Below are 64,454 nucleotides of genomic sequence, written 5' to 3'. Positions count from 1 at the left end.
TTACGAAGTATGCCTGAAACTAATTGCAATATAAAATTTTATGTAAAATTCGTTTCAAGACGAAAAAAACTAAACCGTGATAGTATAGCCATAAAATCTGTTTATACTAGTTTACAATCCAGAGTTTATTACTGCACTTTTCCCCCTGTTTTTCAGTATTGAAATAGAACAACAAGTTCACATATTGCATAAATAGTCTCTCCCGATATTTTTAGAATTTGTATGCTCCCAAATAACGCTATAAAAGGCGAAGTGTAATTGGTCAATATTTAAATTGTTATTTATAGATGAAATGTCACCTGGACATGGGAGTCCACGCAATGCTGTTAGATCTACTGGTAGACCCAGTAGAGCTAATTTTAATCAGATTGCCTCTCTCTGGACTTCAACATGATCTGAATGTGCCGCCATTATTTATTTCATAGACAAGATGTAGCTCGGTAGTGGATTGCTTGCCTCTGAATGCGATGCATTTATTTATTATTCACATAGTTCAAGATATTCAGAGAAATATAACCAGTATGACCCATATGTGTCATAATGATTTCACGTGCACAAACGAATGACGTCATTTTGTGAAGCGACGTCGTAACTTAATGCGGCTTCCCCAGTGTAAACGCTTATCAAAATGACGTCATTTCATTTTAGTTATGTTTGAAACAATTTGACATGGTCCTAGCTTGTTATTCACATAAATAATATTTTGGATAATGTGGATAATAAAGAAATTATTACTCGCTTGTGAATCGTACTGATTTTACAAAACTTGTGTCAGGATTCATGTAGGCATGATGTAGTTCAGAAGTAGATCATTCGCCTGAGGTATGATGAGTCGCCCTCTGTGGACTAGGGTTATTTTCCCATCCCAACCAATACATCAAAAACCATGACATTAATGGTGTAGCCAGGAGTTTAGATTGGCGGCCAACCCACTATTGGGGGGGGGGGGGGGGGGGGGGGGGGGGGGGCAAACCCACACTGTATGTATGATTTTATAAAATTGAATTCAGTAAAAAAAAAAAAAAAAAAAAGGTTTGATTGGCCCCTGTGCCACCCCCTTGCTATGCCATTACATGGTATTAAGTATCCTATCTATGAAGGGGCATGACGTAGCCCAGTGGTACAGCGCTCAATGTGCGGTAGGTGAGGGATCGATCCTTGTCAGTGGACCCATTGGGCTATTTCTCATTCCAGCCAGTGCACCACGACTGGTATATCAAAGGCCGTGGTATGTACTACCCTGTCTGTGGGATGGTGCATATAAAAGATCCCTTGCTGCTAATCAAAAAGAGTAGCTCATGAAGTGGTGACAGCCAGGTTTCCTTTCAATATCTGCGTGGTCCTTAACCATATAACTGTAAATATGTTAGATACCCGACAGTTGTACCAGTAGTTTAACACTACTATAGCGTGATGGTGTGTCGTTTGATTTAATTACCTTGTGGATACGACTATGATGTCACAAAAAAGGCTCAGTACATGATGTCATTCCAGCACAAACAAAGAATAAAATGTTTAAAACATTTCTTTTATGGGAAGATTTTTAAAAAAAACACCTTTTGTTCTAATCCCACTGCCCACTTCCTTTCTCCTCTTTGAATTCAATCTCATTTCTTACCGATATAGCAACACCTCCTTTTATCTTCTCTTTGATGTACACCTTCACATCCCAATATTTGTCTCTCCGATCGTGACTTGTGCTTGTCGCTTGTGGCTATCCGTGCCACACACCTGCCATTTCCCATCAGCTTTAGCTGTGGGCTTAGACTGACCACTTTGGAAGATGATTTAGTCCATTGGTAGAAGATGAGCATGAAGTCTGGTGGGTCATGGGATAGATGGTTCTTGTTTCCTTCTCTCTGTCCTAATCAGTGCCAAATGACTGGTGGTTCGAAGACCATGCTAAGTGGAGTCTTATCTGTAGGAAAGTGTGTATAAAAGATCGCTTGATTCTGTGATGGCAGTGGATTTCTTACAATCTTACTGGGTAGAACAAGTGTGACAACCACTGCATGGTTTTAATACATGTATTTGTGAAAGTGAGCTAGAGACAGAGAAAGGTAGAGAGAAAGAAAAAGGTAGAAAGAAAGGGAGGGACCCACTGCCACTTCAGCATTTTTTTGTGGGGGTGGGTGAGTGGTTGGGATGGGATTATTATAATGAAGTGTTTTGACATGATCATAATGGTCTATGCTACTTTGTAAGCAAACTTTTTAACATGTAATCAAATACAGGGTTTAAGCTGGATCCTCAAAAAGTAGTGAAACTCGTGTAAACCAGACCCTCTGAAAACTGGTACTCCTTTGAAACCAGACATTGTTCATGGTCCCTTTTTAAATATTGGTACAGCACATAACCTCTCTAATCCAGATACTCTTTAAAGCCAGACCTTTTACTTTGTTCCTTGGGAGGAGGATTTCGCTCAGTCGGTTGAGTGCTCGTTTGAGGTGCTTGCGTCGCAGGATCGAACCACTTCGGTGGATTCAACTGACTGGGTTTTTTCTTGTTCCAACCAGTGCACCACAACTGGTCACAGGCCGTAGTATGTGCTTTCCTGTCTGTGGAAAAGTGCATATAAAAGATCCCTTTATGCATTAGAAAAAATGTAGAGTCAGAATTACCATATGTCTGACATTGAATAGTCGATGATTAATTAATCAATGTGCTCTAGTGGTGTCATTAAACAAGAACCCCCCCCCCCCCCCCAAAAAAAAAAAAACAATCGTTCCTTGGGTGTCTGGTTTAGAGGGGTTTCATTTTATTAACAATTTGGTAAATTTGATTTTTTAAAATCTGAAGCAAAATTCAAATTTCAATTAGCCAAACAGCCAAGATGGCATTAGATCTACAAATAGCGCATGATTTTCAAAGTAGCTTTTTTTCAGTTTAAAAATAATGAAATGTTCTTAAATTCAGCTGTTATTTGCAATTTGGCATAAACCCTGTATATTAATCAGTATGATTTCTGATGCATGTTCTCTTTTTTTTTAAATATTATGTTCCAAGTTGTATTCTGTGTAAATAGATAAATTCAATTAGTCTGTTTCAGTCATTTCTGCACATAGAGGTATACGAGTCTTCGGTTGTATGATTGTCCACATCATTGTGTAAACAGGGCTAGCTCTGGCACTCGCAAAATTTGACAATTGCTCATTTTAAAAACAATTGATGAATGTTATTTTAATTTGGCGAAATAATTTTAAGTATTAATTAATATTTTGTTACAAAGTAACTGGGTTTCTGTAAGTTTTATAGGTAATTTGGCGAAATAATTTCAAGTATTAATTGATATTTTGTTACAAAGTAACTGGGTTTCTGTAAGTTTTATAGGTAATTTGGCGAAATAATTTCAAGCATTAATTAATATTTTGTTACAAAGTAACTGGGTTTCTGTAAGTTTTATAGGTAATTTGGCGAAATAATTTCAAGTATTAATTAATATTTTGTTACAAAGTAACTGGGTTTCTGTAAGTTTTATAGGTAATTTGGCGCAATTTTCTGCTGACCCAGAGCAAACCCTGCGTAACCAGTCTCTGTTGTTATCCCTGATTTGCTGCTGTGATCTCATTTATTATAGTAATAAAACTATATTTTTGGCAAGATTGTTCAGATCTTGTGTGATTTCTTCTTCAAATTTCAGGGTAGGCTTCAGCTTAGTTGGTAAAGTGCTCGTCCCAGCCAGTGCTCTATAACTGGTATATCAAAGGTCACGGTATGTGCTGTCCTGTGTGGAAAAGTGCATGGAAAAGATCCCTTGCTATTAATGGAAAATGTAAAATGTTTCCTAGGAAGATCAGTTGTCAGAATTAGGAGATAACCATAATTATGGAGATTTTAGATTTGCGGGCGTTATTGTCTGTTTGATTCCACAAATGTCATTTTTGACCGAGGTCATCCACTTTGACTTTTTAAGTGTTTATTTTTACCTTTTCCCATAATACATACCAAGCACAAATTCAGCTGAGCCTGGACTCAAATTTAATATGCAACAACAATGTGCAGAAATAATAATTTTTATTAAAAATTTAAACTTAAGAACTGTCTACAAGCGTTCTAATACTTGGTCTTCTCTACTTTGGTTTTTTTTGTTATCATCTCTGTGGACTAAACCTATTTCTTCATCTCATGATATCCAATCTTCCCTCCAAAGACTTTATTTTTCTTCATGTCAAAGTCCATGCTCTCCTCTTCATCAAAGTCTATATTCACTTCTGCTTCAAGGTCTGTGTTTGCCTCTGCTTCGGAATCTGTGTTCCCCTTCCCACTTGGATCTCCATGCATTGGATTTCCCGTTCTCCCCAAGTTCTTTTTGGCCCTTGCACTGGAGTCCTTAGTGACCTTGACTCCGGGGTCCTCATTATTCTTCTTCTCCTGTTTTAAGTCTGCATTCCCCTTATTGCTTCCTTTAGCATGGCCATTTACACGTCCCTTTGACCCAGTACTCTTGTTCACATTGGGATCCTTATTCTTCTTTGTCCCGTGGTCTACAGTACTCCTGTTCACGTTGAAGTCCTTACTCTTCTTTGTCCCTAAACTCTCTGCCACACTAATATCCACACTGAGATCCACACTCTTCTTATACCCGAGGTCTATACTTCCAGTTGATTTATTGCCTAAACTCCCCACCACACTGGGATCTGCACTCTTTTCTCCAAGGTCTAAACTTCCACTTGATCTATCGCCCAAACTCTCCACCACACTGGGATTCACACTCGTTTCTCCAAGGTCTACACTCCCACTTGACGAAGTGCCTGAACTGTGCATTACACTGATTTCCTTATTTATTTCTACACTCTTAGTCGATCCACTTGATCTATCACTTAAACTCTCCATCACACTGGGATCCAGACTTTTCTTACCCCCCAGATCTAAACTTCCAGTTGACGAAGTGCCTAAACTCTCCACCACACTGGGATTCGCACTCTTTTGTCTGAGGTCTAAACTCCCAGTTGATCTATCGCCCAAACTCTCCACCACACTGGGATTCACACTCTTGTCTCCAAGATCTACACTCCCACTTGACGAAGTGCCTAAACTGTCCATTACACCGATTTCCGTATTTATTTCTACACTCCTAGTCAATCCAGTGTCTATAATCTCTTTCGTACTGGGTTCCACGCACTTCCTCATCTCAATATCTACACTCTCAGTGTCAGCAGAGTCCAGACTCTCTACCCTAGTTGACACAATTTCATCACTAACACTCTTCTTTGATCTAATGTCTACATTCTTATCTGACTTATTTGTCTTGCTCTTACGGTCCAATCCGCTATCTACACTTTTCTTACCACTCTTCTTCAAGTCAGTGTCTACACTCTCTGTGCTAACCATTACCTCAGTTGACACAATACCATCACTTCCAAACACACTGGGATCAACACTCTTCTTCAATCCAATGTCTACACTCTCTGAGCTCTTCTTCACCCCAGTTGACACACTATCATCACTTCCAGACACACTGGAATCAACACTCTTCTTCAATCCCATGTCTACACTTTCAGTGCTAACTGTTACCTCAGTTGACACAATGCCATCACTTCCAAACACACTGGGATCAGCACTCTTCTTCAATCCAATGTTTACACTCTCTGAGCTCTTCTTCACCCCAGTTGACACACTATCATCACTTCCAAACACACTGGGATCAACACTCTTCTTCAATCCCATGTCTACACTTTCAGTGCTAACTGTTACCTCAGTTGACACAATACAATCACTTCCAAACACACTGAGATCAGCACTCTTCTTCATTCGAATGTCTACACTCTCTGAGCTCTTCTTCACCCCAGTTGACACACTATCATCACTTCCAAACACACTGGGATCAACACTCTTCTTCAATCCCATGTCTACACTTTCAGTGCTAGCTGTTACCTCAGTTGACACAATACCATCACTTCCAAACACACTAGGATCAGCACTCTTCTTCAATCCAATGTCTACACTTTCTGTGCTCTCCATCACCCCAGTTGACACACTATCATCACTTCCAAACACACTGGGACCAGCACTCTTCTTCAATCGAATGTCTGCACTCTCTTTGCTAATTGCTACTTCAAGTGACGCACCATCATCACTTCCAAACACACTGGGATCAACACTCTTCTGCATTCCTATGTCAACACTTTCAAATGACTTTTCAGTGCTACTCTCAATCGCCATGTCAACCCCTACAGTTTTAAGAGACTTGCCTTTGGCCTTCTTAATACCTGAGTCAGTCTTCTTCAACTTTGACTTCTTACTGACCATATCTCCACGTTCTTTACCTTTTCTGACATCTTTATTTTCACGTTCTGCATCCCAGTCTCTACTTACTTTCTCCCTATAGACATCTCCTCCTACATCCTTAGGTTCACTATGTTTCCTCGACTGATAATCATCAAGGTCTATTTTTTTGTAGATATCCATGGATTTTGTCTTTTGCGTTCTTTTCTTGTTTGATTTCTTTTCCACAACTGATTCCACACAAACCTCCTCATAGTCCTTCTCCAGAGCAGCCAGATCTTCCCGAGCCTCGGTGAACTCCTGCTCGTCCATACCCTCACCCACATACCAGTGCACAAAAGAACGCTTGGCATACATCAGGTCAAATTTGTGGTTTAGGCGACTCCAAGCTTCGACTATGGCAGTAGTATTGCACAACATGCAGAGCGCACGCGGAACCTGGCCCAAATCACCTCTGGGTACTACTTTGGGTTTCTGGTAGTTTATTCCAATTTTGAACCCTGTAGGACACCAGTCAACGAATTGGACGTTTCTGTTCTGTTTTATGCGACGAATGACCTTATTAATGTCCTTTGGGTTGACGTCTCCTCGATACAACATACAACAGGCCATGTACTTACTCAGCTTGGGATCACACTTTACCATCTGGAATGTCGAATCAAAGGCGTGATTTGTAATAGCAGGCACTGACACGTATTTTTCGTTAGTTACATTTTTAGAAACTATTGGGGCATAGGATACTAGAGGGAAATGGATTCTAGGATACGGCACCAAGTTGGTCTGGAACTCTGTCAAGTCTACATTGAGAGCACCATCAAAGCGAAGAGACGCGGTAATAGCACTGACGATCTGGGCAATGAGTCTATTTAAGTTGATGAAACTTGGATTATCGATATAGAGTTTAGTACGGCACAGGTCATAGATGGCCTCGTTGTCAAAGAGGAAAGTGCAATCGGAATATTCCAGGGTGACGTGAGTTGTCAAGATAGAATTGTATGGTTCGACGACCGCTGACGAAATTCTAGGAGAAGGGTAAACGGCGAATTCTATCTTGGATCTCTTCCCGTAATCAGACGACAGGCGCTCCATGAGAAGGGAGGTGAATCCTGACCCTGTACCACCACCGAAACTGTGGAAGATGAGGAATCCCTGGAGACCATTGCACTGGTCGGCCAGCTTCCGGATTCTGTCGAGGACGAGTTCAACGATCTCCTTGCCGACTGAGTAATGACCGCGGGCGTAGTTGTTGGCGGCGTCTTCCTTCCCGGTGATCAGCTGCTCGGGGTGGAACAGGTTTTTGTAGGAGCCAGTTCGGACCTCGTCTGAAGAAGATATAATACTATAATATAATACAGTTCAGTCAGAAGATGAGAGATGGTGATGGTGGTGGAAGAAAAAAGAATAGTGTTGGGATTCGGTTCGAATTTCATCATCAGTGATAAGTTATAATCGGTTGACTGACTCATGTGAAAAAAACCTTTAGAGTAGGTAGGCTATATATATATATATATATATATATATATATATATATATATATATATATATATATATATATATATATATATATATATATATAAAAATTTATTTTTTATTACGGTATTCCTAAAATCTGTCAAACTGGTCTTGGCAAAGAGCAATAAAATAACATTTCAAACAAATGCTGCGTCCTTTTAAAGACAAAAGACAAAAGAAAACTAAGGTCGGTCGGGTAACCGGAACCACGCGTATTTTTTTTATTTGGCTTTAGAATTATATGAACATAAGATTGATTTGAATATTAAGGACCATGTACCTTTTGTCATGTTTACCGGTACCTAAATCCTACAAATGGCTGTTTTCCTTTACTAACATATTTACATCAATTATATTATCTACACTTAAGCAACAATGCAATTAGCATTTTCCTACAGACTCGATTATGATTTTTGTAATCGATCTTCACATCGGTTAAACCAAACCGATTAATTTTCAATTATAATCAATTATGGGAACATCACATAAAAAAAGAAGAGAAAAAAGCAGCTAGTGTAGCATAGCAAACAATAGAACAACCTAGAACATGATAGCACAAAATAGACATTTCAGAATAAGCAGTTATAAAATATGCCTACGCACATATTTAAAACTTTTATGATTGTGTTCAATGAGAAACACGAGGAGTGGGGGTGGGGTGGAGGTGATTTAGGTAATAGGAGTATTGGTGACTAGATGTGAAAAACAATTGACTACTGCAAACAAAAACCTACGGTTTAGACAGAAGTGTCATCCAATGATTAAAAGAACAAAGTAAACACAATTGATTACTGCAAAAAAAAACCCAAAAAACCCCTACGATTTTGACAGAGATGCCATCCAAAGTACATTTAATTAGTTTACATTGGTGTAGTAAGCATAAATGGTGCGTACCGATAACCGTTGGTTCGAGGTCAACAAACACCGTCCTCGGGACGAACTTTCCATATCTAGTCTCGATGAAGAAAGTACTGAAGGAGTTGTCGTCAGCTGCCATGGGGTGTTTTGACGACATCAGACCATCCCGCTTGATGCCGTGCTCCAAGCAGTACAGCTCCCAGCATGCATTGCCAATCTGGCATCCGGCTTGGCCAATATGGATACCGATACATTCCCTCTGCAAAAAGGGTGGTTTGTTTTGTTTTGTTTTTTTGGTGGGTTTTTTTGTGTTTTTGTTTGTTTGTTTGTTTGTTTGTTAGGATTGTTGTTTGTGTTTTTTTTTTGGGGGGGGGGGGGGGGGGCGTTGCATATTTCAATATTTTAATCTGTATGATCGATCCTCGTTGGTGGGTCATTTGGAGTTTTCTCGTTCTAGTCGGTGCTCCACAACTGGTATATCAAAGGCAGTGGTGTTTGCTATCCTGTCAGTGTTATGGTGCATATAAAAGATCCTTTACTACTAATGGAAAAAATGTAGCAGATTTCATCTCAAAGACTATATATATATATATATATATATATATATATATATATATATATATATATATATATATATCCATTAGCCGATGATTATTAAATCAATGTGCTCTAGTGGTGTCGTTAAACAAAATAAGGAGAGGAAAGCCGCTACAATGTTCCGTTAGTAGCGAAGAATCTTTTGTATTCACCATCCCACAGACATGATAACACATACCACGGCATTTGATATACCAGTCGTGTTGCACTGGCTAGACCAAGAAATAGCTCAATGGGCCTACCGACGGGGATCGATCCTAGACCGACAGCGCATCAAGCGACCGCTTTACCACTGGGCTACGTCCCGCCCTCACGAAATGCACAAGAGGCCATTGCAAGCTGTGGACATAAAGCATGTCCATTTGACAGAACACTTCTGGAATGGTTACACAATAATTTGTATGACACATTTCAAGTAAATGCAATTCTGTATACATTCATTTGGTGCACAGGTATAATATAATATAATATCTTACATTTTCAGTGCAATCAAAGTATATTTCTGATCACATACTTTAAGAATTTGATACTTTGCAAATAAGATGTAAATTAATCGAGATCACGCAACCAGGTTTATTGACATTTAAGCAAACGTACTAAGATGACACTCCATAATTGACGTATGCATTCAGTCATCAAATAAAAACATTTCAATAGCAATTTTACACTGAAAGCTGTCCAGCGTTCAGAAAACAAACAAAAAAACGTTATGCACTAGTTTATTTTGATGTAAGGACATCCAAAATGACATCATTCGAGTTTGTCGTTATTCCCATTCAAAATGACAGCGCGACACATATTCTTACGTCATTTGAATATCGCGTAATGGCTGACTGGAATTAAAGTTGTGTACACTGTGTACAAAAACAGTTTGTATTAAGCTTGAGATTATATGATAAAGAGATTATTACCCTCGTGTTTTTTGTAATCGTGTAATCGACAATATCATATATTAGGAATAAAAATATTGTATATTATGCTCGCCGTGTGTGTGTGTGTGTATTAAATATATACCTCGTGTATGAATGTATGTATGTGTGTATGCGTGTGTGTGTGTACACACACAAACACACACACACACACACACACACACACACACACATACATACATACATACATACATATATATATACACACACACACACACACACACACACACACACACACACACACACTGAAACACAATGAAAACGCAAAAACAACTTTTCATTGCCAATAACGACAAACTATTAATGAATTGATGGATAATGTAATATGACATTAATGACTGGTATTCATTAGATACATTCACATGGAAACATGGCCAGTTATCATCAGTAATCGAGTTGCATTCGTAATCGAAAAGTTCAAACCCCCATATCACGGTCAGTATCTGGTGTGTCCACCATTGGCCCGCGAGCATGCGTGAAGACGACGGGGTAAGGACTGGCACAAACATCTCAAATAAGCCACAGGAATGTTCCTCCACTCCTCCTGCAACGCCTGTGCAAGCTCAGCGACGTTACCCGGTGGTGGCTGGCGGTGACGTACACGACGTCCTAACTCATCCCACATGTGTTCAATTGGGTTCAAATCCGGTGAAACGGCGGGCCAGTTCATAACGGTGATACCGACTTGTTGCAGGAATGCCTGGGTAATTATTGCAGTAGGTGGACGGGCATTGTCTTGTTGAAACAGAACGGGACCTCCTGGTCTTCGGTGACGGAGCAAACGTGGCTGGAGAACTGGTCTTAGAATAACGTCAACATGACGCTGGGCTGTAAGAGCATCGTGGGCAATGATGAGATCACTCCTGAAATCACAGTTGATTGCCCCCCATACCATCAGACAACCGCCGCCAAACCGATTACGTTCTCTCACACATCCGTCAGCGCACCGTTCATGGAGTTCTGTACACACGTGCTCTTCCATCGGCAAAGGAGACAGAGAAACTGGACGCATCTGAGAAAACAATGCTCCGGTAAAAGGTTGGTGGATGATTACCATTCTGGAGAGCAAACTGTAGTCTCGCAGCACGATGTCGCGCTGTCATGATGTTGCCGTTGTCCGGGCGTCTGCATCTGAGTCCAGCCGTTCTGAGTCGACGGATGACCGTCATCGGATGGATAGACCTTCCATGACGTCCTATCGTGTTGCTTGCTGTCATCGTCGCAGTTCTGAACCGGTCATGGAGGTGGTGTCGTCGAATCTGCCGATCTTGGCGTGGGGTCGTAACGGGACGTTGACCAGGTCGAGGTTGATTACGGACACTCCCGGTCTGTTGATGACGTTCAACAAGTCGTCCAATAGTTGATGGATGGACTCTGAAGGTCCTAGCAACTTGGCTTTGCGAATTGCCCCCTTGAACCATGCCCAACGCTCGCTCCCTTTGTTCTTCTCCGAGTCGTGGCATTCTTAATGTGACGAGGAATATGACACCGGTACGTGACTTTTATGTGTCCACATACTGGCATTTCACGTGCATTGCATGCAGCATGATTGAGCATGTAGTGAACGCATTTCACACCATTTTGTGTGTTTCTGCTATTGTATGTGTAACGAGAACAAAACCAGGATTAAAACCCAGACAAAAGTACCAGTCAATGGCTGCCTCTCATAAATTGTTATTTTAAGTCCAATAAATATATTTTTCATTAATCACAACAAAATATTGAAAAATATCTATTTTGCGTTTTCATTGTGTGTCAGTATATATACACACACGCATATATATATATATATATATATATATATATATATATATATTATATTACCCCAGCGGTCACTCATAACAGGGAAAATATTTTCCATATTTTCTCAGTGAGAAATATTCTGCATTGGTTTAACGAACAATACTATTGGACAATTTGACGCTTACAAACCAATGACTTTGTCGGTACTAAATATGACGTCATTACGATTTGACAAACCCAAAATGACGTCATGTAGTTTAAAGCGTTTGCCTTTACGGGTCTCTGTTTTTGGTGTTAAATTAATAACAAAATGTCATTTTAATGCAATTCATTATAGATTTTGAAGCAGAATAAAGAGAACTTGTGTGTTTTTAAAATTATCTTTGAACGTGATTAAATTACAACGTTATAGTAATTCTCAGAACAGTGCGTATTTAGTGGTTTACATCATTTCTATACAGGTTGGCCTTCGTGCATGTGCGTTTTCAGAAAAAAAAATAGCTGAGGTAATAAATAGAATAACAAACTCGTGAAATAATTTTCATTTATCACTCGCTAAAGCTCGTGACAACTGAAAATTATTTCACTCGGGACATAAATTTGATAATAATTGGTAACTCCTTTATTATCATATATATATATATATATATATATATATATATATATATATATATATATATATATACTATGATTTTACTGCAGTAGACGGGGATTGATAATTACTTAATTACATAATGGTTGCTTTTATCTAACGAAGAGCATTAAGAAGTGGACAAAACCTTTTAATCAAATACATTTCTTTTGTCATTCTTTTCATTTCATCATTGGTACATATGTGACAAAATGGGAAAATGGTGAATTTAATATCTTTTTGTGCCGCACATGTATTTAAATGTGAACTCAAGGATATGCATCTCGTTTCTGGTTGTTTTATTTGCTGTTTGTGTACGCGTACTCTGGCTCTCAGCTGAATGGTATGACCAATGTATTGTTCTTTGCAACCATGGCATGTAATATTCATAAATAACGTTGTTAACCGAACAATCCATATCCATATCTATATATATCCATATCCCTATATCATGTACATACATGTGTATATATATATATATCTATATATGTGTGTCTGTGCGTGTGCGTGTGTGTGTGTGTGTGTATATATATATATATACATATATATATATATATATATATATATATATATATATATATAATATTTAATTCCCACTTTAGCATATCTACTAGTAATCAAAACTATAACGCCGTCAGCTTATGGACACTCATATTTGTTACAACAATATAAGAGTTCAAAGATATTCATCAATGTACATAGTTTTCGTAAACAAAATTTCTAAAAATCAAATTGAAATGACTCGGTAGTTAACAGAATATTGTCCACATATACTGTCCACATTACTGCAAGATCTTCATATGTAATAAATTTTAATGTTTGGAGAGAGATAGAGAGAGAGAGAGAGAGAGAGAGAGAGAGAGAGAGAGAGAGAGAGAGAGAGAGAGAGAGAGAGAGAGAGAGAGAGAGAGAGAGAGACAGAGACAGAGAGAGAGACAGAGACAGAGAGAGAGTACTTTGCTGGTTATTTTACGTCAAGAAGAAACCGATGAATTACCATGTAATTCTGCAATGAATAAACTTTAAAAACTAAAACAAACATGGTTGTCTTTAGCTTGTGCAAGGTATCATTGATTACTAGTAACAACGCTTGTGAAATTGCATGCCTTGGCTTTTCTAGGATTTTGTTTTTATCCCTGTATTAAAAATGAGATTTAAACTACACAATTTGATGGGTTTTCTTCGTGATACTGATGTTATTCTAAATTTTAGTTTTATTTGTATTTTTAGCATAGTTCTTTATACCGTATTTTAATTTTCCTCTGGAATTTTATATTGATGTTGTTCATCACTTGATGTTTTGTTTTGCATTTACCATAGTTTGACACCTAATGACCGATGCATTTTTTGTGCTGGGGTGTCGTTAAACATTCAAACATTCATTCATTCATTCATTCATTCATTCTGTTTGATGGTAATTTGTTAAGAAACCGTTATGATGTTGTATATGGGTTTAGATCTGAATAGCCTTTTATGAGTTTTAGCATTATTTATTTATTTATTTATAATTATAATTATAATAATAATAATAATAATAATAATAATAATAATAATAATAATTATTATTATCATTATTATTATATGCCAATTCAGCCGTTCCCTGTTGATGCAAACGGACTATATAACTAAACAATCGGTTACCTAGGTTTTGAATTTACAGACCGGAACACATTCAGGGTATTTAGTACACACACACATACACATATTCACGCACGCACGCGCAGACATGCACCGAAAACACCCCCCCCCCCCCAAACATACATAAAAAAACAAACAAATATACCCCCCCCCCCCCCCACCCCCCTCAAAAAAAAAAAGCCCACCCCAAAAGGAAGGAATCGGACATATGGTTAAGGACCACGCAGATATTGACAGAGGAAACCCGCTGTCACCACTTCATGGGCTACTCTTTTCGATTAGCAGCAAGGGATATTTTATATGTACCATCCCACAGACAGGATAGTACATACTACGACCTTTGTTGCACCAGTTGTGGAGCACTGGCTGGAACGAGAAAATTAACTAAAAGTGGTTCCGATAAGTAGCTATTGGTCCTTGATTATAAAGGGATTGGGGAAAAAAAGGAAAGAAATATGGTTGGAAAAAAAAAGGGAAAGAAATATAGTTGGCCCGTAACCCAGTGGTAAATCGCTACCATGATGCGCGGTCAGTATAGGATCGATCACCGTCGTTGATCCCATCAAGCTATTTCTCGTTCCAATCTGTGCACCACGACTGTGGTGCATGCTATCCTGTCTATGGGATGGCGCATTTAAAAGATCCCTTGCTACTACTAAAATTTTTTTATCGGGTTTCTACTCTAAAACTATACGTCAAAAATTACCTAATGTTTGACATCCAATAGCCGATGATTAATATATAAATGTGCTGTAGTGGTGTCGTTAAGCAAAGCAAACTTTAACTTTAAGCCTTCTCTGGTTATGTCAGTGGGATAAAAAAAAAGTTTGTTTAACGACACCACTAGAGCACAATGATTTATTAATCATCGGCTATTTGGATGTCAAATATTTGGTAAATTTTACATATAGTCTTAGAGAGGAAACCCGCTACATTTTTTCATTAGTAGCAACAGATCTTTTATTTGCACCATACTACAGACAGGATAGCACACACATACCACGGCCTTTGATATACCAGTCGTGGTGCACTGTCTTGAACGAGAAATAGTCCAATGGGCCCACAGACGAGGATCGATCCCAAACTGACCGTACATCAAGCGAGCGCTTTACCACTGGGCTGTCCCCGGTCAGTGTGATCATGTTACCCCGGTGCTCTGCTAATGCGAATTTATGAGCCTAAAGCTGTATCCTAACCGGACGCCAGCGACGCGAGCGATCCAAGCGATTATTTTTAAAATCATTTATTTCAATTGCATATCCTAAAGCTCTATCCTAATCGGCCGCGCGCGACGCGAGCGATTATGTTAGAAATCATTGATTTCCACTGCCGCATCCTCACTGCACGCGCGCAACGCTAGGCCGGTTAGGATACAGCTTAACTTGACACGTGCGACACGACAGATTTATTTGTCGCGCCGTATGCGTGAGGTTAGGATACGGCGTTTGCAGTCAATGATTTCTAAAATAATCGCTCGCGTCGCGTTCGTTAGGATACAGCTTAACTAGTGATGGGTATTGCCAACACTTTCGTTTTGCGATATATGGTTTAAACAATATTTATTACCAATTATAATGCTGGTTGGAGATTGGCCAACAGGAAAAATGCCTATATCAAGACCTCTCCCTACAATTTGAAAATGTCATTCAGGTTTAAATACAAGATGACAGATCAATAGTAAATTTCATGATTCCAAATCTTAAAGGCATATTCCCACGGGTAAGTTTACAAATCTGTTCGCAACCCCAAGTCTACCAAGGATTATAAGTAAAAGTAACCTTGATTACTACTGAGATGTAGGACATGAAAGGACATGTAAACAGAAAATGAAGTGTATTTTTAAACGGATAACCACAACTGCATGACGGATTGTCACTGATATATCTTTTGAACCTTTGATCATTTAGATCACAACATTCTAGGCGAAGTTTACAGTGAACTATTTGATTTGAACGCGTTCTAAATTCAAGAAGTTGCTTATCTGGTAAATTTAATATCGGACGCATTTCCTTTTTAAAAGCATACAACGTTTCAATATTTGTAGTGTCAGTTCCGAGATTATTACAGATACGAATTCCAGATGGTAGAGATGAACTTTTATAGAATTCTGTTTTGCTATATACAGTTTGGAATTCACCAGCGTTACGAAGAGCGTAATTTGAATTGTTAGATACTTTTGGTGGTACCATCGATAATGGATAGTTGAGAGTTAGACCGTTTACCATTTTGTAAAGAATACACATTTTATGGAATTCACGGCGTTGGGACAGAGACATAAATACAGTCTCGTATATTTTGTCATGACTATAGTAGTGTCGGAAATAGAATAAAAATGATTTTCGTCAATTATTTCTTTCATATTAAACTGACAAGTAAATATTTTGTAAATACCTATTTAATGATACTCTACCTAATTTAGCATTTACATGTTTGAGCTCTCATTGATGTACAAGGTGGTGTTTACTCTTGAAATTAAAATAAAGATGTCAATAAACAGGAGATGTGTGACCTTTATTGGAACAGACTATAACACATTTTGACGATATGTGTCAATTTCATTTACCCTTAAACAAACTTTTAATTTAAAATTGCAAGATGACTGATTATTTTGAATTGCAGCATAAATTATTAATTATGACCAGCATATTTAGTGAATATAAATTCAATATAAGTACATTAGAAATTTACACAATCTTGCAACCACTTAAAGGTGCTATATCATAGTTATATGTGAGCATCTGTGTGTGATAAAGATTCTCCAATAAAAAATATTTTTAACTAGTAGATAAAATTATTTCCTATAATCATTTATGGGCCTATAATTGAAGGTGTAGTTTTTAAATGTTAAAGCAAAAATTAATAAAAACATGATTTGCAATAGCTGTCATTATGCAACTTTGAGATAGCACCTTTAATACCAGTATAATAGATCACAAACTCAAAATGTTTTTTGACAGTTTTGCTCAAAAGTTACTTATAAATGTATACACACATTTGTTTTGGAGAGTAATAGGGGTAAACTGCCATCAGAAACAGTCCCTCACCTATTGTAACAGCAATGAAATTGACACATTTCAAGAGTACATCTTGTACATCAATCAGAGCCAAAACAAGTAAATGCTAAATTAGGTAGACGATCATTAAATAGATATTTATATAAAATTTACTTGTCTGTTTAATATGTAAGAAATAATCGATGAAAATCATTTTTATTCTATTTCCGACAGTACTTTAGTACCCCTAACTGCATCCAAATGAAGGTGTTCCAATAAATTTGCTTGAACTTTAGGGCAGTTGTCTCATATGTAATCACAATAATCAAATATAAGTAAAATAAATGTTTTGTATAGCATTTCAAGTGTTTTCCTACTCAAACGGTATTTTAGACTTCGAAGACAATTTATCATGAGATTGACTTTTTTTTTAGATAGTTTCAATGTGACAATGCCATAGTCCATTACTCTGAAACGTAAGACCCAAGTGCTTACGATTTTGAACATTTTTAATCTTATCATCTTTTAAGGGCCGGAGTTGTTAGGGAGGTCCGGGGGTATGCCCCCCCCCCCCCCCCCCACACACACACACATTTTTAAAATCTAGAATGCAGGAGATGCATTTTCCTGAATTCTGGGAAGTAAATTTGAAATGTTTCTTTGCCTCAATTGACATCGTCGGACTATTTTTTTATTTTTTTTACACATCCACGGACGGACATACGCACCCTCGCCCCCCCCCCTCCCCCCACCCCCTGCGTACGGGCCTGTGTATAATTACTATTACTTAACCGGTAGAGCTAATTTTAATTAGATTGTCTACTACTGTACATACTTATAAGAAAAGAAATGGGGGGGGGGGGGAAGCCGGGGGAAAAGGAGAAAGAAAGAAGTGTTTTATTTAACGACGCACTCAACACATTTTATTTACGGTTATATGGCGTCAGACATATGGTTAAGGACCACACAGATTTTTTTAAAGGAAACCCGCTGTCGCCACATAGGCTACTCTTTTACGACAGGCAGCAAGGGATCTTTTATTTGCGCTTCCCACAGGCAGGATAGCACAAACCATGGCCTTTGTTGAACCAGTTACGGATCACTGGTCGGTGTAAGTGGTTTACACCTACCCATTGAGCCTTGCGGAGCACTCACTCAGGGTTTGGAGTCGGAATCTGGATTAAAAATCCCATGCCTCGACTGGGATCCGAATCCAGTAGGCCCTACCTACCAGCCTGTAGACCGATGGCCTGCCACGACGCCACCGAGGCTGGTAATCCTGCCAGTGATTTAAAACTAACAACACTGCGTAGTCCCCAATGTCCAGGTAACATTTCGTCTGTAAATAATAATTTAAATATTGACCAATCACACTTCGCCTTTTATAACGTTATTTGGGAGCATACAAATTCTAAAAATATCGGGCGAGTCTATTTTAGTGGCCGCAGTACAGCGAACCATACCAATACGTACGGAGTGGGTTATCAGTCTTCAATTTTACATTAAAAATTATTTATTTATTTATAAAAAAACTAAATTAAATCAGTCTTCAGTTTTACATTACAAATTATTTATTTTATAAAATAAAACATGTTTTAAGGCATTCGTAATTCACACGAAACATGTATACCCTCAGGATAATTCGGAATGTTTTCCAATTATTTTTAAATCACTGGCAGGATTCTGCAAGTAAGGTTTTGATTGGTGGACATGAGCTTCAACTGGCTTGTGTTAGATCCACATGTAATAGTGGAGCTAATTTTAATTAGATTGGCACTTATTGTAAAGTGATTTACAGCAAACTGCGACGCGACGTCAAAATATGTATATATTATACTATTGACTATGACGTCATTCGTTGTTTTCGGGGGTTACTGTTCATCCTGACGACCATTATAATGCATTAAGTTTGTCTTTGACCTATCAAATTATAATTTAAAAACCTTAAAACGAATAAACACTGTTGAAAAAGAAAGAAGAAAAAAACTCCCATATATTTACTCTAATCACTTACCATTATCAGTGTCTGTAATTTTAGGAAACTCGATGATGAAAACACTCCAACGTTTGTGCTGTCAAAATAGGCTGTTTATATACAAGTGACGTCATTTATTGTTCATCGGGTTACAGTTGGCCTTGACGACCACTATGTACAATTATCAAAAGTATAATTATAGCGGCATTTTTAAGAAGAAGAAGAAGTCTGGAGCACATTGATTAATTAATCATCGGCCATTGGATGTCAAACATTTTGGTAATTTTGACACGTAGTCACCAGAGGAAACCCGTTACATTTTTCCTAATGCAGCAAGGGATCTTTTATGTGCACTTTCCAGCAGACAGGACAGCGCATGCCACGGTCTTCGATATACCAGTCGCGGTGCACTGGCTGGAACAAGAAAAGGTCAATGGGTCCAACAACGGGGATCACTTTAAAATCCAAGATGGTAGAAATGTGATATTGAAGAATGTTCAACACAAGACAATCACCGGGCTTAACAATAAGGTTATAGTTATTATTGTACGTTATTAATCAAGTGACACCAGTGGCGTAGAGAGAGAGATAGAGAGAGAGAGAGAGAGAGAGAGAGAGGGGGGGGGGGGGGGGCACACGGGGACAATGAAACCTTTTTCTGTGACTTAAATTTTATAAAATCACAGATACATACATAAATACATACATACATACATACATACATGTACATACATACATACATGCATACATACATACATGCATACATACATGCATACATACATGCATACATACATCAATGCATGCATGTATGCATACATACATAGTTTGGGTTGCCTCCCCCCCCCCCAACAAAAAAAAAAAAATAATAATAATAATAATAATAAAAAAAAAAAAAAAAAAAAAAAAAAATATAATAAAATCCGGGCTAGAACAGTGAGTAACACGAATATAAAGCATTTTAATATTCAACACTGCGGATATTTCAAGAATATGAAACGTTTTGTTGTTTTTTTTTTTTTTTTTTTGGGGGGGGGGGGCGAAGGGGGACGGGGGAGGGTCAATGACACCACTTGGGTATATCGATTCATTAATTTGGATGTCAGACATTAGTTAATTATAACACGTAGTCTTTAGAGGAAAGCCAATACATTTTATTGCAATTGAGACATATCTGTTACATATGCAGTTTGCTATAGAAACAACATTACATACCACGGCAATCTAATTAAAATTAGCTCCACTATTACATGTGGATCTAACAGCAACCCGTTGGAGTTCATGTCCAGTTGACCTTTCATTCGACCAATCAAAACCTTACTTGGGAATCATGCCAGTGATTTGAAAAGAATTTGAAAACATTCGGGATTATGCCGAGGGTATACGAAATGATTCGGATGAATTACGAAGTATGCCGAAAACTAATTGCAATATAAAATTCTATATAAAATTCATTCATTCCCAGTCTGGAGCTCGTCACGGTAAGACGTGTTTGTGCACACTGCACGTGCTTTCGCGGCTCGACTTGGGGATCCTTCACTTTTGTTGTTTTTGACAGCGAAGTGAAGTTTTCTACTAGGATGTATGCGGCCATTGGGACTGATTGAACGCTGGAACGCTTCTCGTTTCAACAGCCTGCACCACCAGGTTGGATTCTTGTTTAGCGAGATTCCTTGCCTCCACGTCATTTCTTCGTCTGACTATGTTGACTTGTTTTTTTCGTGACTCGTATGACGGCCATTCTGCAGAACGCCACGCTTGTTCGCGTTTAGTTTCTACATGTCCGAGCCTGTCCTAGCAGCACTGGAAGATTGAACGCCCCGCTCTAAGAAGAAATAGGAAGCGGGGTCGGCCCCTACTACTCTTTTCTAGACTTTACTTTGTTTTATTGTGATACCATCTCGTAACCTCCGGAGTCGGGCCCGTCCGCACCACTATACCAACCCATGACGACTGGACTATACTCTAGTCGGATTCTCTCTCTCGTTCAGACGGATCCGGCTTCTCAAGATCTGTATTTCAGCACAGCACCTACAAGCTGTGCACTCTAACGGCCTTAACGAGGCCACTCACGTGGACTTATAGATCGGACTTTAAAAATTTAGACCTACATTCAAAAGTTTATGTCGAAATTACTTTCTTTTTTTAATATTATTAAATAGTCCGATCCTCTCTTCTTTCTCTTATTTATTTTTGGACTGTCCTTCTAAAATGCTCCAAATTATATAAATATTCGACCGAGCAGTCAATTCTTTTTATTTTTGGCTTGTAACCTTTTTTTTCTTTTTTTTAAATTCTATTAACTTTTTTACTAATTGCTATTTTCTAAATTCTGCCCATTTTCAACTCTAATGAACCACCTGTTCGGACCGGTATTACAGCCAGATGCGGTTATCTAGCAAAAAAACTGAGACGGAAATGTTCTCAGTTTTGGAGTGAAAATAAATGCTTATATAATGTATGTTCGCAATGGTGTATGTTGTTAGTGCCAACGAGAACCCGTTCTATTGGCAATCTTCATTTGAAGTTGGGCAATTTAACATGGGTTTCAATGGCAGATGACATCTGTGTAGTGAGACCTAGGTAAAATAACTGGTTACTGTACTAAAGTAGCAATATACAGTTAGCTCCCTTGTGGATCCTACTCCAAGAGATAAATGGCAGAACGACAGTGGCGTGACGTCACTAAGGATAGGTTTAAAGCCGCACACCCTAGTTCCAGCGAAAATAAATTATAATTTGGTTAATCTACAAACCTGTAACACACTTAGATCACGTTTTTATCAAATGGAGTGAAAAAGCAGGTTTTATATCGATAAATACCATGGGAATCCCCATGTCCCAATTGCTTGAAATAATTTTGAAAGTTAGTATTCTGATGTCACCGGTAGAAGCACAACAATGCCTACGTCACGACAAATTTCACAGACTTGGGGTGCGTTCGTTTCACCTCTCCTGGACATGTTCCAACTGTTCTGTCCTGGTTGTATCCCCTCTCCAGATATCGTAAGACTTAGCAAAATTATTGGTTTTAAGGGTTTGTAACGTTTTGTATTGAGACACTTACTTGTCTGAACTTTATTGTTACTGAAAATGTTCACGAACTGTGAAGAAAAATCTCACAAATGAACAACAACAAATCGGATGTTGATTTCGCGAACCGTGCACGAGAAAACAAACCGAACCAAAATGATAACGGTCACGTGATATACCAACGTCTGTGACATTAAAAATAGATTGGACATCGCTTGCTTAACGGTTTTTTCTCGACAACACGTTTTGTGAAAAAATGCAAAAAATGCATTTCGTGGTTTTACAAACATCAAGATTACCAAAAAGCACTTCAGGTGAATGGAAATGTGTATTCTAAATAATAAAATGTAAGTAAAGTGCAATTTTATTTGTGAAAAATGGGGTTTAATAGCGAAAAACAACACCGTAATGGTTAACAAATAAACGTAACCTAGGGTGTGTCCCTTTAACGCTGAAAAACATGTTTTCTCATAATATATAATTTTTGTTTGTGTCAACGTAGAGGAAAAAAAGAAAACAGTTTTGGCAAAAAATTGTATGATTTAAGGAAATTGGTTTACTTCCACGTTCGTTCTAAAATGGACGGCATCACAGGACTCATTAAATTTTTGTCTTCGTATTCAATAAAATATCACATATCTTAGTATAATGTGTTTGACAGGCAGGTCATTTTATGACATTAGTATCAGTACATACAGATATGTGAGAATGATCCCCCCCCCCCCCCCCAATTTTCCACCCCGACCCCAGTCCCATCCACAGTGGAATTTTTTTAAAAATGGAAAATGATGTTATTTGTACAGTTTGTGTTTTAAAGAACATCGTTGATCACTCCCATGAAGCTGTTTTTAAAACAAAAGTGCTCAAACGATTTATAATGGAATTGTAATGAATTTGTATCTATGTATGGGGGTACCGGCCTTGGTGGCGTCGTGGCAGGCCATCGGTCTACAGGCTGGTAGGTACTGGGTTCGGATCCCAGTCGAGGCATGGGATTTTTAATCGAGATACCGACTCCAAACCCTGAGTGAGTGCTCCGCAAGGCTCAATGGGTAGGTGTAAACCACTTGCACCGACCAGTGATCCATAACTGGTTCAACAAAGGCCATGGTTTATGCTATCCTGCCTGTGGGAAGCGCAAATAAAAGATCCTTTGCTGCCTGTCGTAAAAAGAGTAGCCTATGTGGCGACAGCGGGTTTCCTCTAAAAACAGTGTCAGAATGACCATATGTTTGACGTCCAATAGCCGATGATAAGATAAAAAATCAATGTGCTCTAGCGGTGTCGTTAAATAAAACAAACTTTACTTTTTACTATGTATGGGGTATTTCAAGCTCTGACTGTAAAACAGTTTCATCGGTTACAGTACATTTTTATTATCTTATATTAATTTACTCATCCAGCATTACTATCTGTGCAAAACTGATAAAGGTGTAATGACTTTTAGATCCTGTATACAATTGTAATGTAAACATGGGCGGATCCAGGAAATATTTTTAGGGGGGGGGGGGGACCAAAAAAGAAGGGCACATTGACTCGTCAAAAGGGCACCTTACTACAAGTTTTGATATTTACAATTAATATGAATTCCTACAGTTCTACGTCATAATATACTAGCAATAATGAAGTAAATTGGCGTCACTCGCGTTAGAACCTCAATGGGGCCCCATTGAGACTCAATAACACAGACACATATCTGCAAGCTTGCGCATGTACACGAAAATCTTGATTTCATTTATCTACAATATAATTATTGTTTACTTAAAAAAAAAAAATTCTACAAACAAAAAGGGCACTTGGACATTTTGAGGGCACTTGAACAATTTTTGGGGGGGGGACGCGTCCCCCTGGTCCCCCCCCCCCCTTGGATCCGCCCATGGTAAATAGTAATTAAATGTGTTAAAAGTCACGTTTTTCTTTAGTTACAATGTATTTAAAATTGCGTTTTAGTAGTGAAGATGTGTACGTAAAAATAAATATGGTTTAATGCTTGATGCGCGGTCGGTCAGAGGTCGATCTCTGTCGGGCTATTTCTCGTCCCAGCCAGTGCACCACGACTGGTATATCAACGGTCGTAGTACGTGCTATCCTATCTGTGGGATGGTGCATATAAAATATCCATTACTACTAATGAAAAAATATAGCGGGTTTCCTCTCTATGACTGTCAAAATTATCATATGTTTGACATCCAATAGCCGATGATTAATAAATCAATGTGCTCAAGTGGTGTCGTTTAACAAAACAATCTTTTTTTTCCCTCAATGCACTCGTGTAAGGTTTTTGTTTGTTACATTGGCATTATAGAAACTCCCAAATTAAAAATAAATTATTAGTATAAAAACACAGAGAGAAAAAACATCTCAGTGCGAATTTAGTTCCATGCTTAACCAATGATTTTAAAAGGAATATAATTAACCAATTACTAATATCCTTAGAAATATAATTTATGGATAAAAGGCTTACTCATTCATAAGCGTACGAGACAGGGGGCGGGGCAAATGACCCCCAAGTGCTGGAGCAAAACCTCACATTCGGGCAAAACTTATAGAGATATTAGGAAAAATATGCTAACCTGAGACCTTTTTACCATGTATTTCCATAATTCTATCCTCAAAATTAGTTGTAATCCGTGTAAAATGCGTAGTGATTCGTTTACAACCCTATGTAATTGTTTGGTAGTAATGCTAATGTGTATAAATGTTGTTATCCAGATTCGAGCATTTTCGCTTAATTCGGGCAAAAGCCAGCCTGCCCCCGCCCCCCCCCCCCCCCCCCCGTCCGCCCCATACAAAAACAGGAGTCCGTACGCCTATGCACCGATTCACTCACTCACTCACCTTTAGCGTCCCCTTCCACCACACGTACCACCCGCTCACCTTTCGAGTTTTAGATATATGTATAACAAACCATTCTCCAACTCTGAGTTTGAAATAATTGTTCAAGCCAGCTGTATAGCAGCCAACATCACGGCTAAATTAGAAATATGTGTACAAGCCAACCAATCACGTTCCACGTCTGTACACGCCAACATCACACCTTCTAAATTAAAAATGCATGTACAAAAAGCCAGCTTTTCACGTTCCAAGTTTGTACATGCCAACGTCACATCTTCTAAATTAGAAATATTATTACAACAAGAATTCTGAGAGTAGCCTACTGCTAAAGCAATACATGTCCACTGTAGGGCCCAACAATTTTTCGTATCTCATAAATTCAAGGGCCATAACTCTATGAATAATGAGTAAATCGCCATAAAAGTCAAACTCAAATTCTCAAGGTATTCTGGGAAACAAAAAATCTGGAAAACTATTTGTGGGATAGACGGACGGACAAACAGACAGACAAAACATACGGACGGGGATGACACCTATAGTCCCCTCAGGTTAGACTGGTAGGGGTTAAACAAGCAAACCCCCTAACCTTCTAAGTTCGTACACGCCAACCTCGTACACGCCAATCTCACACCTACGAAATTAGAAATATATACTCTTCAAAAGAAGAAACGCAAAACCACATTGTCGTAACATTTGGAGAATTGATTTAATTATTGAATGGTGAGTCCGATAATTACCAAATGTTGCAGGATTGTTCACAATTCACTCTAGTCCATTGTGAGTAAGTGATAGGACACACCACCAAGGTCAAGGTCATCTGGAGTCAATACCGGGTGTGGCCTCCGCGTGTGTTGACAACTGCCTGGCACCGCCTGCCCATTGAAGCAACCAGAGTACGGATGACGTCCCGGGGGATGGTGGCCCACTCGGCCCGCAAGGCTGCTGCCAGCTCGGGCAGGGTCTGGGGCTGTGGTTGTCGCTGTCGGAGGCGTAGGTCCAACTCGTCCCATAGATGCTCAATTGGGTTCAAATCCGGTGATATCGATGGCCAAGGAAGGACATTAATGTTGTTGTTCTGTAGGAAAGCCGTTGTGAGACGTGCTGTGTGAGGCCTGGCGTTGTCATGTTGGAACACTGCGTTGGCGTTGGCCATAACTGGAACGATGTGTGGCCGGAGGATCTGGTCAATGTAGCCCTGTGCATTCAGGTTGCCCTGCACGTGGACCAGGTCAGTTCTGCCAGTGTGTGAGATGGCTGCCCACACCATGACACTACCCCCGCCGAATCTGTCCACTTCCTGCACGCAGTTTGCCGCATAACGTTCACCACGACGCCTATACACGCGACATCTTCCATCATGACGTCGGAGCAGAAATCGGGACTCGTCACTGAACCACACCTGTCTCCATCGCAGTTGAGGCCATTGTCGATGAATCTGGCACCACTGCAGTCGGAGTCGACGGTGTTGTGGTGTTAAGATGACACCTCGAACTGGACGTCTGGCACGAATTCCTACCTCACGTAGGCGGTTCCGTACGGTCTGGTCGGATATCCTGCGCAAACCTGGTATTGCTGCGGCTGTGGAGGTGGCAGTAGTCAGTCGTTCCCGAAGGTGGCGTACCCGGATGTAGCGGTCCTGCCCGGGGGTAGTGACCCGTGGTCGACCGGATCTAGGGAGGTCACGTGTTGATCCATGTTGCTGGTAACGGTCCCACAGTCTGGAGATGGTGCTTGGAGACACATGGAATGCCCTGGCAACGGCCGTTCTGGATTCGCCTGCGTCTAGTCGGCCGATGGCATTGTTTCTCTGCGGTTCACTGAGACTTGGCATGTCCTGGATTGTCAACTGTCGGCCAGATACAGAGGCCAGGCAAGCGAACACCCTGCACTTTTATACTGTCGGTGTTCATGTTGCACATGCAGACAACGCACGTGCAGTGGTGACATGGTTTGCACGTGGCTGCGTTTTTGCGAATATTCACATTTTGGAACTTTATTGTACAGTAGCTGCGTTTTATCGAATGTAACCGTGGGAATGTGTTTGGGACATGCAATGACCTTATATTCACAAAGCATGAACCGGTAGGAAACATAAAATCGGAGTTATAACCCATTTGTACCCTTTTGCGTTTCTTTTTTTGAAGAGTATATGTACAACAGGCCAGCTTTTCTCGTTCCACGTACACCCTAATCTCACACCTACGAAATTAGAAATATATGTTCAAACCAACCACTCACATTCAAAGTTCGTACACGCCAAACTCATGTTCTAAGTTCGTACACGCCAACCTCTCACGTTCTAAGTTCGTACACGTCAACCTCTCGTTCTAAGTTCGTACACGCCAACCTCTCACGTTCTAAGTTCGTACACGCCAACCTCTCACGTTCTAAGTTCGTACACGCCGACCTCTCACGTTCTAAGTTCGTACACGCCGACCTCTCACGTTCTAAGTTCGTAAACGCCGACCTCTCACGTTCTAAGTTCGTACACGCCAACCTCTCACGTTCTAAGTTCGTACACGCCAACCTCTTACGTTCTAAGTTCGTACACGCCAACCTCTCACCTACTAATTTAAAAATATACTGATGGAAAGAAATAAGGGAACACATCGAATTGTAGACCAAATTTAATTCAATACTAGCGTAGTAATGGCTGTATTTCATACCAAGTTGTAATGTGGGATTGAATGTCTGTAGTGTTGAATGTGCTGCCTATATGTTCCCAGTCAACGTCTGACAATATGAATTGATTTTTGATGCAGTCATTATTTCTTGTTTCTATCTGTGTGATCCTTTATTTCTTTCCATCAGTATATATACACAATAAGCCAGCTTTTCTCATTCCACGTTCGTACACCCTAATCTCACACCTACCAAATTAGAAATATATGTACAAGACAACCTCTCACGTTCCAAATTCGTTTACGCCAACCTCACACCTAATAAATTAGAAATAAATATATGTACAACGAACCAAACTCACGTTCACAACAAGCCAAGTAAATTAAATACTTTATTGTTATAAATAATATCCGGTAAAATATACGTATAATAGAATAAAAAAAATTTAAAAAAATAAAATATATAAATATCACAAAAGTCAAAAAATGGGGTCCATTCTAATACTCGTCTTGTGGTTGAGCTAAACCTACAGCAGCTACTATCAGCGGTCCTCTCGTCCGAAGTCTCATGCCGGGATCGTATCCTTCTTCTTCTTCTTGTTGTTGCTGTCATCAGCAGCTGGAACGACAGAGTCAACACTCACCTCCTGGTAGTCCTTCTCCAGGGCGGCCAGGTCCTCGCGTGCCTCGAAGAACTCGTCCTCCTCCATGCCCTCGCCCACGTACCAGTGGACGAAGGAGCGCTTGGACCACATGAGGTCGAACTTGTGGTTCAGTCGAGCCCAGGCTTCCACGATGGCCGTCGTGTTGCTCAGCATGCAGAGGGCGCGCGGGACCTTCCTCAGGTCGCCCTTCGGCACGACGCGCGGCGGCTGGTAATTGATGCCGATCTTGAAGCCCGTCGGACACCAGTCGACGAAGTGGAACGACTTGCTCATCTTGATGAAAGAAATGATCTTGTTAACTTCCTTGGGCGCGACGTCGCCGCGGTACAGCATGCAACAGGCCATGTATTTGCCACGGCCCGGGTCACATTTTACCATCTGGTAAGTCTTTTCAAACGCCTGGGTTGTAATGGAGGCTACAGACAGTTGCTTTTTGTCCGATATGTCTTTAGAAAGCACCGGGGCGTAGGTCGCCAGAGGGAAGTGGATTCTGGGATACGGTACCAAGTTGGTCTGGAACTCTGTCAAGTCTACATTGAGAGCGCCATCAAAGCGAAGAGACGCTGTAATGGCGCTAACTATCTGACCAATAAGTCGGTTCAGGTTGCCGTAACTCGGACTCTTCACGCCCAGTTTCGTTCGGCACAGGTCGTAGATGGCCTCGTTGTCGACAAGGAAGGCACAGTCGGAATTCTCAATCGTGGCGTGGGTCGTCAGAATGGAGTTGTACGGCTCGACGACCGCCGAGGACATCTTCGGAGATGGATAGATGGCGAATTCCAGCTTTGACTTCTTTCCGTAGTCGTTCGCCAGATGCTCCATGAGCAGAGAGGAAAATCCCGAGCCCGTACCGCCGCCAAAACTGTGGAAGATGAGGAAGCCCTGGAGGCTACTGCACAGGTCGGCCAGTTTGCGGATTCTGTCGAGAACGAGGTCGGCGATTTCCTTACCGATGGTGTAGCGACCACGGGCATAGTTGTTGGCAGCATCTTCTTTGCCGGAGATCAACTGCTCAGGGTGGTAAAGGTGGCGGTAGCAGCCAGTTCGGACCTGATCTGGAACAAAACAGTGCTTTAATACAGTACACTGCACTCGTTTATGTATATTAAAAAAATATACTAGTACATGTTTTATTTCAATTACATATCATAGGCATGAAAGACAGAGGAAACCGCCCACGACTAGAAAATTGAGTGTTTCTGGACAAGGGATGGTCCTTTTTCTCTTCTTCTTCTTCTTTGTGTGTGTGTGTGTGTGTGTGTGTGTGTGTGTGTGTGTGTGTGTGTGTGTGTGGTGTGTGTGTCAGTGGAACAAATTAATACTTTAATTGTAATTTCACAACTAAATTATTTTAAAAATATATAACTACCATAGATATTGAAACTATCATTTGACTAACGGATTTTGTTGTCGTTTAGTTTTATACACACACACACACACACACACACACTCTCTCTCTCTCTCTCTCTCTCTCTCTCTCTCTCGCTCTCTCTCTCTCTCTCTCTCTCTCTCTCTCTCTCTCTCTCTCTCTCTCTCTCTCTCTCTCTCTCTCTCTCTCTCTCTCTCTCTCTCTCTCTCTCTCTCTCTCTCTCTCTCTCTCTCTCCCTATCCAGAGAACGTCGGGGATCAAGTATGGTGTAAGGGCTACCTTCCCCAACCTGAAAATGTAATCAAATTCCCCTTACGTTTCCACACACACACGCACACACACTTAAACCTATCAAAATTTATCTTTAAAAATGCGATTTTATCTCCACGACTTTACAAAATAATATATACGACTATACATATTATGCATGTATATCCATCCAACGCGACTTCAAATGGTTATTTCTGATGGGCATTTTATACAGTTATCATTACTAGTTAGTAATGGTACAGAGGCATTCTCATACCAAATGGATGGATCCAATCAGATTTGAATTTGCATGACGTCAATTACTTCAATATAAATTAATGTTTAAGTATTCAAACCCGTAGCCTTTGTCACCATTACTTGTTAGACCAAACATTAATTATCTAAGTTAACAAACGTTTATGTTTAGCCTTATAAACCACGACCCAATCTATTCATATGGAAGGTAGTATGGCATTAAAAGGAAACGAAAACAATCGATTTCTATCTCGGAATGGTCAGGTCAGGTCATAGGGTTTTACGTGCACCTCGGAATGCTGCGCTTGTTGTTTTTAATATGCATGATACTTACGATTGTGACTATAACAAATTATTTCATTGGCTCGTACTGTTGTTCATTGTAAGGAAGCATTTGATTGGATCCAGCCAATTGGTACATGACTGTGGTGCTACATACCGACAACAGTTGGTTCCAGATCGACAAAGACACATCGGGGAACGTACCTTCCCGACCCGGTCTCACTGAAGAAAGTACTGAAGGAGTCGTCGTCGGGTGCAATGGGTCTCTTTGACGACACCTGACCATTTCGCTTGATTCCGTGTTCCAAACAGTATAGCTCCCAGCAAGAGTTACCGATTTGCACTCCGGCTTGACCAATGTGAATACTTATACATTCTTTCTACAAGATAAAAACAAATGTTTTCTTACGTTACTAAATTCGAACCCATAGGCGTCGTAAGACGAGGAAGTGGATGACTGAGGGTGGCAGTGTCGTAGCACGTTTGAAGCCAAGGTGGCCAAAATGTGCGTTACCGCCACCAATCGAGAGGCGCGCGTATGCACGCACGCACGCACACACACACACACACACACACACACACACACACATCATCCCAGTTGCTGACATCTTCCAACGGCGCCCCTACTTTCATGTGATACATTTCCATAATAAGACCTACTACAAGTTTTCAAATAAAAATGGAACATTTTTGTTATTTCTAAAATACTTTTAAACGTTCGCACTCAAGTTACATAGGCTAATGGCAGCTTCCTACGGATAATTAAGTGGCGGCCGCCAGATAATTAAGTAGCGGCCGCCAGATAATTATTTTAGAAAATATGTTCATCTCTGGCACCAACGGGCTTCCGTAGCTTCCCGTAAACTAGTAAATTTTTCTTTGAAATATAAACATTCTGTCTTCAACTATAAGCCTAGATAAAAAACAATTACAACAAAATTATTTATTATGACTGACCGGACTGGATGTATTCAGATCAGGTTAACACCCCTGTCAAAACTGTTCCATGTTCTACATTGAACAGACAACGCCATGTTTTTATTTTTCTTAAAATAATTTTAGACATATTTAATTTAAGTTTTAAAAGATAAAAAAAAAGATAAAAAAAGTACCATTCGTCAAATATATCATATCAAAAAATTACCATTGGATATGTTGTTATTTTTTGTGTTATTTTTGTGTGTGTGTTTTTTTGTTTGTTTTTTTGTACAAAGCCAAAACAAGGGTGCGAAGAGTGGCTGTCATCGACCTTAGTCCTACCAATGGCGACTTTGTTTACACGGAATGCAATCATATTACTGTTATTTATGCCTATTGTCCGAACCAAATTGTTAACAACTACGAAAAATTACTCTCCTACCTTTAATTGCCGTTAGATTTCCTCCAAAGTTTGTCCAGACACAAATCTTGAAAAAACCATTACAATGACACAGATTCCACATACCAGATGCTAACCATGTCATCTATATCGACTTCGCTGAGAGCGCATAGGGAAAAAAGCATGTAATTTTGTATCAGCTGCCATTTTGACTTTTTATGGAATATTCTTCAAGAGGGGTGAAAGGATAGGACTTAATCTAACAACGTCATAACATGTTATGATATAAAAGCAAACGTGATGACGTCATATTATTATTTTTTTTGTTATTATTATTATTATTATTATTTTAATGATACCACTAGAGATCATCGATTTCATATTAATTGTGTCATATACTTTGGAGGCTTTCACCCCTCTTGAAGAGTATTCCATAAACAAACAACATGGCAGACGGCAGAAAACTGCATGTATTTTTCCCTATGCAATCTCAGCAAAGACAATATCGGCGACATCGTTGCAGTCTCGTGTGTGGAATCTGTATATTTGTAGTGGTTTTTTTGCGATTTGTGTCTGGATAAACTTTGGAGGAAATCTAACGGCAATTAAAGGCAGGCGAGTAATTTTTTGTAGTTGTTAACAATTTGGTTCGGACAATAGTTTATGTGTGGGATCCATTAATTTGTAATTATTCATTACAAATAATTGTAAAAATAGAGAAATATGGCACTTCAAAATTGTATGATACGACACCTTTAAAATGAAGGCTGTTACGGGGTATATAGTGTTGTTCCAGGGGCCGTTCAATTATTACATAATGTATATACGGATTAATATTAATATTTAATCACCAACCCTATTATATAACTTTTTGCAACACTTAGACCACAGCTTCCTCCTTAAAAAAATCCGTAACGCTCGTCAACAACCCTCCCCATATTCCTGTCACTATAATACAATTTAACCATTACTGGATTTTGTGTTGGTTTTTTTGTTTTATTTTGGTAATATTGGCCTACCTTAGATTTTGCGTTACGTAATTGTTGAACGGTCCCTTTTTACCGTTTATTTGTAACTTGTATAACAAAGAAAACTTTCGAATAAAATAGTTTGATCCAAGATTTTAAAATCGAGTAATACAAATTGCAAACCTTTCCGACGAAGATCGAACATATATATTACTTACCATTATGATTAGGCTATGTATTTAAGGACCCTCGATATTGTAACCCCAACATCTGGCTTGTGACGTCATTACTAACTGAGTCTCCTTTCATATTAGTTTGACCATGACGTCACTATCTATTTTTTTGCCAGGTGCGGTGAACGTCTAGTTGGTCAAGGGGTTAAGACCGCCGCTTTTCCGATATGTGAGACTGAGCATCGAAATTTTGAATCCCGCCGATATATAATCAGTATACCAAATCGATACTTCAAAATAAGCGCAACTATAAAATGAATATCACGTCACAGGTTGTGACGTCATGCTCATTTGACGCACTTTCACTATCTGTTTGAGGTTTGTTAGGTTTTTTGTTTTTTTTATCAGGGACGGATCCAGGGCCAATATTTTCGAAGCCATTAACGTAAAACCTAAAGTCCGAACCAAAATGTTAACAACTACGATGAATTGCTCTCCTACTTTCATTTTTCGTTAGATTTTACCCACATTTTGTCCAGACAGAAATCTTGAAAAAAACCCATTACAATAACACAGACTCCACATACTAGATGATAACCATGTCAGCTATATCGACTTCGCTGAGAAAAACATGTAATTTTGTGCCGGATGCCATTTTGACTTTTTATGGAATATTCTCTGAGGGTGAAAGGATATGACTTAATCTAACAACGTCATAACATGTTACGATATAAAAGCATACGTGATTACGTCATATTTATATATTTCTAGTAGTATTTGTTTGTTTAAAGATATCACTAGAGATAATTATGTCACATACTTTGGAGGCTTTCACCCCTCTTGAAGAGTATTCCATAAAAAAGCAAACTGGCAGAACGCAGGAAACTGAATAATAATAATAATAATAATAATAATAATAATAATAATAATAATCTTTATTTAAAGAAGGTTACACAAATAGTAGTACACTAATCTTCCTTGTGACCTTCTGTCTATTAAGTATTAAACATTATTACTCAACATATAATGAAATGAATAATGTAATAACAAAACACAACGTAATTATTCTTCATTAAATGCATCGAAACTATAAGGTAAATACCCATGATGCATACATAATTAATACAATTTTGTTTACATATACAAACAAATGTTATCACAACTTGATATAATCATAAACAAATATAATTTAAACGTATCAATGTCTCCTGAGTAAAGATTTTACTGAACATTACCAAGAGCCAGTGTTGTTATGAATTTTTTATATTGTCTTTTAAATGAAGGTAAGGATACACTTTTTTAAATAGAATCTGGTATTGTATTCCATGTTTCAACACCGGAATATCTGAAGGAGTGTTTATACAATTCAGTGTTGGGTCTTGGCAATACAAGGTTATTATGTGTTGCTGATCTCAGGTTATATTTATTTGAGCCTGATGATGGTATGAAATAATCACTTATATATGCAGGTGTCAGATTGTTCAACGCCTTATATACTAATGTACCCGTATGGTATGTGCACCTACAATCAAAAGGCAAAGAGATCTGCTGAAAGAGTTAGCAGTGGTTTATCAAGGATTAGCCTAGCCTATCTTTTTTTGTAACTTTATTAATCTGTCAACGTATGTTTTATTGCAGTGACACCATGTTACTGACAGATAATCAAATATGGGAAGAATATATGCATTATAGAATAGATATTTTGATTATGGGGTGAGAAATTTGCTAATTCGTCGCAAAAGAGCCAGTTTAGATGAAACTTGTGAACAAATGTGATCAACTTGTGTGTTCCAACTAAGATTTTGATCAACACAGAGACCTAAATGTTTTTGACAATGAGCAGGTGATATAGGGTTATTATTGATATTTAGTTGCAACTGACCAGTTTGGCCCAATTTTTGCTGTGTACCAATTAACATACATGTAGTTTTAGATGGGTTTATAGACATATTATTATTGATGCACCAAGAATTTACAGCATCTAAGTTTGTTTGTAACATAGTCTGTATTACAGACAAATGTCTGCCAGATGTGTGTAATGTCGTGTCATCTGCATACATATCTACATTGACATTTTGAGTAGATAAAGGAAGATCATTTATAAACATAAGAAATAAAATAGGCCCAAGAATAGAGCCTTGAGGCACACCAGATACTATACCCAATTCTTTGTAGCTAATATTGTTAATTTGTATAAGCTGTTTTCTGTTGTTTAAGTACGACTTAAACCATTCAACTGTATTCGGTGACAGTCGATATACATGAAGTTTTTGTAGCAAGATTTGATGATCCACCAAGTCAAATGCTTTGCTCAAATCTAAAAATACAGAACCAATTATGTTTCCTTTATCAAGTTGTTCTAACCACTGGTCTATTAGAGATGTTAGTGCTGCCTGACATGAGTGTTTGTCTCTAAATCCTGACTGAGCATTGTGTAGTAGTTCATATTTGTAAAGATAATCTTTTAATTGTTTTGAGACATGTTCTTCAAATATTTTAGAAATTGTGGGTAAAATAGATATAGGTCTGTAATTATTAGGGTCGTCTTTACATCCACCTTTGTGACATGACATTACTCTTGCTGTCCTCAGCTTCTGTGGAAAGGTACATGTATCAATACTCATATTAATAATGTATGCTACCGAGGGGGCTATATAGGTAATCTCTGCTGGACTAGTTTCTCAAGAGTATCAAATGCTAGTGTATTTGAATTTGTTTTGGGGAATGATTTTGATATATTTACAAAATGTTGATTTAGATCTTCTAGTATTTCCAATGTGTCTGTGGTAGTTTTATTGTTATATATCAACTTCATTGGTACTGGATTTCTGTTTACACATAGTGTAATGCTTTTTAGGTGTTTCCAGAGATAACCAGGATTTTTACTGTCAGAAACTGCATTATTAAAGAAATCAATAAGATTTGTTATCTTGTTTCTCCAGACTTTGTACAGTTCCCAGTTTTTACACCCATGGTACTTGTCTCTCTTTTGCCTAGCTTGTTTAATTTCTTCAGAATACCATTCAGGTTGGTGCATTCGTTTAACCCTTTTAGTTTTAACTGGGGCATGCTTATCTAGCAGTTCAGTTAGAATTGAGTAGTTTATTCAATGCATTATCTGGATTACTAATCAATTTTGTACCATCTAGATCAGACATTGCTAAATCAGAGATAAATTAATTTGTAGTTTTGACAGATGAAAGAAATAAAACGTATATCATATCACAAAATTACGGTTGGAGATGTTTTATTTATTGAAAAAGAATAAGAATTGTGTACGATGTAACGAAGCCAAAACAAGGGTCCAAAAAGTGACTGTCGTCGACCTTAACTATCGTGTATTAAAAGCTCGTTGGTTAGTAGTGTTCCCGTCTCAAGTTTTGGTATTGCGCTCATTAAATTGTAAATATTTGTCACCGTTTTCGTCTGTTTTCATTTCAAATTTTCCACAAAATAACATTTTAAACAAACCAAGCACAAACTTTGTTTACATATCGCGAAGGGCATTCCCGGTAACCATGTGCTATAAATAGTAGCGTTGAATACGGTATAGTTCCGGCAGTTGAGTTGAATACGGAAAGTTGTAGTCAATTCTTGTATTCAGAGCTGTATTTATATAGTAAGATTTAATGGGTATGTAATAAAGTATTGTATTGCGAGTGTGTTCTGTATTGTAATTAGTTAATTACATTCTTTTTCCGGGATCAAATGAAAATAACACCCAGGAAGCTAATGACGTCATTAGAAAGTGCCGGAACAGGCGAAGTTGACGATTCAAGGGTCTACAGTTAGATTGTAGCCAGGTATTTTTTTTTCAAGAAATACAAAATATACAGTTAGTTCCGTTGAAAAACGATTCAGTTTACAATGGACATAACCATATTGTACAATTTCTTTGAGCTACAAAATAATGATATATACATACAGGTAAACAGTGGTGATGTACATAAATAGATATATTTATATTGGGCCTATACGATCTGTAGAGATTGCATAAAAAAGCCTATTAAATACAGCTATTTCTCGAATTTGCAGCAAGATATAAATATTTACCTAAATTGCGCATTTGCTTAATATTAATACACCCGCAAATGTTTAATTTTTTACCTCAGAATAACAACACCTTCGGTCAAAAATGACATTTGCGGGATCAAATAGACAATAACACCCGCAAATTTAAAAACTCCATATGGTTATCTCGTAAATAAGCACCGTGCCTCAAATGAAACGCCGGCCTTCAACAAACGCCTGGTAAGACAGCTGAAAACTATTTAGGCCTACTCCCTGGCATCATTTAAAAAACCACAAAGAAACTTATTAAAAATGACTGGTCCCTTTTTATCACTTTTTATCTCGAATAAGCGCCGGATTCCAATAAATGCCGGAAATACGGTATTTTGTAAGATACTAGTGAAATAAAATTTAATAAGTAGGCATAACACTTTTTACACATTATTGTGAATGCAAAGTATAGATCTAATAAAATTGTAAAATCAGTTCTTAACTGTGACGTAAACCCATAAGCGTACGAGACGGGGGCAGGGGGTTAACTGTCCCCCCCCCCCCCCCCCCCCTAGTTCTGGAGCAAATCCTTAAATTTTTGCAAAAAACGATTGATATAATCGGGCAAAATGTGCTAACCTGAGGCCTTTTTACCTTGTATTTCCATATCATTCTACCCGCAAAATTAGTTGTAATCCATGTGAAAATAAGTAGTGATTCGTTTGCAACCCGATAATATAGCTGTTTGGCAGTAATACTAATATGAAAACAATTTGTTATCAAGATTTTCGTTTAATTCGGGCAAAACCCAGCCCCCCCCCCCCCCCCCCCCCCCCCCACCCCCACACACAAATTTGAGCCCGTACGCAATCTGATTAAAATTAGCTCTACTGGTCTCACCACGTGTAATAGTGGAGCTAATTTTAACTAGACTGGCCCGTACGCCTATGCGTACACCTCACGGTGTGTGTGTGTGTGTGTGTGTGTGTGTGTGTGTGTGTGTGTGTGTGTGTGTGTTTTAAAAACGTCTTGGCTATTTTTATTTTTAAATATAAAACATTGCTACTCAAGGTAGACTCCCCCAGATTCCCCCCAAGATATGTACCTCTCCCCCCAAAAAATGCAACCCCCCCCCCCCCCCCCCCCCCCCCCCGCATCCGACACAAAACGTTATGCCTTTAGACTTTTACGAATTGGCCTAATTATATTTTGGGACATGCAGTTAACCTATTTTTAAAAAAACACACCATCAAACAAAATCCCCACAAAATCAAATCAAAATAAAACAAAACTATACACACACACACACACACGCACGCAGACACACACCATAAAAACAACAAAAGAACAACACCACCCCTCCAAAAACCAAGAAAGAAAGAACGAAATGTTTTTTTTTAACGACGCACTCAACACATTTTATTTACGGTCATATGGCGTAAGACATCTGGTTAAGCTCCACACATATATTGAGAGAGGAAACCCGCTATCGCCACTTCATGGGCTACTCTTTTCGATTAGCAGCAAGGGTTATTTTATATGTACCATCCCACAGACAGGGTAGTATATACCACGGCCTTTGATGTATCAGTCATGGCGCACTGGCTGAAACGAGAAATAGTCCAATGGGCCCACCGACGGGATCGATCCGAGACTGACCGCGCATTGAGCCAGCGCTTTACCACTGGGATACACCCCGCCCCTTTACAAAAAAAACAACAACAAAGCAAACAGTTTGCACACTATATAACTTTATTATTTCTCACTAATAATCATATAGGCTACATAAGCGTCGTAAGCACTGCCCCAACCCTGAACTCAACTTATAATGCACTACAATCCCAGTTGAACATCACAATCATATTTACCATCCCCCTCCCCTCCCTTCCCACCTCCCACTCCTCCAGTTGTTGCCACCCGACGCCTATGTAGTTCCCCACAGATGGTTTGTGTATTCCGGTTTATGCAGGTAGATAGCAGTGTGGATTTTTCATGCAGTTGGACCAGTATTCGTGTTGTTTTTGTGCGTAACTAGCGTCAACGCAGGTTGATGATGGGCAGCAGATACCGGACATAGGGCGGTAGCAGGATAAACCTGGAGCGACAAAAACTATATAGTAAGCATTCTGAGAGTACTACTGAAGCAATACGTGTCCCCAGCATGGCCAAACAAATTTTCGTATCTTCTAAGTTCAAGGGCCATAACTTTGTGGAAAATGTGTACATTTGATCTGTAACAGTACATGATAAAGTCATACACAAAATTTCAGCTAAATATCGGAAAACGTATTTTTGTATCTTTGTTCAAGGGCCATAACTCTGTGAAAAAGGGTACGTAATCTTTAACAGTACACGATAAAGCTATATAATATATACAACATTTCAGCTGAATATCTTTAGGTATTGTGAAAACAACAGTCCGGAAAACTATATATGGAACAGACGGAAAGTCGGAGACGAAACCTATAGTCCCCTCCTGTTGGACCAATAGGTTACTAAATAACGTTTGTTTTGTTTAACGACACCTCTAGAGCGCATTGATTTATTACTCAGCTATTGGATGTCAAACATATGATAATTTTGACAGTTATAGAAATAAAACCCGCTACAGTTTTACATTGGTAGCAAGGGATTTTTTACATGCACCATCCCACAGACAGGATAGCACATACCACAGCATTTGATATACCAGTCGCGGTACACTGGCTGGGACGAGAAATAGCACAATGCGCCAACCGACAGAGATCGATCCTAGACCGACCGCACATCAGGCGTGCGCTTTACCACTGGGCTACGTCCCGCCCCAAATATTCTTATTATTATTATTCACTTACGTCGGTTGATTAAAATTTTTTAAATAAAAATAAAAATAAATAAATAAACAACCACTTTATTACATAGGCCTACTTTTCCCGCTATTCATCTTCAAAAATAGGACTTTTTGTTTTTTTAATCACCCGATATAAATGAACAAAATGGCACTGAGTGAAAAAGTGAGACGCACCTTTGAAAAACAGCCAGTTACTTTAGTACTGCAATGTATACTATTAAAATACTTTAGGCATGACAATATATAACGGCAGTCGTCTTTAGAAACACCCAGCCATCAAAGCTAGTACGTACATTCCCCTAATAAAACTTAATTTATTATAATATTCAGGAACCATCGTGTTTTCAGGCAATCCTGAAAGTGTGTTCACCCTCTTAAATCCGCGCCTTTGACGGGTTTCTAAATTAACAATTATCCCACGAGTAATTTTTTACGAACCTGTGTCACACTGGCATGTGCCGTCACACATCTCCCCCTTCTGGGCTTTCCCTGCTACACAGGTTCCAGACGCAGGTGAGCCCAAAATTGGTCCGCCTGTAAAATCGAAAATCATACTTGTTATTTAATAGCATCGATTATAGAAGCATGATTGAGATTCTATATGAAATCGCTATATAAGATGTTTTCTATCCAATGTTATATCCAATGAAATTATAAGCCTTATAGATACATTTACAAATCAAATCAAACCAAAAAGGTAAGAGAAGCGGGGTGGGGGGGGGGGGGGGGGGGGGTGAAGTGAGAGTGAGATAATGAGTTACACACACACATAGTAAGAGAGAGAGAGAGAGAGAGAGAGAGAGAGAGAGAGAGAGAGAGAGAGAGAGAGAGAGAGAGTGAGTGAGTGAGTGAGTTAAATTAAAAACAAAAAATCAAAATCTATCAAAGTACAAGTGTAATATTTTCACTATTTTGTAATAAAACGTTTGACTGGTACATTCATAAATGTGTAGCAATGGACGAAACAGTATGTCTAATGTTGTTGTTTTGTAGAAATGTGACTAGGTGTCATCACTCCTAACACCTCGGCTGCTGCTAATTAACAAAATAAAAATGGTTTCGAGAAATGTTACTTGAGAAATATAGTACCGAATATTCCCCCTGGACCATTGCCTTCCGCCGTTGAGATGACGTGGTTACCGGCGTCACGACAGCAGTGGTTCGATCCACAAGCATAGGAACTCCGGCACGTCGTGCCCGCTGTGGCAGCCTATTCAAATAATCAATGAGATAGTGAATGAATTTATAACTGAATGAATGCATGTATGAGCTTATGAATGAATGAATCAATCAATCAATCAATCAAATAATGCTTAATTATATATCGTCATGAAAAACATTGACTTTTGAGTGTCAAACAAAGGTATATTTATAAAAGGCTGAATTTCTTTTTACGTGAATACAATTCTCAGTAAAACAGTATAACTTGTGAAAAAAACAAAAAACACAAACGCATTTGTTGTTGTTTTTTTTGCGAATTTTGAATGACATGTTATAGAGGGCAAAATTCCACTTCTTTTGGTATCAAAACTCGTAAAAATTAAAAATGTGTATAGGTGCAAAGCTGTTATGACTACACAATGCAGGTATTTTTCAGAAGCAGCATGAGCATGAAAATGGGCCGAGAATTTAAAAAAAATTTTTAAACATTCTGTTTGACATAACAAGTGACCAAACTGAGCCGCATCTAGTACCCCCCCCCTCCACACACACACACACACACACACACACACACACACACACTATTATACATGTACACTGGTTTAGGAAAACGGGTAGAATAGAACTGCTATTGACATAACGACATAACTTAAGGTTAATGTTAATGTTAGTTTTTAAAACATGTGTTGATACATTTTCACGTTATGTTGGCTTAATTATATCGCTATATCGATTAATCGCCCAGAAATATTTCATTTTGTAGTAAAACAAATGTATAAATCATGTCGTTATATCGATCTTCTATGCCACCATACAAACTAGATAATTTTCTAACAATAAAACTAAAACAATACATGTTCAGCAATTTATCCATGACTTTGTAAGAACAGTCGGCAAACCTTCATCACTTGACTAGGTTTAATGAAGTTTTATTATTGTGAACAGAACTTCCAACACACCAGACTACAGATTGTTGATGGTACGGTTCTAATGATGATGATGTTGGAACATGGATACAGCAAGAACTAGTTTATTAACTAAACCCCTATCAAATGATATGTGGCAAGTTACTGTAACACTTATAATAAATTGTTTTATTTTGTTTAGTTTATATTGTTCATTATTCTTATCATTAACTTTGTTATTGCTGGGTCACCAGACTGTGTTTATATGTATAATTATATGTATACACCATATGTAAGCACGGAAATAAAGCATTTTGTATTGTATTGTATTGTATTGCGTATTGTATTGTATTGTATTGTATTGTATTGATGGTCATGAAAGAAGTCACCTACCTGCGTGCAGCTAACAACTACAACCTGAAAAATAAAAATAAACATACAACAAATATAAAACATGAATCATTAGTTTGAAGAAGAAAAAGTTGCATGTAATATATTGGCATGCGATTGCATATGGTAAGGACAATAAACAGACAGACAGACATATATATATATATATATATATATATATATATATATATATATATATATATATATATATATATAAAATAATAATAATAATAATAATAATAATAATAATATATGTATGTATGTATGTATGTATGTATGTATGTATGTATATGGTAAGGACTATAAACAAACAGACACACAGACACACACACACACACACACACACATATATATATATATATATATATATATATATATATATAGAGAGAGAGAGAGAGAGAGAGAGAGAGAGAGAGAGAGAGAGAGAGAGAGAGAGAGAGAGAGAGAGAGAGAGAGAGAATTACCATGCAGTAGCATATACAATATTTGTGTTTAAATAAATAGAATTCTAGTAACATACGGCAAGTATAAATCGTGCTAGTAGACTCATGGCGTGTAATTAAATGAAAGCGGATCTGCAGCTAGTATATCCGCGATAACGGTCAGCTGACTTACACGTACACCTTTGGTGCCACACCTGTGTGGGCCGAATTGCATTTTGGGGAGATAAGATTCTATTTATAGCACGTTGTAAAGTCGTGCCGTACCCAGGCGCTATTCCAGAACAGATCACACGGGAGAGGGAGTGAAAGAGGTGGGGTGTGAGAAGCAATTTTGTTTTACACACCCACCACCCACTTAATAAAATTGTATTTAAACCGTTGGGGTGGGGGAAGCGGCAGACCCACCAAGCATGAAAATAATGATTACCTCATCCCCCACATGGCCATTTGTGGAACAGCCCATGCATTATTTAACAAGTATACGTGGTTATTAATGTAGCAGGTGGGTGTTGTGTTGATTTATCACAAACTGTAGGTTCTGATCATACTTGTATTTATTCACAACGTGGGAACACGTACACGAGTTCGAAGACAAACACGAACACAGGCCCTAAAATACATAATGTAACAATAATTTAAAAAAAAGAGTTTGGTTTGTTTAACGATATATTTTCAATTTACTAATTTATTCCAAATTAAATGTATCCCTTCAATAAAAATTCCCTCTTTCTGTCCTGGACAGGAGATCTGGCGCAAACCAGAACTCGTGCCCACGATGGACGTGCCTGACCTTTTAGTGGATATGAGCACAACAACAACAACAACAAAAAAAAAAAATATCTACTTGCTTCCGTCGTGCTTAATAAGTCCTGGAGAGCGATTCCTATTTTACCCTGAAATATCTGGTCACTGGTAAAATGACTGAATTCATCCCAAAGAGAAATACAATTTATCAGAAGATATATTTATTATACCACTTCATTTCTACAGATCTAATAACGTATATTTATAATTGGCGATTATATGTATCATTAGTAAAGAGTTTAAGTAGCTTGAGATTAGGCCTATGTTTAAAATTAACCATGAAACCAAACACTAGGTACCTTTTGTAACTTTTATGTTACGTGATGAAATGTAGACATTCCATTGGATGCCGGTAGACATCAGTGGTGTAAACCGTTCACACTACACGACGCGACAGTCGCGTCGCGTCGTAGACCCGTTCACACTATACGACGGCCGCCGTCTGCGACCGAACGTGTTAAATGCAGTCGGGCCGACTAAAAATTAGTCGCCGACGGCTGATTTTTCAATACACACTACACGACGCGACTCAACTGTTGAGTTGAGTTGGGTCGTGTCGTATAATGTGATATAGGCTTAAAACCGTCATAAGGTATGGCATGTCATATTGAATTCATTACCTACGACGGTTTTACGATAGTTTAGCGCTAAGATAGCTTTGAAAATCTTGAAACAGGATTTTGTAAAGAAGAGGTCACAAAATTCTAAAAAGGGCAATTTAAGTTTGCCGAATGTAGGCCTAAATGAGTCGAGCTTCCAAAAGCTGAAAGGGTTGACATGCTCCTCAGAAATGTTTGAAATAAAGATTATATATTGAGAGAGGAAAGCCACTAGGCCCTATCGCCACTTCATGGGCTACTCTTTTCGATTAGCAGCAAGGGTTATTTTATATGTACCATCCCACAGACAGGGTAGTATATACCACGGCCTTTGATGTATCAGTCGTGGCGCACTGGCTGGAACGAGAAATAGTCCAATGGGCCCACCGACGGAATCGATCCGAGACCGACCGCGCATTGAGCGAGCGCTTTACCACTGGGCTACACCCCTCCCCTTTCCAAAAACAACAACAAAGCAAACAGTTTGTACACTATATAACTTTATTATTTCTCACTAATAATCATATAGGCTACATAAGCGTCGTAAGCACTGCCCCGACCCTCAACTCAACTCTGAAAATAATGCAATACAATCCCAGTTGAACATCACAATCATATTTACCATCCCCCTCCCCCATCCCTTCCCACCTCCCACTCCTCCAGTTGTTGCCATCCGACGCCTATGTAGTTCCCCACGGATGGTTTGTGTATTCCGGTTTATCGCGGTAGATGGCAGTGTGGATTTTTCATGCAGTTGGACCAATATTCGTGTTGTTTCTGTGCGTAACTAGCGTCAACGCAGGTTGATGGTGGGCAGCAGATACCGGACATAGGGCGGTAGCAGGATAAACCTGAAGCGACAAAAACTCGGTTATGGTATATTGGACTGGACTTATTGTTTAACGTGCACATTCAGAAAAAGCCGTTGTAGCGCACGCCTGTCCTGGGCACAGGTACCGGCCTCAGCCGGTTTCTCTGTATATATCATCAAGGACGCTACATAGTAAGTTCAAGGGCCATAACTTTGTGAAAAATGTGTACATTTGATCTGTAACAGTACATGATAAAGCCACACACAAAATTTCAGCTAAATATCTTGAGGCTTTGCGAAAAAAAGTCAGAAAACGTATTTTTGTATCTCCTAAGTTCAAGGGCCATAACTCTATGAAAAAGGGTACGTAATATTTAACAGTACATCAAAGACGAAACCTATAGTCTCCTCCGGTTGGACCAATAGGTTACTAAATAACGTTTGTTTTGTTTAACGACACCTCTAGAGCACATTGATTTATTAATCATCGGCTATTGCATGTCAAACATATGATAATTTTGACAGTTATAGAAAGAAAACCCGCTACAGTTTTACATTGGTAGCAAGGGATTTTTTATAAGCACCATCCCACAGACAGGATAGCACATACCACAGCATTTGATATACCAGTCGCGGTATATTGGCTGGGACGAGAAATAGCACAATGCGCCAACCGACAGAGATCGATCCTAGACCGACCGCACATCAGGCGTGCGCTTTACCACTGGACTACGTCCCGCCCCAAATATTATTATTATTATTATTATTCACTTACGTCGGTTGATTAAATTTTTTTAAATAGAAATAAAAATAAATAAATAAACAACCACTTTATTACATAGGCCTACTTTTCCCGCTATTCATCTTCAAAAATAGGACTTTTTGTTTTTTTAATCACCCGATATAAATGAACAAAATGGCACTGAGTGAAAAAGTGAGACGCACCTTTGAAAAACAGCCAGTTACTTTAGTACTGCAATGTATACTATTAGAATACTTTAGGCATGACAATATATAACGGCAGTCGTCTTTAAAAACACTCAGCCATCAAAGCTAGTACGTACATTTCCCGCAATAAAACTAAATTTATTATAATATTCGGGAACCATCGTGTTTTCAGGGCAATCCTGAAAGTGTGTTTACCCTCTTAAATCCGCAACTTTGACGGGTTTCTAAATTAACAATTATCCCACGAGTACTTTTTTACGGACCTGTGTCACACTGGCATTTGCCGTCACACATCTCCCCCTTCTGGGCTTTCCCTGCTACACAGGTTCCAGACGTAAGTGAGCCCAAAATTGGTCTGCCTGTAAAATCGAAAATCATACTTGTTATTTAATAGCATCGATTATAGAGGCATGATTGAGAGTTATATGTGAGATCGCTATATAAGATGTTTTCTATCCTATGAAATTATAAGCCTTAAAGATACATTTACAAATCAAATCAAACCAAAAAAGGTAAGAGAAGCGAGGGGTGAGGGTGGAGAGAGAGCGAGATAATGAAAGACAATCACCCTCCCCCCCCCACACACACACACACACCCACACACACAAAGAGAGAGAGAGAGAGAGAGAGAGAGAGAGAGAGAGAGAGAGAGAGAGAGAGAGAGAGAGTAATATTAAAAACAAAAAATCCAAATCTATCAAAGTACAAGTGTAATATTTTCACTATTTTTTAATAAACCTTTTGACTGGTACATGTTTAGCATTGAAAGAATCAATATGTCTAATGGTCTAATGTTGTTGTTGTTTTGTAGAAATATGACTAGGTACCATCACTCCTAACACCTATATGCTGCTAATTAACAAAATAAAAATGGTTTCGAGAAATGTCACTTGAGAAATATAGTACCGAATATTCCCCCTGGACCATTGCCTTCCGCCGTTGAGATGACGTGGTTACCAGCGTCACGGCAACAGTGGTTCGATCCGCAGGCATAGGAACTCCGGCACGTCGTGCCTGCTGTGGCAGCCTGTTCAAACAATCAATGAGATAGTGAGTGAGTGAGTGAGTGAGTGAATTTATAACTGAATGAATACATGTATGACTTTATGAATGAATGAATGAATAAATGAATGAATGAATGAATGAATGAATAAATGAATGAATCAATCAGTCAATCAATCGATCGATCGATCGATCAATCAATCAATCAATCAATCATATAATGCTTAATTATATATCGTTATGAAAAACATTGACTTTTGAGTGTCAAACAAAGACTGAATTTCTTTTTACGTGAATACAATTCTCAGTAAAACAGTATAACTTGTGACTGTTCAAATTCTTGAAAAACCAAAAAAACACAAAACACAAACGCATTTTTTTTTTTTTTTGCGAATTTTGAATGACATGTTATAGAGGGCAAAATTCCACTTCTTTTGGTATCAAAACTAGTAAAAATGAAAAATGTTTATAGGTGCAAAGCTGTTATGACTACACAATGCAGGTATTTTTCAGAAGCAGCATGAGCATGAAAATGGGCCGAGAATTAAAGAAAAATAATGTTAAACATTCTGTTTGACATAACAAGTGACCAAATTGAGCCGTATCTAGTACCCCCCCCCCCCTCCACACACACACTATTATACATGTACACTGGTTTAGGAAAACTGGTAGAATAGAACTGCTATTGACATAACGACATAATTTACGGTTAATGTTAGGGTTAGTTTTTAAAACGTGTTGATACATTTTCAAGTTATGTTGGCTTAATTATATCGCTATATCGATTAATCGCCCAGAAATATATAATTTTGTAGTAGAGCAAATTTAGAAATCATGTCGTTTTATCGATGTTCTATGCCGCCATACAAGCTAGATAATAATAAAACTAAAACAAACATGTTAAGCAATTATTTATCCATGACTTTGTAGAACAGTCGACAAACCTTCACCACTTAACTATTTGTATTGTAGGTTTAATGAAGTTTTATTATTGTGAACAGATTGTTGATGGTACGGTTTTATTGATGATTATGTTGGGACATGCATACAGCAAGAACTATTTTATTAACTAAAACCCTTATCAATGATATGTGGCAAGTCACTGTAACACTTATAATGAATTGTTTTATTTTGTTTAGTCGTTCATTATTCTTATCATTAACTTTGTTATTGCTGGGTCACCAGACTGTGTTTATATGTATAATTATATGTATACACCATATGTAAGCACGAAAATAAAGCATTTTGTATTGTATTGCATTGCATTGCATTGCATTGCATTGCAATTGCATTGTATTGCATTGCATTTGCATTGTATTGCATTGCATTGCATTTGCATTGTATTGCATTGCATTGCATTGTATTGTATTGTAATGCATTGTATTGCATTGCATTGTATTGTATTGTATTGTATTGTATTATATTGATGTCCATCAAAGAAGTCACATACCTGCGTGCAGCTAACAACTGCAACCTGAAAAAACCCAAATACAAATATAAAACATGAATCATTAGTTTGAAGAAGAAAAAGTTGCATGTAATATATTAGCATGCGATTGCATATGGTAAGGACTATAAACAAACAGACACACAGACAGACACACACACATACACACACACACACACACACATATATATAGAGAGAGAGGGGGGGAGGGAGGGAGAGAGAGAGAGAGAGAGAGAGAGAGAGAGAGAGAGAGAGAGAGAGAGAGAGAGAGAGAGAGAGAGAGAGAGAGAGAGAGTATTACCATGCAGTAACATACACAATATTTGTGTTTAAATAAATAGAATTCTAGTAACATACGGCAAGTATAAATCGTGCTAGTAGACTCATGGCGTGTAATTAAATGAAAGCGGATCTGCAGCTAGTATATCCGCGATAACGGTCAGCTGACTTAAACGTACACCTTTGGTGCCACACCTGTGTGGATCGAATTGCATTTTGGGAAGATAAGATTCTATTTATAGCACGTTGTCATGTCGTGCCGTACTCAGGCGCTATTCCAGAACAGATCACACGGGAGAGGGAGTGAAAGGGGTGGGGTGTGAGAAGCAATTTTGTTTTACGCACCCACCACCCACTTAATAAAACTGTATTTAAACCGTTGGGGTGGGGGAAGCGGCAGACCCACCAAGCATGAAAATAATGATTACCTCATCCCCCCATATGGCCATTTGTGGAACAGCCCATGTATTATTTAACAAGTATACGTGGTTATTAATGTAGTAGGTGGGTGTTGTGTTGATTTATCACAAACTGCAGGTTCTGACCATACACGTACACGAGTTCGAAGACAAACACGAACACGAACACAAGCCCTAAAATACATAATGTAACAATAATTAAAAAAAAAGAGTTTGGTTTGTTTAACTATATATTTTCAATTTACTAATTTATTCCAAATTAAATATATCCCTTCAATAAAAATTCCCTCTTTCTGTCCTGGACAGGAGATCGGGCGCAAATCAGAACTCGTGCCCACGATGGACGTACCTGAATCTTCAGTGGATATGAGCACGTTAATAGTTTTCCTACCTTCCATATTAGTTGACAGAGAGCATGCATGTGCTCAGGTGAGTAGTGCAAAGCTTGGTAGCTTGGTATAACCAAGTGAACTGCTGGTCTACGTTGTGAAATAAAACTACTAAAATACACATAATAAATAAATGACATACACTTAATACAATGACCATGTTACATTAATTACTATCGTCTGTGTATTATCTTTATGCATTATCACTGGTGGCAGAAAATAAAATAAAAAGAGGAATACTTTGTTTTATGAAATCATCAACGCATTTTTGATCCACGTTTAAAAAAAGAGTTAAAGTTAATTTAATTTGACTGGACCATCAGAGCACATTGATTTATTAATCATTAGCCATTAAATCACAAACGTTTGGTAATTTTGACATATAGTCTTAGAGCAGAAACCCGCTACATTTGTTTTTTCATTAGTTTCAAGGGATTTGTTATATGCACCATCCCACAGACAAGATAGCACATATCACGGCCTTTCCCATACCAGTCGTGGTGCACTGGCTGTAAGGAGAAATATCCCAATGGGCCCACCAATGGCGATCAATCGTAGACCGACTACGTGTCAGGCGAGCGTTTTACCAGTGGACTACGTCCCGCTCATTTACGTATTAAATCTATCATGTAATATGGTAATTGCAAGACTTCCGTCTTTCTTTGCATTTACCATAGTTTTTGACACCCAATAGCCGATATATTTTTCGTGCTGGGGTGTCGTTAAACATTAATTCATTCGTTCGTTCGTTCGTTCGTTCGTTCGTTCGTTCGTTCGTTCATTCATTCATTCGTTCATTAATTAATTCATTTGTAATGCGGAACGGCATGGGTGTAATTTATATAATTCTGTCTGTCATTCTGTCTGAAAATACGAGTAGGCCCTTGCAGTGATCTCATTTCATTTATTTTTATGCATATATTCAATTAAAGGGACATTCCTGAGTTTGCTGCAAGTTTTAAGATGTTATCGACTAACAGAGACTTTTCAACGATTGTAATTACATATCAAATATATTTTTCTGCATAAAATATTAGTGGCTATGTATTAAACATGTTTCTGATCGTTCTAATATTTGTACTAGGTTAAATTTCATTTTATTTCCTAAAATATTATTTTTTCGTACGTACGAAATTATTTGAAGACAAAATCCAGTTTGCGCTTCTTACAAATATTAAGACGACTAGAAACACATTGAATATACAGACACTGATGTTCTAAACAAGAAAATATATTTAATATTTAAGTTTAATCGTAGGAATATTTTATTAGTGGGAAACATCTTACAATGCAGCAAACTCAGGAATGTCCCTTTAAGGTACAAACACGCTGTTTTGGGCAAACACCTTTGATCTCTAGATACTGTCTGTCCAAGACGGTGGGTTGGTGGTTAGTTGTTAGTGGTTAGTGAGAGAAAAGTCGGTGTAGTGAGTGAGAGCCGGTACCGGGATGCGAACCCAGTACTAGTAACTACCAGCCTTAATTCCGACGGCTTAACTACTACATCACGGAGGCCGGTCTAGCAGTGATTGAGAGGACTATTTTACATGCTCTTTTCAGCACACAGGATCACTGTATGTGTGTGTGTGTGCGTGTGCGTGCGTGCGTGCGTGCGTGTGTATGTGGTTGTGTATGGTTTTATAAAATTTAATAAATTTGTTTTAAAGGTTTGATGGGGAGGGGGTGGGGGGGGGGGGTCATGGCCACCGTGCCCCGCCCTCCCTATGCCACTGGACAGGATATCGCACACATGGCCTTGGAAATATATGGATATTTGTCTATTCAAACAACGTGAGGTTTTTGTTTTATTGTTGTTTTTGTTTGTTGTAATTCAGGTTATTTATATGTTAAAGTTTACAAGGTCTACATTTTTAAATGCATCTATAGTCCTTCCCACGGAGAACGCCTTTTTTTTCATACTATGGAATTTACTACATGTTATTTATTTCTGAACCGATTGTTTTAAAAATTGCAAACAAAAACACTTTTTTTTTTTTTTTCCAAAACACTTTTTCAGTTTTTCTAACGTCGAACCAAACTGAAATTATTTATAAAAAAACAAAACAAACAACATCTTTATAGGAGGATGGAACGGACTATAGGCCTATGTTTGAACACTGAATAAAAACGCAAGTTGTGTTTGAGTTTCTATGCCAGTGGCGAACCTACCCCTACGATACATTCTGTCAGGTAACACTTTAGTGACTTTACAAATTTACATCTCATAAAAATTTAGGATTTAAAAAATCCCACCTAATATGTCGTTCGTAATTGTGACATTAAACACACATCTCTCTGATTACCTCATATCATTACTGTTTTAAATACGATATAAGGAAAAGCTTAAATAGTTCTGTATCAAATGAAATATAATTTTTTTGTTTATACTTATTTTCACGCCTAACTTCATTTATGATTCAAGCACACAACCCTAGGCACACACCTTAGCAGTGGAGTAGCGGTTGGTGAGAGAAGAGTCACTGTAGTGGTCTTACACCTACACAATAACTTGATTAAGTCAAATAACTTGCTCTGGATACGAGCCGGTACCAGGGTGCGAACCCAGTAACTACCAGCATGAAGTGCGATAACTTAACCACTACACCACTATTGCAGGTGAAATTTAATCTATGCTACGAGACCTGTAAATAAAGTTATTTAGCATAGTCTCCCTTATTTACGCAGAATTACCTCCCATTAGTTATGGTGAAAAACAAATTTAGATGGATGAACATTATACTTGTTTTGTTTCAAGTTCTGTGTTGTTTAACTACAAACATAGATGGTATTTTGTTCCTTTTCATTATTAAATTATTTATGTAATTCAAATCACAGGGAATTTAGTTCGATTATTTGTTATATTTAATATTTTATTCGTTAATATTAAGGTATCAGGTCTATTTTTCGTGGGTGTTGTATTTTCGGGAAATAATTATATACAACCGTGTCCGGTGTATCGGCGCGTCCGGTGATTCAGCGCACTTGATATTTTGCTGAAGTATGCTTAGGAAGTTGTCATGTTGTCGGTGTTCTTAACAAATTAAAGTTCAATTTCTTTTTCAATGGTTAATCAAGTATCAACATATTTATTGTTAAGGGTGCAATTAAGTGTATTTTTTAGAATTATCAATAATTATATCATAATTTCAAAATAAATCATTCACCTGTTTTCATGTATATAAACGCGAAGTAGGTCAGCCTTATTGATATTAAGAATGTTAAAACCAGTCTGAAAACACCTTTCTTTCTCGCATTTTTAAAATTATAGCAAACAGTATAAATGTAATTAGTTTTGTTTGGTTATTTTTATTTAAACTGGAAAGGAAAACACAGACAAATGCAAACAAAACGAAAATTTTACACCTTAATTGACAGTCATTCCAGTTCACAATTGTCACATTGTTGTAAAAAATAAAAGTGAAATAAGATCCACGTGTGCACAATCTACCCGAGAAAAATAAAATCCATGTAGGCATCTTAGCTATGTATGGCAATGAACATTTATGCATCTGCAGTACTGTGCCACTCAAGAAAACATTTCCGAAACTGATCATGAGATGAGTCATGTGTGAGTGTTCATTTTTATAGTAATATTTTTAACAAGACAAAATAAAAAAGTAATAAAATAATTTTGGGACAATAGTGCAGCGTTTATGGGCTAAAAATGAGGTCATAGGCGGTCTATAAATAGCGGGGTCAACGATCCACATCTACTGCGCCGAATTACCGGACATGCAAATTGTTTTGGATACAAGGGGGTGCCTATATTTATGCACTATTTTAAAATGTTTATTTACTACAGACATAAAACAATTTGTAGTGTATTTCAGATTATGCACTGGTTCATTGGTGAGAGACACATTTTATTAAGTATTTCACAGTGTTCACATAGAAAATGGTCCTTGAATGCTTATGTGCGCCGATGTATGTATGTATGTAAACCCATATCAACTGACATAAAAAAAAAAAAAAAAATATATATATTGTAAATAAAGGTTTCTTAACAAATATCTACCTTACTTAAATAGTCCACAATTTTTCTAAAGCTCACCAGCACGTGTGAACGTGTGAACCAGTGACATCACATTTTACCAACAAATGAAAACACAACACTTCCGGGTCCGTAATCAAGTTATTTACACTATTCGTTTTTTTATCAGTGAAAAGTCTGTTTTCTCTAATACCAAATACAAGGATTCCGAGACAGAAATTGCTGAACATATAAATAGAATGGAGTGTGCAACTATTTGTTACGTTTCACGTAGTACGCCAAAAGTGGGTTCTATATTGCTATGGAAAATGAATTCGGCAGTAGTTATTAACAACAAACAGTGTGTTATATATATTATATAACACTGGTCCAACTAGTTAAGTAAATAATATTTATTTTATTGGTTTCACGTGTTTACTTTAAGGTTTGTCCTTATGCGTGAGACTATTGATTACTCCAGGATTCGCCGTATTCGTTCATAAATTATAGATATTGCCAGTGTTAACAAGGCCAGTAACGTCATTATTTCCCTGGTAATTACAAGTTCAGTTAATAAATATATGACATGTATGTAAAAAATAAAGAATAAAAATATATATGGCTTTACTAGCTCAAGTGTCCTCTAGCCCTTTCCTGTTTATATGTAATGCTGCATTCATTAGAAGTTGTGAATATTGTATTTCCCAATTCATAAGTTGCAAAGAGCGTTCGTTTGGCGAAATAACCCATCAACACAACTTATGAACTGGGGTAGGATTTTCTGTCTTGATCTTCACAAATCATGAAAAAATGGTAGAACAACCACAAATCATTTGTGTAATTATGAGTTTGGGTGTGTGAGATTGGAGTGGCAGTGCTGATTGTCTATAAATCACCTGAACACTCCACTTGGTGAAGTCATGTTCACAATTTGGAACTTGGGAAGGCAGCATTATGTTAGGGCTAGAGGGGAGTCTATATACAAATGGTCACCAGCTACTGTTTCTAAAGTACATATTTTCCTCTTAATCTGATACCACAGTCTTGTACCTTGATTTACCGGCCTCGGTGGCGTAGTGGTTAGGCCATCGGTCTACAGGCTGGTAGGTACTGGGTTTGGATCCCAGTCGAGGCATGGGATTTTTAATCCAGACACCGACTCCAAACCCTGAGTGTGCTCCGCAAGGCTCAATGGGTAGGTGTAAACCACTTGCACCGACCAGTGATCCATAACTGGTTCAACAAAGGCCATGGTTTGTGCTATCCTGCCTGTGGGAAGGGCAAATAAAAGATCCCTTTCTGCCTGTCGTAAAAGAGTAGCCTATGTGGCGACAGCGGGTTTCCTCTAAAAATCTGTGTGGTCCATAACCATATGTCTGACGCCATATAACCATAAATAAAATGTGTTGAGTGCGTCGTTAAATAAAACACTTCTTTCTTTCTTTGTACCTTGATTATTCTTGAGTTGGATCATGACATTAAACTTTCATTTGACTGTCGTTAACCATTACCATCATTACTGAAGCAATCTGACGCCCCTGTGTGAAAAACACATGGACATATGACATGATCACTGCGATATTCTATATCATATGGTTACACAGCGAACTCAGTGTTTTGTTGCGATAGTGTTATGGAATACTGCTGCAGAAAAATATTCAAACATTCAACATCTGTATATAGTATTAATGCAAATGTCATGAATTGTTATTACTCCTTGTACACAGATTCTTAGGATACATTGTAGATGTTCAGGGTTCACCCTGGAACACATTTACATTTAGACAATTTTCAAATACATGTACGTAGCATTTTTCCTTGAAAATGATTAAAATGTGGTTTACTTTTAAGGAATATTTCATTTAGCAAAATATTGAATGTAGTAGCCACTTATATAAAAAAAAGTAGCAGTTGGCTATTTTGGCAATGTACAGGGTGAGCCCTGGATGTTGATTATGGATTGAATTCAATTTGAATTGATCATTTTGTAGGAGACCTCCCAGAAAACTCTATATCTAAAGCCCCACCAACAGAACCTGTAGACGTGTTGTCAACAAGCACGCCTACAGCAGCTCCGTCCAACAAGACAGAACGACCTAAGGACAAGTTGGTATCACCTTCGTTGCTTGACCCGAGTAAAGTGTGCCCGACCGGTACAGCATGCAGCGTGCTGGGCGGAGACTGTATTCACTGTATGTTCAACGCGTCCTGTGTGTACGGCAGTGTACAGACTGCAGTCTGTTCAGTAAGAGAAGGAGTCAACTGCACTGTAAGTACTGTGGATAAAGATTTATTCACTTATTACATTGAGTCATTGAATGCTACTACCTTAATGTAAGCCGAAATAGTCAGTATGGAAACATTATGGGCATCATCATTGGCTCAATGTCATTTTTGCACGGCAACTGGAATTGGCTTGCCAGTGGTTAGTTAGTATCAGTGTTCCTGCCAAAATCATCATTCTAATCCAATATGCATATAATATAAACTGACGATCAAAAGAAAGTATACCAATTATTTTTTCAAAGTATTAAAAACAACACAAAAACCAACAAAAAACAAGTTGATGCAAATGTTATATTTTGAAAGTATAATAATTTGGCGATAAATAAACACGAGTATACTCAATAAAACCCATAAAATGATAATATCACAGTGCACAACAGCACTAGGGGTGAAATGTGCGATTTCATAAAGGACCACTCATAACGAAGGTGAATAAATTTGACCACAAAGAACATGTTTCAATAGCGTGTATGTCCACCATGTGCAAGTATGCAAGCATGGACCCGACGTGGGACAGATTTCCGTCAATGACAATACGGTCTGTCCACTGTTGGCCACAGATACCGCCCCAAACAATCACAGATCCACCACAGATCCACCACCGTCGGTATATCAGAGTCCTGTCATCAGCTCTGAATAACTGGAACCTGCTCTCATCAGAAAAGAGTACACGTTGCCAGTTCCGATGTTGCCAACATTGAAACTGACGTGCCCAACGTAAATGTCGAAGTCAATGTTGCCTCGTCAATGTCATCCCTCTGAATGGTCGATAGGCCCTGATACCATGCTGTCGTAGTCGACGACGTACAGTGTGACGACTGATGACATGTCCAAGGCCAATTGCTGCAGATGACGTCATAGTGAGGAATCTGTTACGTAAGTGTAAGATTTCGAGATGGCGGTCCTCGTTGGCTGTTGTGACGCGGGGTCTTCCACTTCATGGTCTGTCTGCAGTCCTGCCAGTCACCCTGTAACGCTGTATCAACCTGGTGATCGTCAATTTTGTGCAATTCAGGATTCTTGCCACATGTGCATAACTCGCACCCAACTGCACCATACCAATAGCTCTCTCTCTCTTTCTTCAGCAGTTAGCCTTGCCATTTATCTGGTGTTTTACTGCATGTTCTAAGCAATGGTACCCTTTTTTACACCCTTTTGTGCACGAGTATCATGTTTTTCGTGCAGTATAAATTTGATGAATAAACTCATTTTGCATGTGCGGCATCGCCCAAACGCAGCAATGTGTGACTATTCGTCATTGGTTGCATTATAACAAACAATACTGGAACCTATCTAACCTTCCATGAACGTGTATTGTGTTTATTTATAATACAAATAATTGGTATACTTTCTTTTGATCGTCAGTTTATATGTGAAAGTTGATCGGCCAATTAAAATCCAGTTACCATGCTAAGACCAGCAATAGCGTGTCAGAAATTATGGGCACTCCCCAAAAGTCTATAAATTTTTATTTTACTTGGTTCTGTTTAGTTAAAAATATAACTTTTGAAACTTATTTGAAGCAAAAAATGTATGTTTCTCTAAAATTACAGTTTATAAGGGTTTGTGTGACGCTAATAGAAATGCAGCCTTATTTCAGTTATAGAATTAGAGGTGTTATTGTGTATTGTTCTGTTTCAGGGCAACCAGACGTTTGAGAGAAGCTATCACTGTCGGTACTGCTACCAGCTTGACACATGGCTGTACACGTGCAACGCGTCTCTGTGTCAGATCAACACGCCCCGGAAAACCTGGCCAGCGAGACCATTCTACACCTCACTGTGTACCGTGAGACAGGAGGTTCTGTGCATGGGTACGTACCAATAAATCTGAAGGTAATATTTGGTTCAGCATCATATTGTGGTTCACTCGGAGTTTGACAGATGCAATTTTTGGTCTAGGCTAGTGGAGTTTATCAGCTTCTATTACTAAGGTGTAACTCCTCTAAACCAGACACTCGGGTTCCAAGTCAAAAGTCCAGTATTAAGAGGTATCCGGTTTAGAGAGGTTCTCTTCTGTACGGATATTTAAAAAGGGACCATGAAAAACGTCCGTTTTTAAGGGAATTCCGGTTTACTGAGGGTCCGGTTTTGAGAGGTTTCATTGTATAGAGCACTAACCAAAACGTTTGTGAGGGCTAGTGACATTCTCATACATCTGTTGAACACTGTCACTAAGCAAGTTTTAAAGACCTTCTGTCGGACAGTAATTCGAGGGTACGTAATAAAAACAAAACAGGTCATAAGTGCTTCTTCTAGGTGGTTATGGGTTTAAAATCTTTTAAAATTGGACACTGCATTTCATGTACTTGGACAAATTTTAAACAGCAGTTCTCTAATTATACTGACACACAATGACAACGCAAAAACAACTTTTCATTGCAAATAACGACAAACCATTAATGAATTGATGGATAATGTAATATGATATTAATGACTGGTATTCATGAGATACATTCACATGGAAACATGGCCAGTTATCATCAGTAATCGAGTTGCATTCGTAATGGAAAAGTTCAACAACCCCCCCACCCATATCACGGTCAGTATCTGGTGTGTCCACCATTGGCCCGTGAGCATGCGTGAAGACGGCGGGGAATGGATTGGCACAAACATCTCAAATAAGCCACAGGAATGTTCCTCCACTCCTCCTGCAACGCCTGTGCAAGCTCAGCGACGTTACGCAGTGGTGGTTGGCGGTGACATACACAACGTCCTAACTCATTCCACATGTGTTCAATTGGTTTCAAATCCGGTGAAACGGCGGGTCAGTTCATAATGGTGATACCGGCTTGTTGCAGGAATGCCTGGGTAATTCTTGCAGTATGTGGACGGGCATTGTCTTGTTGAAACAGAAGGGGACCTCCTGGTCTTCGGTGATGGCGCAAAAGTGGCTGGAGAACTGGTCTTAGAATAACGTCAACATAGCGCTGGGCTGTAAGGGCATTGTGGACAATGATAAGATCACTCCTGAAAACACAGTTGATTTTCCCCCATACCATCAGACAACCATCGCCAACCGATCACGTTCCCTCACACATCCGTCAGCGTACCGTTCATGGAGTCTCCTGTACACATGTGCTCTTCCATCAGCAGAGGAGACAGAGAAACGGGACTCATCTGAGAAAACAATGCTCCGGTTAAAGGCTGGTGGATGATTACCATTCTGGAGAGTAAACTGTAGTCTCGCAGCACGATGTCGCAGTGTCATGATGTTACCGTTGTGCGGGCGTCTGCATCTGAGTCCAGCCGTTCTGAGTCGACGGATGACCGTCATCGGATGGATATGCCTTCCATGACGTCCTATCATGTTGCTTGCTGTCATTGTCACAGTTCTGAACCGGTCACGGAGGTGGTGTCATTGAATCTGCTGATCTTGGCGTGGGGTCGTAACGGGACGCTGACCAGGTCGAGGTCAATCACGGACACTCCCGGTCTGTTGATGACGTTCAACAAGTCGTCAAATAGTTGATGGATGGACTCTGAAGGTCCTAGCAACTTGGCTTTGTGAAGTCCCCCCTTGAACCATGCCCAACGCTCGCTCCCTTTGTTCTTCTCCGAGTCGTGGCATTCTTAATGTGACAAGGAATATGACACTGTTACGTGACTTTTATGTGTCCACATACTGGCATTGCATGCAGCATGATTGAGCATGTAGCGAATGCATTTCACACCATTTTGTGTGTTCATGCTATTGCATGTGTAACGAGAACAAAACCAGGATTAAAATCCAGACAAAAGTACCAATCAATGGCTTCCTCTCATAAATTGTTATTTTAAGTCCAATAAATATATTTTTCATTAATCACAACAAAATATTGAAAAATATCTGTTTTGCGTTTTCATTGTGTGTCAGTATATAATAATCTTTTTAGAAATTCTAAAAATTTATCAATTAATTTCCAATATTTTAGGGCACGTAATTTTACCCGCCGTACCTTCTGGCAGAAACCCTGCACTACAGAATTCAAAATGTTAAAAACTCTTTGCTAATGAAATTTTCAAACTGAAAATACCTGTCACTAATCAATATTTTGAAAATAAAATATTCTCTGTCTGAATTCTGACACATTTATCGTACATTAATAATTTAATAAATCTCATAATGTAGTGATTTCCCTAGAAATTTGGCAAGGCATGGTAAACCAAACACTTTTGGGACATTTTCACCATTTTCGGGGCACTTGTTTTTCATTAAAAATACATAAAAATTAATTGAAATAAACATTAGTGTAATTTATGTGCTTGCTTTAATAAATGAATGGCAAAAGATATAAAAGGCATATTTTATTAATTAATAATACCTTTTTGGATGTTTTATAATGGAAATTTTAGAATTAATTAGTGAAAAAGGCTTGTTTAATCTCAGGGCAGCATGGTGCTGATTAAGGCAAGATGGTGCTAGACTACTGAGGCATGGTGCCGCACCATGCTAAAACATGCTAGGGAAAACACATTATGTGTTCATAGTGATACCTTGGTACACGTGGTGCATATTAACACATGTATAGGTGTTGAAAGCAGGGAGGGATGAGTGAGGGAAGTTGAAAAATAAATAAATATATATATATATTAGTGTTTTTCCGTAGCTTGTTTTAGCATGGTGCGGCACCATGCCTCAGTAGTCTAGCACCAACTTGCCTTAATCGGCACCATGCTGCCCTGAGATTAAACAAACCTTTTCACTAATTAATTCTAAAATTGCCTTTATAAAACGCCCAAAAGGGTATTTTAATTATTAAAATATGCCTTTTATATCTTTTGCCATTAATTTATTAAAGCAAGCACATAAATTACATAATGTTTAGTTCAATTAATTTTTGTGTATTTTTAATGAAAAACAAGTGCTTCGAAAATGGTGAAAATGTCTCAAAAGTGTTTGATGTACCATGCCTTACCAAATTTCTAGGGAAATCACTATATATATTATACATAACACTACCTGCCCCCCCCCCCCCCTCCCCCTCCCATTACTGTGATTTTCCATTGCTGATGACAAACATAAAATATAAACATCTTGTTCAGAAGCTTTTAAAATATAAGTAAAAAAGTGTGCATATGGAAACAAAAATCAAGTGCTGTACTTTATCTAAAGTAACTGGAGGTGGGTGGGGAATTAGTAAAATTTGAATTGGATGTGAATTGATAAATTGTATTCTCCAACTAGACAGAAAGGGCAGATTTAATATTTTTTGGTGGAGGTGTGTCCACCACGATTAGTTTTGGCCATCCCCAAAAATGTACTTTCAGAAACAACAGGCCTGTTTTTTTTGTTAAACGTAGGTGTATAAGCATTGTAAATATAATAGCTACTGTTGTGTAAGGAAAAAACAGCCTCTGTAAATTTGGTCTGACCTGTTTTGTCTGTGTTCATTCTGTTTGTAAGTAAAACGTGGGAGTTTTTCTGAAGAAAGTGTAATTATTGCAGGACGACGACGGTTCTACAAACAGCGCCTGTGTAATTGGACAAGAGGCTACAAGTGGTCCACAGCGTTTATATTAAGGTGAGCAGACATTGGATTAATGTTTCATTCTTTTCAGTCTTGTTTTCTACTGTTGACTCATATTTTGGCTCTTTACAATTTTCAAAATGTTGTTGAATGTTTGATTATTGCAGTTATTACATATGTATATTAGTTTCATTTGGGTAATTTAGATCACAAACTTGAGTTCTTCGTGTAATCTTTAGTAATTTCTTGTGACATGTACTTGTGTGCATTAATTAATCATTGTCTACCTCAAAATATCAAAGTTGCATGTCCCAGTTTTTTTGCACCCCCAATAATCTGGTTTCACACAGGGCCATATTGTTTTCAACTGCCATTCTTTGATAAATATACAGGGTATTAAAGGCATATTGTCACAGACACTTGACCTATTTAATGGCCCAACAAAGTATTACCTGAAAATATGTATTCATTTGATTGGTCCCTAAAAGTATTTTATTCAACCATAACCCACTTATTAATGATATTTTATAAATAAAATGGAATTATGGCGATGGTCTATAATTACACCTCCCCCCCCCCCAAAAAAAAAACCCCACCTAAAATTGTCGAGAAGGTTGACATGGAGTTCCCACCATTGTGGTTTAGTTTGGAAGATACAATAGCGAGATATGGTATTACAAATGAATGTAATTTCATTTATTATCAATTTTGAGAGAAATGAGGTCATTAAATCTGTGACAATATGCCTTTAAACTCGATAACATTTCATATAGTTTATGTCCCTTTTTAGTGTGAACATGTTGAATTTAATCATTTATTAAACATATTTTCTTGTTTACTAAACGTGATACAAAATGAAAGTTTTGGTTAAGTATGTATACGTTGACTTATGATGAATAATTTATGAAATATATCTTCTATTTGTTTCCAGTCTTACTCTTGGAGGTTTTGGAGCGGACCGGTTTTACCTCGGACTGTGGCGAGAGGGGATTGGAAAGTTGTTTAGTTTTGGAGGTCTGGGTGTCTGGACTCTAGTGGATGCCATTCTGATCGCTGTGGGTTACGTGGGCCCTGCAGACGGGTCTTTGTACATATGAGTTGTATTTCTTTCACCCATCAGACAGTTTGTTGTTAGTGCTGAGGTGTCATTAACCTTTACGAGTCTCTGCTGGAACGATGTCATGGACCGAGCATTTTCGTGAAGTCAGGGTAATAGCAGCACGCAATGCACCGTCATGACACAATGGTATTAAAGTGATGGAGTGCCGCAAGTTGTCACGCTACGAAAGGGTTAAACATTCATTCATTCCTTTGATATTCTTATAATTATTGGTAACGTGGAGGACGTAATATACATCAGAGATGTCATGCCAAGTTTAAAAAAAAATTAAAACTGAAATGATTTATAAAAAGCTGAAAACTGAACTATTATCATGCTTAAATAAAGTTAATTTTTCAGCATTTTATATCAAATCCTCTTTATTATGTGAAAATATTTATAAAAAATTAAGAACAACAAGACGCCTTGCCTAATATCAAAATTATGAAAAGCTAAAAAGTCCCATCCTTGTACATTATAATTCAATCTCTGCATTCTTTCCCCTCAGATAAAGTCGAGAGATGAAGGCCACAATGCATTGAAACTGTATTGCTATGAGATTAATTTATTTTTGTGTAAAAGAAGCCTATGGAAGAATTTGACGATTCCAATTTAGAGTCAAAATTGCTTGAAATTCGTGCCAGTCATTTGGTCAGGAAATCTACAAATTCTTTCGGAAAGAATTAAAAAATGGCAGACCAAACATGATCATAAATTGTAAATGCAAATTAATTGCTGGTACGATAGGACAGCAGACAAAAAGATCTCTCCGCTGGTGGTGATGTTGACCGGCAAAAACCAGTCAGGATGGCAGTGTTTCGACCGACTGGTATTTTGGTATGTTTTTTTAACAATGTAACTTGACTTGCCATGTTTTAATAACTTATTAAAGATATACATAATTATCGCAAAATGGTGTAAGAAATGTGGATCAAAGATTTATGAAATTAGTGTAAAATATGTACATAGATATTTATGTTATTTGTTGTAAACATGACATGATTGTGTTGTCTAAACATTCACATCTTACCAATTTATATGTTATAATAACTTATGGGTGTATTGAAAAAATAAAGGACTGACATTTTAAAATAAACTGTAGTACAGTTGATCCATATATTTTCAGATTCAGATAATAAACTTTATCTTGTACCATGTATTTTCTTAGTTTTCTTAGAAGCCTTCATCAAAATACTGTTGTCACTTCTGTAACTGATACATTATAATACATATTGTGGTACACCGTATTCAAACATTCTGACAACAGTCATCCCTTTTTTTATTATTATATAAATAATAATAATTAGTTCCCAACCACTACCAATACTCTATAGTCTGACAGATAACTTGGTGTTTGATTTTATTCAGCTCGAACAAATAAATGATTATGCCTCAGATGAAACATTTTTCATTTATGAAATGTTTATAAAACAATCAGAACATTTATTATTAATTAATAAAATATCCCTGTTATATATTTTGCCATTCATTTATTAAAGCAAGTACATTAATTACATTTATTTTTATTTCACTTCTCTTTTTTTTCAATCTTAAATGACAAAAAAAAAGGTGCCCTGAAAATGGGGAAAATGCATTAAGTGTTTAGTCTACCATGCCTTGCCAAATTTGTAGGGAAAACACAATTTAAGTCGACATAATCATGTATTGTTAGCTTGAGCATTGTATTCAAGAACAAAATTAACAGGTGCTTGTAATTAATATCTTGTGGTATTGTATTGTAGTTGTACTATGTACAAAAAAGAGTTTCATTTGAATTCCATTTGTTTCATACTTGTTTCATTTTATACTCTTGAACCAATTATTAGTCCTCTGCTGGTCCAAACCGGAGGGCATTGTATGTTTTGTCTCCATCCGTCTGTCTGTCTGTCTGTCTGTCCCACATAGGTTTTTGGACTTTTTCACAATGCTTCAAGATATTGAGCTAAATTTTGTGTATAGCCTTAACATGTACAGTTACATATCAAGTTTGACTTTCATGGTGATTTACCCTCTTTGTTTTGGTCAGAGTTATGGTCCTTGAACATACCAGTTACATATCAAGTTGACTTTCATGGTGATTTACCCTTTTTGTTTTGTCAGAGTTATGGCCCTTGAACATAGAATATATGACTATTTATTGAGCCCAGTAGTGGACATTTATTGCTTTCGTAGTAGTCTGAGAATTCTGCTTTAGTACTACAGTACATCTTTAAAGGTACAATATCTAACCTTTCTGACTACTAACACAGGGCTTCTAGATTATCGTAGCCACACTCCCATGGTGTTTAGCTAGTAAATAACTACTATTGCCATGCCAGACGGCTAGTGAAAAAAAAGAGTTCTTAAATGCTGCAT

The 64,454-nt window shown here is 38.1% G+C and overlaps 5 protein-coding genes across 7 annotated transcripts; 1 reads left to right on the top strand and 4 right to left on the bottom strand.

The window, feature by feature from the left end:
- Positions 1–3,997: 3,997 nt before the first annotated feature.
- Positions 3,998–19,249, bottom strand: LOC121384161. The gene is made up of 3 exons (XM_041514422.1): positions 19,141–19,249; positions 8,632–8,854; positions 3,998–7,547 (listed from the first exon to the last, which is right to left on the bottom strand). Exons 1-3 carry the CDS (start codon positions 19,141–19,143, stop codon positions 4,111–4,113), a joined length of 3,663 nt encoding a protein of 1,220 aa, XP_041370356.1. The 5' UTR covers positions 19,144–19,249; the 3' UTR covers positions 3,998–4,110.
- Positions 19,250–28,002: 8,753 nt separating this feature from the next.
- On the bottom strand, positions 28,003–33,181 carry LOC121384142 (tubulin alpha-3 chain-like). Of its 3 annotated transcripts, none has more exons than XM_041514395.1 (3): positions 32,912–33,181; positions 30,565–30,787; positions 28,003–29,307 (listed from the first exon to the last, which is right to left on the bottom strand). In XM_041514395.1, exons 1-3 carry the CDS (start codon positions 32,912–32,914, stop codon positions 28,154–28,156), a joined length of 1,380 nt encoding a protein of 459 aa, XP_041370329.1. In that variant the 5' UTR covers positions 32,915–33,181; the 3' UTR covers positions 28,003–28,153. The 3 variants fall into 3 exon arrangements, with proteins under 3 accessions (XP_041370329.1, XP_041370337.1, XP_041370346.1); XM_041514403.1 differs by having other exon boundaries at positions 28,003–29,302; XM_041514412.1 differs by having other exon boundaries at positions 30,612–30,787; positions 32,912–33,180.
- Positions 33,182–38,599: 5,418 nt separating this feature from the next.
- On the bottom strand, positions 38,600–42,810 carry LOC121377934. Its single transcript, XM_041506032.1, has 5 exons — positions 42,675–42,810; positions 42,158–42,181; positions 40,788–40,908; positions 40,137–40,232; positions 38,600–38,963 (listed from the first exon to the last, which is right to left on the bottom strand). The coding sequence occupies exons 1-5, from the start codon at positions 42,702–42,704 to the stop codon at positions 38,830–38,832; spliced, it is 405 nt and encodes a 134-aa protein (XP_041361966.1). The 5' UTR covers positions 42,705–42,810; the 3' UTR covers positions 38,600–38,829.
- Positions 42,811–44,483: 1,673 nt separating this feature from the next.
- Positions 44,484–48,687, bottom strand: LOC121377923. The gene is made up of 5 exons (XM_041506021.1): positions 48,566–48,687; positions 48,212–48,235; positions 46,666–46,786; positions 46,023–46,118; positions 44,484–44,851 (listed from the first exon to the last, which is right to left on the bottom strand). Exons 1-5 carry the CDS (start codon positions 48,593–48,595, stop codon positions 44,718–44,720), a joined length of 405 nt encoding a protein of 134 aa, XP_041361955.1. The 5' UTR covers positions 48,596–48,687; the 3' UTR covers positions 44,484–44,717.
- Positions 48,688–51,992: 3,305 nt separating this feature from the next.
- LOC121384135 (TM2 domain-containing protein 3-like) lies at positions 51,993–63,847 on the top strand. The gene is made up of 5 exons (XM_041514388.1): positions 51,993–52,080; positions 55,257–55,534; positions 57,193–57,364; positions 60,979–61,054; positions 61,932–63,847. The coding sequence occupies exons 1-5, from the start codon at positions 51,999–52,001 to the stop codon at positions 62,095–62,097; spliced, it is 774 nt and encodes a 257-aa protein (XP_041370322.1). The 5' UTR covers positions 51,993–51,998; the 3' UTR covers positions 62,098–63,847.
- Positions 63,848–64,454: the final 607 nt, after the last annotated feature.

Source organism: Gigantopelta aegis, chromosome 2, assembly GCF_016097555.1.
Source record: "Gigantopelta aegis isolate Gae_Host chromosome 2, Gae_host_genome, whole genome shotgun sequence".
Classification (NCBI taxonomy): domain Eukaryota; kingdom Metazoa; phylum Mollusca; class Gastropoda; order Neomphalida; family Peltospiridae; genus Gigantopelta; species Gigantopelta aegis.
The sequence above is the reverse complement of the archived record's forward strand: the minus strand, read 5'-3'. Positions and strand labels throughout refer to the sequence as shown.

Coding starts and splice junctions, on each gene's coding strand:
- LOC121384161 (XM_041514422.1), bottom strand. Junction 7,548..8,631: donor CCTCGAACCAACGGTTATCG/GTACGCACCATT, acceptor TATCTTCTTCAG/ACGAGGTCCGAACTGGCTCC.
- LOC121384142 (XM_041514395.1), bottom strand. Junction 29,308..30,564: donor TCTGGAACCAACTGTTGTCG/GTATGTAGCACC, acceptor GTTTTGTTCCAG/ATCAGGTCCGAACTGGCTGC.
- LOC121377934 (XM_041506032.1), bottom strand. CDS start 42,704: ATGAGTCTACTAGCACGATTTATACTTGCC. Junction 42,182..42,674: donor TAGCACGATTTATACTTGCC/GTATGTTACTAG, acceptor TTTATTTTTCAG/GTTGTAGTTGTTAGCTGCAC. Junction 38,964..40,136: donor CACATGCCAGTGTGACACAG/GTTCGTAAAAAA, acceptor TTGTCGCTCCAG/GTTTATCCTGCTACCGCCCT.
- LOC121377923 (XM_041506021.1), bottom strand. CDS start 48,595: ATGAGTCTACTAGCACGATTTATACTTGCC. Junction 46,787..48,211: donor CAGTTGTTAGCTGCACGCAG/GTATGTGACTTC, acceptor TTGTTTGAACAG/GCTGCCACAGCAGGCACGAC. Junction 46,119..46,665: donor TGGTCCAGGGGGAATATTCG/GTACTATATTTC, acceptor TCGATTTTACAG/GCAGACCAATTTTGGGCTCA.
- LOC121384135 (XM_041514388.1), top strand. CDS start 51,999: ATGGTGAAAAACAAATTTAGATGGATGAACATTATACTTGTTTTGTTT. Junction 57,365..60,978: donor ACAGGAGGTTCTGTGCATGG/GTACGTACCAAT, acceptor TAATTATTGCAG/GACGACGACGGTTCTACAAA. Junction 61,055..61,931: donor TCCACAGCGTTTATATTAAG/GTGAGCAGACAT, acceptor ATTTGTTTCCAG/TCTTACTCTTGGAGGTTTTG.